Here is a 72,089-nt window from a genome sequence, read left to right as displayed (position 1 = left end):
TATGGGCTATCAAATAAAAAGTTCAGTATCTGGTATGGGTTACCTTTATTGATACTTTGGTAAGCAGTGTTGCATAGGTCTCCTAAAACATTATACACTATTGCTATTGCTCCTGATTACCCTCTAGAAACTTTATGATAAGACTGTATTGATAAAAATACCACATAAGTGAGTCATGGCACATGGAGCAAGGAAACTTGTACTCATCTGAAAATTTCATCCCTACTGGCTATCTTTTATGGATCTGGAAGGGACTATGCACACTACCAAGTTAGAACAATATTCAATGATCTTACACAATTGTGAACATTGGGAGCTACAATAGTCGCTTGCTTGGCAAGATATTCCCATTAGTGTGGTGCAACAGTACTACAGCATTTCTGGAGTAATTAACCATTTTCTAATTGGATTTAAAACCTGTTCCACAAGATATATCTCACACCTTCTGTTAACTGCATCAAAACCCTACTGCTGGTATGTCATAGCCCCTCGATGAGAACTTAGTACTATTATTCTGATAAATGGATGTAGCAATAAACTATCCCATCAGATCTTATCTCCAAACCCACTGATTAGTATATATCTGTACTCTAATAACGTAAGAAAATGGAAATTAATAAAGATCCACAATGAGTCAACATGCATAGAACATGAAACTGCTGCATGCTAACCTCAAAATATGAAATTTTTATCACAATTCCTCCACCCAATATTTAGGGACCTTCACATACGAGGAGGTCAAAATTGAATAGACAAAATGACATAAAATCTATAGCAAAATAATATTTGTTGGACACAATAGTGCAGATGCATCCCGGAACTCATTATGTCTGAGACTACATGCACAAGACTTGCAAAAAGTCCATTCATAACCCCATCATGAACAGTAAATGATCTCATGAAATTTCACCACTATCTGAGGAGCTATAGACAATTGATGGTTTTCTGGGAGTGGGAGATTTTATTTTCTTCAATGATTATGGCCCTAAGACAGTAATCATGCTCTAATAAATGGTCTCACACATATTTCATATATAGGCATTAATCAATGAAATTAGTACAAAGAGACAGAGACACACAGAGAGAGAGAAAACATGGAGTTGGTAGGGAAAAGTGATGGTGGATATAGGAGGATTTACATGTGGTTGGAATGATGGATAGACTGGATACAAACACATATGAATATGAGGATATTAAGTAAAAACAATAAAAATAAGTAGAATAGGTGATTAGTTTGAAAAGTGGTATCGTTGTAAAAGAAGCAATAGATTTTGATTTGCTCACATAATAATTAGAAAATACATTCAAAGCTGTCAAAATTGGCATTAAAATAGTTGGGGAAATCAGCAAAAGGTTTATATTAATCAAATACACACATTTTTTTTATTGGATACTTTCTTTATTTACATTTCAAATGTTATCCCCCTTCTGGGTTTTCCCCCCAGGCCCCCTATCCTATCCTATCCCCTGCCCCTGCTTCTATGAGGGTGTTCCCCCACCCACCCACCAACCCACTCCCACCTTCCTGCCTTAACATTCCCCTACACTGGTGCAGCAAACCTTCACAGGACCAAAGGCCTCTCCTCCCATTGATGCCCAACAAGGCCATCCTCTGCTACATATGTGGCTGGAGCCATGGGTCCCTTCATGTATACTCTGGTTGGTGGTTAGTTCCTGGGAGCTCTGGGGGGGTCTGGTTGGATGATATTGTTGTTCTTCCTATGGGTTGCAAACCCCTTCAGCTCCTTCAGTTCTTTTCCTAACTCCTCTATTGGAGTCCCTGTGTTCAGTTCAATGGTTGACTGTGAGCATCTGCCTCTGTATTTGTCAGGCTCTGGCAAAGCCTCTCAGGAGACAGCATTATCAGGCTCTATTGTTAGTGGGATTGTAAGTTGGTAAAACCATTCTGGAAATCAGTCTGGCAGTTCCTCAGAAAATTGGACATAGTACTACCTTAGGACTCAGCTATACCACTCCTGGACATATACCCAAAAGATAAACATACAATTTAAATCTTAAATTTTTGAACAAAATTTTGTGCAGTTTAATTCACACACACTCTACCATCTTCATAATGCAGTGAAATGATTTTACCATGGAAAGTCCCATCCCTGAAACAATCTAACTTAATTTGCAAATTACTCTGTCCATGTTTTATTTCTTCTGTGGTATGTTAAAGTAACTAATGCAGAGTGTTCATTTCTGTTTTCCATAACTCAAATCTCAAGTAGGAAAAGTAGCAAGTATGTTTATAAAAGCTGCAAAAGATATAGACAACATCAAACTAAATGGAGAAAAATTGAAGCAATTCCATGAAAATCAGAGACAAGATGAGGCTGCCCACTCTCTCCCTACCTGTTCAATATAATACTAAAAGTTCTATCTAGAGCAATTAGAAAACAAAAGAATGTCAAAAGGATACAAATTGGAAAGGATATTATTTGCACATAATATGATAGTATACTTAAGTAACCCCCAAAATCCACCAACAAACTCCAATAGCTGATAAACAACTTCAGCAAAGTGGCTGGATATAAAATTTACTCAAACAAATCAATAGCCTTCCTCTACTAAAAGGATAAACAAGCTGAGAAATAGCCATTATAGTAGTCACAAAATAATGTAAAATACATGGTGTGACTCTAACCAAAGAAGTGAAAAATCTATATGACAAGAACTTCAAGTCCTTGAAGAAAAAACTCTAAGAAGATCTCAGAAGTTAGAAATGATCTGCCATACTCATGGATTGGCAGGCTTAGTATAGTTAAAATGGCCATCTTATGAAAAGCAATCTACAGATTCAGTGCAATCCCCATCAAAATCGCAACTCAAGTTTCCACACAGATTGAAAGAGCAATTCTCAAATTCATCTGGAATAACAAAAAACCCAGGATAGTGAAAACTATTCTCAAAAATAAGAAAAATTCTGGGGGAAATCATCATAACTGACCTCAAGCTGTACTACAGGGCAATAGTGATAAAAACTGCATGGTATTGGTACATAGACAAACAGGTAGATCAATGGAATAGATTTGAGGACCCAGAAACAAACCCACACACATATGATCACATGATGTTTGACAAAGAAACCAAAACCATCCAGTGGGGGGAAAGACAGCATATTCAACAAATAGTGCTGGTTCAAGTGGCTGTCAGAATATAGAGGAATGCAAATTGACCCATTTTTATTTCTTTGTCCAACTGGATCAAGGACCTCAACATAAAACCAGATACACCAAATCTAATAGAATATAAAGTGGGAAAGAACCTCAAATACATTGGCACGGGGGAATTTCCTAACTAGAAACCCAATGGCTCACTTTCTGTGATCAGGAATTGATAATTAGAATCTCATGAAACTGAAAGGCTTCTGTAAAGCAAAGGACATAGTCAATAAGACAAATCGGCAACCTACACACTGGGGGAAAACTTCACTAATTCCACATCTGATAGAGGGCTAATATCCAAAATACATAAAGAACTCAAGAAGCTAAGGACCACAAAACCAAACAACTCAATATAAAAATGATGTATAGTACTAAACAGAGAATTCCTAACAGAGGAATCTAGAATGGCTGGGAAGCACTTAAAGAAATGTTCAAAGTCCCTAGTGATCAGGAAAATGCAAATCAAAACGACCCTGAGATTCCAACTTACACCAATCAGAATGGCTAAGATTAAAAACTCAGGTGACGCGACACATGTTGGAGAGGATGTGGAGAAAGAGGAACACTCCTTCATTGCTGGTGGAATTGCAAACTGGTACAATCACTCTGGAAATCAATCTGGAGATTCTTCAAAAAATTGGAAATAGATCTACCTGAAGATCCAGCTATAACACTCTTGGACATATACCCAAAAGTTGCCCCACCATGCCACAGGGGCTCATGTTCCACTATGTTCATAGCAGCCTTGTTTGTAATAGTCAGAAGCTGGAAACAATCTAGATGTCCCACAACAGAAGAATGGATACAAAAAAAAATGTGGTTCATTTACAGAACGGAATATTACTCAGCTATTAATAACAAGGACATTCAGAGTTTTGCAGGCACATGGATGGAGCTAGAAAATATCATTCTGAGTGTGGTAACCCAGTCATAAAAACCACACATTGTATGTACTCACTGATAAGTGGATATTACCCCAAAATGTCAGAACACCCATGAAAGGATGTAGGAAAGAAGAATTTTCATTTACTATGGAAGTAGAATCGGTGTAACCATTATAGAAATCAGTGTGGAAATTTTCTTAATAAGCTAAAAATAAAGTTATGACATAATCCAGTTATGTCACTCATGGACATATACTCTGTATCTTGATGTTCTTGCCTGTTTATTACAATTTTGCCACACTATCAAGGGATATATTCAGCCTACATGTTCATCAACAGATGAACAGATAATAAAAATACACAACCAATGTTGTGCTTGCAGACAGAAGCCTAGCTTGGCTGTCCTTTGAGAGACCCTACCAGCAGCTGACTGAGACAGACAGATACTAACAGCCAACCATTGGACTGAAGTCAGGGACCTCTATGGAATGGTTACAGGAAGGATTGAAGAAACTAAAGGTGATGGCAACCCCATAGGAAGAGTAACAATATCAACTAGCCTGGACTCCTTGGAGCTTCAAGAGACTAAGCCACCAGCCAAAGAATATACATGGACTGATCAGTGTCCTCCAGTACATCGGTAACAGAGGACAGCCTTGTCTGGCTTCAGTGGGAGAGGATGCACATAATCCTGAAGAAACCTGATACCCCAGAGAAGGGGATTTTGGGAGTTGGTGTTGAGGTGGGGATTGGTAGGTGGATGGGTGGGTGAAGGGGGTCTGTAGGTGGGTGGGAGAGCACCTTCTCAGAGGTAAAGGGTGGGAGGGTGGTGTGAAGAACTCTACGAGTGGTGATAGAAAAGAGTGGCAACATTTAGAATGTAAATACATAAAACAAAATAGAAAATAACAGAGAAAACAAATTACTGAAATTATTAATAAAATAAAAAATTTATTGTTCATGTTCTGGGAATTAAAACATATCTATACTAAAATCATCTGGCCCTGGGCTTTTTGTGGTTGGCAGACTTTTAATGAGTGTATCTATTTCCTTAGGGATTATAGATCGATTTAAATTCTTTATCTGATATTGCTTTGATTTGGTAAGTGGTATCTATCAAGAAATTCGTCCACTTCTTTTAGATTTTCCCATTTTATAGAGTATAGGTTCTTGAAGTATGACCTGATGAATCCTTGGATCTTCTCAGTGTCTATTGTTACGTCTCCCTTTTCATGTCTGATTTTGTTAATTTGGATATTCTCTCTCTCTCTCTCTCTCTCTCTCTCTCTCTCTCTCTCTCTCTCTCTCTCTCTCTCTCTCTTAGATAGTTTGGATAACGATTTGTCTATCTTATTGAGTTTCTTAAAGAACCGAAGCTTTGTTTCATTATTTTTTTTGTATTGTTATTTTTGTTTCTCCTTTATTTATTATTATTGATTATTTTTTGCTGTCTACTCCCCTGGATGTGTTTGGTTGTTTTTTACTTAAGAGCTTTCTGATGTTAGTTCCCGGCAAGAAGTCTCTCTATTGGTATGAATTTTCTTAGCATTGAATTCATTGTGCCTCATACATTTAGGTGTGTTGTGAATTCATTTTTATTGAATTTTAAGAAGTTTTTAATTTCTTTCTTTCTGCCTTGACCCAGTAGTCATTCAGTAGAGAGTTGTTCAGTTTCCATATGTTTGTAGGCTTTTTATTGTTTCTGTTGAAATCCAGTTTTAAGTGAGTAAGCCACACCCAGAAAGAGAAACATTGTATGTACTCATAAGTAGACATTAGCTGTAAAGTAAAAGATAGTCACACTGCAATCTACAGACCCAAAGAGGCTAAGTAACAAGGAAAGCTGGGGGAAGAAAGGCAGTGGTACATGAATTCCTTGGGAAAGAGAAATATAATAGATATTTCTGGTGGACTGAGGGTAGATAGAGATGAGGCAGGGTAAGAATGCAGGAAGTCTGGGAGAGACAACTGGAATTGGGGGATATTTCAGGGGCAAGATAAAAACTTAGTGCAATGGAAACTTCCAGAAATCTATGAGGGTGACCCTAGATAAGACTACCATTATGAGGTATACAGATCCTGAACTTGCCATCTTCTATAACCAGACAAGACTTCCAGTAGAGGAATTGGGATGTCAACCAATTCATAAAACCTTCAACCTATAATTTGTCCTGCCTATAAGATGTGCTTTGGTAAAGGTGGCACAGAAATCGTAGGAAGTGCACAATCAATGAATGGACCAGTTTGAAATCCATGTCATGAGAGGGAACCCATCTCTTACACTACCTGGAAGCCCAACAACCAGAAGCTAGAGAATCCAGAGATCTAGGATAAAACCAAACATGCCTGTTGCTTCCCCCAAAAGTCAATGAAGTGATTCCTAATGCTATTTAGTCATGTTGCTAGACAGGAGCTTAGCATAATGAACATCAGAGAGGGTCCATGGAGCAACTGCTAGTATTAAATAGATGCAGAGACCCACAGCCAAACATTAGGCAAAGCTGAGGAAATCCTGCTGAAGAGGGGGAAGAAGGATTGATGGAAGCAGTGGGGTCAAGGACACCACTAAAAACCTCACAGAATCAACTAATCTGGGCTCGTAGGGGCTCACAGAGACTGAACTGACAATCAGGGGTCCTGCATATGTCTAACCTAGGCCCTCTACATATATGTTATTGTTGTGTAACTTTGTCTTCTTGTGGGACTGTCAACAGTGGCGGTGGTCACTACCTCTGACTCCTTTACTTGTTTTCTTAGACCATTTCCCTCCTACTAGTTTGCCTTGTCCAGCCTTAATATGAGAAGGGGTGCCTAGATGCATTACAACATGAGATATTGTGGCTAAACCCTGCTGTTTAACGTTGCAGTCTACAATGCCCAGATAGTTTCTCTTAGCTGTGTGCAAAATGAAGGACTCCCTTTACCAGCTGGGCTTCCCCTTCTTTGCCTTACCATATCTGGGGACTCCAACCCTAACACCCTATACCTGTAGAAGATCATGTAGTCCTTGGTAAACTTACAAGTTCAACTTCTTCTTTCAGGATAAGATCCTTCCCAGCAAGTACCTGGGATTCCTGGAATGCCTCTCCATGAAAATGAAGCATTTCCAGTACACTAAACTCAAGTCAATGATTTACACTCACCCTGAAAATTCCTTCCCTTGGTCCAAGGTTCATATATAGCCCCTTTCTACCCTTTATAAAGTGTAGGAACACTAGGTGTTTCGCTGAAAATTGTCTAAGTAAGCTGTTTCACCCAATGCCATCTAAAAGAGCTTTAACACTAAAATTCATGAAGAAGGCCTCCCCCTGTGCAGCCCTCTCAGCTTGTCTGAGATCCTGAAGACCCCACTAGTCCCTGGCTCTGCTTCATTCTTTTAGCCTTGTGTACAGCAGCATCTGGAAACCCTGAGGGAGAAAGCTGAACATGGAACCACAATATGCCATGTTTGGATGGTATTTTTAGGAAACCTGTCTATTTCTGAAGGCCAATGGAAGAGAAGTAGATCTGTGGGAGATGGGAAGTGGTGGTGGCAGGAAGATAGGAGGAGAACAAGGAGGAGAAACTGCAACTGTTGTTGAGATGTAATATATGAGTAAATAAGTTTTAAAATAACAAAACAAAATCTATAAAATTAACAGACATTTGTATACTAACTCACCTGATACATATTACGGTTTAAATTCAATATATTCCAGATTTGTTCATGTTTTGAATGTTTAGTACTAATATTTTCCTCAGATTTCAGAAACTTTTGGAGATATAAACTTGCTATCTAAAGTAGATTACTCTGATTCCTGTTTGCTTTGATATGAACAGGCTTTGCAGAAACTCTTGTTACTGCCATGTGAACTGTTTCTTAAGTATTTTCCTACCATCTCTGATTTAAGCCATTGTAAACTGTAATTCAAATTAAATTCTTAAGTTGTTTATGCCAGGCATCATGATCAAATTTCTATGGATTGAACTAATGATGTTACCTCGATGAAATGGAAGAATTTTATTGAAACATGGTTTTTAATCACTAAAAATCAGGAATGAATACAAAAATTAAACTGTCATGGTAACAGCAAGGAAATCAGGGAATTTGTAAAATTCCTCTCAAACAGTATGAACCATGAAAATAGTTTTATGAGGTCAGCATTACTCAGATAATACAATGATATTATATGGAAAGAATGCAGCCAGTCAATATTTCTAGTGAATACCCATATATAAATTTCAGAGACATACTATAAAAAATATTCACCAGTATTTTAAACAGAATATACAACAGTATGAATTCAGATTTTTTCTAAACACTGATGCAGAGATGTTTTAACAAACACAAATCAATATAATATAATGTATTTAAATAATGAAGTAGAAAAAAATTACATGATCATTTAACTTGACAAAGGTAAGTTGATTTTTATATTAAATAGCCCTAATAAACCAATAGAAGAAAACATTCAGCATAATAAGATTGCATACAGAAAATCTACATCTAGTATCATAATAGCAAAAGACTGGCATTTTTTTCTTAGCTCAGAAACAAGGCAAAGGTCTCCCCCTGTCCCGCTGCTTTTACCTGTTGTGCTCAATATCTTATTGGAAAACCCAGGCAGAGGACACCAAGCCACCCACAGAACTTTTGACCCAAAATTTGTCCTGTCTAAAAAAAAAATGCAGGGACAAAAATGGAGCAGAGACTAAAGAACTGGTCGCCCAACTTGAAACCCATCCATGGGCAGGCACCAATCCCAGGCACTATTAATGATACTCTGTTATGCTTGTAGACAGGAGTCCAGCGTAACTGTCCTCTGAGAGGCTCTAAGTATCTGCTGACTGAAACAGATGCAGAGACCCCCAGCCAAATATTGGAACGAGGTTGGGGACTCGTATGGAAAAGTTGGGGAAAAGATTGTAGGGGTTGGGAACTCCACAGAAGGACTAATCTGGACCCCTGGGAGCTCTCAGAGACTGAGACACCAACCAAAGAACACATACAGGCTGGAAGGAGGCCTTTGGCAAATATGTAGCAACTGTGCAGCTCAGTCTCCGTGTGGGCCCCCAACAACTGGATTGGCGGCTTTCCCTAAAGCTATAGCCTGACTGTGGAATCCATTCCCAACAGGGCTGCCTTGTATGGCCTCAGTTGGAGAAGATGTGCCTAATCTGGCAGAGACTTGATGTACCAGGGTGGAGGAGATACCCAGTGTAGGGGCCCACCCCCTAACAGGAGAAGGAGATAAGGGATAGGATGAGGGTGTCTGCAAGGAGGGGGACCATGAGGGTATGTAGCATTCGGGATCTAAATAAATAAATATAAAAACATAAAAAAGAATGTAAGATAAAGAACATTGATATTAAAAGGAAGAAATGCAATGATCACTTTTACAAATTGATATGAATTTATATAGAGAAAATGTTAAACATACAGAAAAAGGTTGCTATTTATGAATCCATTTGGGAAGTTTTATACAAAATCAGAAAGAGAATAGTTGTATATCTGTAAAAATGTAATGCAAAATAAAAATTAATTAATTTTGTTAGGGAAATGCTACTATACCAAAATTAATCTGGAGATTTAACAAAATTCTGATGTCACATTTTACAGATTTGGAAGAACAGTCCACAAATTTGCATGCAATGAAAGAAGCAACAAATGAGCCAGGGTAATTTTAAGGAGTAAGAACAAAACACCTAACTTCTTAGAGCTATAATGACTAAGATAGAGTGACCCTGGCATAAAAAATGACAGATAGATAAATGGAACTGAAAAGAAGACCTGGAATAATCTGAAAAACTTCACAACCAACTAATTCTTGACAAAGGAGATTAAAAACATACATTGGGGGAAAAGCCTTTTCAACAAATGTTGCAGACAAACTTGGTATCTAGCCATAGAAGCATGAAACTAGATATTTTTCACAAAATCAGTTTGAGATGGATTAAAACCTTTATCAAAAAGCTATGTCATTAAAACTTCTAAATGAAAATATATGTAATATTCATTAAGCAGTGGGCTAGGCTAGTGTTTTCTGAACAAAATATCAGCACAGGAATTAGCTGAACACACAGGGAACCCTAGAAATGGAGAAAATCTTTACCAGTTATACTTCAGAAAAGGGGTTAATATTCAGAATTTGCAAAGAATTGTAGAAATTAAATACCAATAAAATAGAGCTGCCAATTAACAAATGTGCTAATAAAATAAATAGTTTTAAAAACCACAAACATCAAATAACTGTTATAAAAAGTTTTCAACATCCCTTGTCAAAGTAGAACCACCATATGAACCTAGCTATTTCACTTCTGAGAATATACAAAGAACTCCATAGCCTACCAGAGATATTTGCATTCCTTGTGCTTATTTCTACTGTATTCATTATGGTAAAGAAATTCAGCCAATCTAGTTTTGCATCAGCAGGTGAATGGACAATGAAAATGTGATACAAGTACAGGCATGATGATGTACATCTTTAACCCCAGTACTCAGGAGGCAAAGGACGAGGCAAGTGGATTTCTGTGAGTTTGAGGCCATCATAGTCTACATAGTAAGTTCCATGTCAGCCAGATTTACACAGTGAAACTTTGAGAAAATAAATTCCTGTTGACAATAAAAAATAAAACAAATGATCAACCAAAGCATGCCTGGAGACATGGCTTGTCTAGGAGCAATGGCAGCTCTTCTAGAGGTCCTGAGTTCAATTGCCAGCAACTACATGGTAGCTCACAACCATTTGTAATGGGCCCTCTTCTGTCAAGAAGGCATACATGCAAATGAGATTTTAGGACCTTGTCTCAAAAAAATTTTAAAAAAGTATACCTTGTACATTTTCAAAACAAAATATAATTTTTCCTCTCAGAACAAAATGAAGTCACAAAACTTTTAGGAAAGTAAATTTATTTAGACACATAATGAGGTCACACAATCTTGGAAAGTTAAACACCTGCATGTTCTCATACAGAGATTCTAGCCTATAATATATACATGCATATAAGTAAATAAATGCACATTTGGTTGTAGTATAACATTTAGAAAGAACAGGAAAGGCTAATAAAAATGTTAGTATGCCTACTAATGAGTTGATATATATAGCTCATGTAAGTTCATTGAATACTCTCTCAAAGTATAGCACATATTCAATGCTAAATATCCTTAGATGGGAAATGATCACATGCAATTCCATAAAGGCTTATTATCTTATTTGGAGATCTGAATTTTAAATTGTTTTTCATTGTTTGACTATTTCTATAGGATTTTGTTCTTTGTAAGTACTACAAAAGTGATTGTGTCTTATTCTTTACACATGAAGTTTAGCCACCCAAACAAGTGTGTGTATTGTTAAATGTTTAAATTAATCATAATTTTGAAATTTTTGAGTTTTCCTGGAAATATTAATTTATTGTCTCTGAATCTGAAAAAGAAACATGACAGGAATTTGAAAATTCTGAGAAACTTGTTTGTTTTTTTCACTGTCTTTTATACTTCTAAACAGTGTCACTGTTGCTGAATAAATTTATAAATTAAAAATTAAAATATAAAAATCAAGAAAACCAATTTACAGTACTATTCCAAAGAATAAATCACTTACAGAAAATATTAACCAAAGATGAAAGAGAATTCTATACCTAAAACTACAAAACTATTCTGGGAAAAAATTTAAGGAATGCATAATTAAATAGAACCATTCTAGTATTTATGGATTGGGGAACAGTAGTGTCAGCCTGACAATGCTAACTAATACAGTGTAAAGATTTCCTCTAATTTTTACCAATATTCCAATATTTTCCAAAAACATAATTTTTTTAAACTTGTTATTGATTCTTTGTGAATTTCACATCTTATACCCTATTCCTATTCATCATCCTGTCACCTCAAATCTACTTTGGCATTTGCAACTTCCCCCAAATTAAAAAAAAGTACACAAACAAACAAACAAACAAATTCCAAAGCATAGAAAACTCATTGTGGAAGTTGTAATATTTAACAGTATGGCCCACAATACATCCCTCTGTCAATACGTCTTCACTTGCAAATGTTCATCGCAATGAGTCATTGGTCTGGTTTGAGGTCTCTGGCTTCTGTGACACCATCTATAATAGATCCTTATGAGGTCTCCTCATGGTTATCCTGTTGTTACCCTGTGTCATGGAGGTCCTGCATGATGGGATGACTCTTTCAGTCATCCTAGCTGTTTGCAGTCTATATAGATTTTGAAGTGATTCAATTCAGAGCCCTGGATTTTGGTGGGCCCGGGTGGTAGTTGAACTAGTTAGCTCACCATATTTCCCTTGTCCTTACTACCAGGGTAAGCTCTCCAGCACTGCTCTGACTAGACCATACAATGTGGCCATTAGCAGATGCACGTTGTAAGTGATTTGATAGAGTCAATTGAAAAAGGGGGCAGGTGCTTTATAGAGAGGAAAGGTAAATACAGAAGGAGGGAGAACAGTAAAACAATAATAAAAGAGTTTTTCATAAAACCTAAAATTTAAATACTATGATTTACCTATAATATGCATAATTATGTGTATAAGTATACATGTATAGTTTTAATGATCTTTCCTCTTCTGGTCTGACATGCTCCAAAAACCAAAGACCAGCAAACAATATCAGACATTAGAAGCTTTTTTTTTTTTTTTTTGAGTTGTTGGGTAGAGCTATTCAAGAGACTCCAAAGGCATACAGCCTATTGATATTGCCCTTAGTTGCTCCCTACCAGAGGTAAAAATAAGTCCTTATTGCTGAAGACAAGCTATACTTCAGAAAGAGGCCCAGAGACCCCAGAGTTAAAACTCACTTGAAAGCCTACTCCCTAATGTGTCACTATCATGGTACAAGAAATTATCATTTAAGCTTCCAAAAAGGAAGACAGCCAAAAATCCTATCCAGCTATGATGCCTACATAGTACATCAAGAATTAAAATGACACAATAATCCTAAGGGTGTAATAGTGGCATGCATACATTGGTGGTAACCATCATCTCTTAATTGGGTATCAGATCCACCTATAAAGAATGAAGCCATCCTTAGTACTCAAAACCTACTCAGTGCTAGTGAACTCATGGTTACTGTAGAAAAATCTAACATCACTATTAAATTAAACCAGCATATTCCACAACAACAATCTAAACATGTGTCCTTAAATCCATATGTAAACTTAGTTTTAACCCCAGTACGTAGGAGACTTCTCTTTGCAACAGTGACCACTACAAAATACTACAACTAATCATAATGTAGAGTTGTGAACTACACTCAAGATGGACACATATACAAACTCTTTTGTACCCAAGTCTTAGGAGCATTGTGGAAGAGAAGATGAAAAGATTGTGAGAAGAGTCAGAAGAAGATTATGAGATTGCTCACATGAGAATGTTGGAAGCTATTCCTACACTAGAGTCAGAACATAAACTGTACAAGGAGGACACTACCAGACTTGATAAAGTAGACAGAAAAATGGTCAGGAGGTCTCAGCTATACAAAAAGAATTACAAGTAACTAAGTAATGTTGAAAGTGGGAGAAATAGTCTTCTTCAGGGAAAAGCACACTGATTAGTTACCCAATATAAAATGATCAACTATGAAAAAAGACACACAATAACATACAAAGTGTAAGCAGGCTATATTTAAGAATGCCTGGCATCATTGGGAGGGGAGCTCCTTGGTCCTGTGGAGACTGGATGACTCAGGGTAGGGGAATGCTAGGGCATTGAGTCAGTAGTGGGGGTTGGGGGAGCACCCTCATAGAGGCAGGGGGATGGAGGAGGGGATAGGGGGTTTATGGAGGGGAAACTGGGAAGGGGGATAATATTTGAAATGTAAATAAATAAAATAACCAATAAAAAAACTAAGGGAAAAATATTGATGTATATACATGGATACATGCAATAACAGTTAATGCAAAAAGAGGACATGAATTTGAAAAAGAGCAAGGAAGGGTATATGAGAATGTTTGGAGGGAGGACATGAAAGAGGAATTATTATAATCTCCAAATTACAATATAATATTTAATTATATTATAATCTCCAAATTAAATAAAAGTAATAAAAACTCATATACAATTCTGTGGAACTTTGTGTAGCCAAATAGTCTTTAAAAAGAAAATAAAACCTCTCATATTTATTGCTTTTTAAAGCATACAAAAATTACAATAATTCAAACATTGAGATTTAAATGTGTTATTACGATTGGAACAGAAAGTGTTCCTATGTGTGTAATCATTGCTACTTAGCTCATGACACTATTTTAGAAAGTGCTGGAAACTTTTATGAGTTGGCACATCATTAAAAGGCATAGGTCACTAAGGATATGCATTTAGTAGCTATTCCCAGTCACTAGTGTCTTCATTTCTATCTGCTTCCTGTCTGTCATTTCTTATATATATTGCCAACACCATGATGTTCTGTGTCACCACAGTTCCAGAATCAGGGGAACCTAGTATTATTAGCTGAAATTTCTGAAAGCATGAGCTATTTTTTTTAAATCTCCCTTTTTCTGTTTCTCTTATGTGTCTTATCATAAGATAATTAGTTAAAATAAGTCTCATTTTCTCATTTATAGGCAAAAGACTTTGGTAAATATTTCTACAAAGAAAATAATTGTATATTCAAAATTATTTTATGAAGGTAATCTCAAAATTTTTAATTAATAAGCAAAAGTTTATCTAAACCATGATTCAGTCTTGCCTCACTCTAGTCAGAATGGTTACTATCAAAAAGGCAAATGGTAACAACTGCTGGACAAAGTACCAAGGAAATAGAACTGTTCTACTCTTTTGGAGGGCATGTAAATTGATTTGGTAAAGTCATTGTGAAAAATAGTACTGCAGTGACAAAAAGAAATATAAAACCATAATGCCATGGCTGGAGAGATGTCTCTGTAAGTGAAGTGCTTGATGTGAAAGTATGCTAACCTGAGGTTTAGTCTCTAAGCACACAGGAAAAAAATGCTAAGTGTGGCAGTGTACTTTTGTAACCTCAGAAGTGGTCAGAGATTGAGGGTGGCAGGAAGCTCCAGGGAACTCACAGATCAATAAGCCTATCTGAAACCAAAACCCCCAGCTTTGGTGAGAGAACACATCACTAAACGAGGTGGAAAGGAATCATATAACAGCCAAAATCTACTTCACACTCACATAACATGTATGAGTAGACCAGTTCATGCCTAGGGGCACACACACACACACACACACACACACACACACACACTGACCTTTACACATATTCAGGCTAGTCAGCAATTATTAAAATACTGGGCACAGCTGGGTGAGACTAATGATTTTTGGGTATGCTCTGGTAGCCTGCATAGCAGATTCCAGCACTATTCCAGCACTGCTAGTCAGATTCCTGCCTGAAGTCTACTTCCTTGTCCTTGGCCAATGTCATATTCCTGCCAAACAGCCCATTTCTCATCTCTGGCCCATGTCAGATTCTTGCCAATCAGCCCAAAAGGATTTCTCTCTACCTGCCTTTTTTATTTCATTAACAAGTCAGCCTGTCTTAGGTTGTTCTGACAAGAATGATTTCCTTAATGCATCAGAGAATATGCATTATCCAAAGCAATGCACTTCTATCTTAGGTTGGTAAGGCCCTGTGCAGAATGTTACTTGTCCTTGGCTTGCCAGCCTGTTAATTTAATAACTCTGTCTGGGGGTCCATTTTCAGTTTCAAGCCATGTCCTTTGGATGCCAACATGTTGATATTGTTAAAGATAAGCTTTAGCAAGATGGGCAGGAATAAAAGTATTCCCAGGACAAAAAGGGCTAACATGATCAAGCTATATATGCCATTCATGAAGCTTGACCAAAATAGAAATACTGAACTCAGGTCATGGGTGATTTTATCTGTAGTATCTACCACATCAATACTCAGCAGAGCAGCATTCTTGAAATTCATAAACTCAGTATGTATCGTTAAGACATCCAGAGAGGTGTTAGAACTATGCCAAATACCCAGCAAGTATCTAAAGTTTTTCCTAATTATAATGACTACCACTTTAAATTTTAGAACTAACATGAATCCAATTGTATTTGGCATGACACTCAAGATGGCTGCTTACCCTTAAATTCTGAACCCTCTTCCAATAATTTGAATAGGATAAAGAGCATCAATCCATTCTTTCAAATGCCTATCTAAATCCTCTTGTATATTCAAGAGGATTGTATATTCAAGAGGATACACATTAGTAACGCTTTTTTTTTTTTTTAACTGAATGATTAACAAAAGTAGCGGTTACAGGCAGGAATCTAAATCTTAGGCTAGAACAAAGAAGTAATTTCAGACAGGAATCTAAATTTTAGGCTAGAACAAGGAAGTAGGCTTCAGAAATGAAAATGACTTTGGGCTAGGATAGGGAAGTAGGCTCAGATATTTTGGTCATCCTGATAAGCCCTTAGAAACAGTGATCACTGGAGTGTTCATGTAATTGGGTTTAATGACTTGCTTGTTCCTCAACTATTTGCATCTATTGTATAGCTACTTCCCCAACCTATAACTAACCTTAATTTATGCATGTAATTAAAATAATATAAAACCATAAAGGAGGAGGGGGTAGGATGGGGGTTTCTAGGGAGTGAAAATGGGGAAGGGGATAACATCTGAAATGTAAATAAGTAAAATATCCAGTAAAAAAGAAAGCTAGTGAGAAGGAATGAAGCTTCCAAATCAGTACTAGCTTAACTTCCCCATGTTCCTTGATTCATGTTTGTAGTATCTTCTGCAGTAAGATCTTATCTTGATGTTCTGGAGGGTGATAAAGAACAAAAGCAATAGCCTGTAATGTATGGAAGTTGTTATCTTTTGTCTAGTAACCAGAGATGCTGAGCATCTTTCTATTTGTTGATGATAATTTATCCCCTTAGTTTTCATTGTACATCTTATGATTATCTTCTTTTGAGAAATACCTATTTCAACATTACTTACATTGCTCTTTTTTGTTCATAGCACTTCCTTTGACATATATGCTTCTTTACTAATCAAGTTTTCTCTTTTAAAAACTTTATTACTTGGTTTATTGCTACTATATCCTCTTTGCTGCTCACTGGAATTGACTATGTGACAATTTCAAACATGTATACAATTCACTTGGTTTACTCTTACCTTTACACTCTCTTATTCCTCTCCCATGCCTGTCAGTTCCTACTCTTCCCTAGCAGTTATTTTTCTAGATTTGTGTCTTTATGTTTGATTTTGTGACCCACAGATTTCAACCAAGACAGTATCTATAATATTTAATTTAGAACTATCCACTGGAGTCTGGTGAGGTCAGCAGAGGTTATAAAACTTAAAATAATGACTACCCAGAATCTATCGAAAGCATATAATATAGCAGTAATGGTAAAGCCTCCTAAGCCCATCCTCTATCTATGCCTAACTGTTGACTAGTTTGTTTTTGTGAAGGCCATCTGCTGGCTTTAGCTGCTCTGGGCTCATTATCATAGCGCCTGTGACTTTGAAGATGTCATTTTGCAACCCCTCTGTTCTTTGCTTCTTGCCTTCTAGTCATTATTCTATGATATTCTATAAGTTTTAAATGAGTCTATAGATATGTTCTTTATGGTAAGGTATTTAAGGTTTACTTATTCTCAGTGTATTCAGCAAGTATAAGGTTTTATTTACATTAGTCATCGTTGAATGGAAATTCTGTTTTTTTAAGTAGATAACCCACATAAAGTATAGTTCTAGTTACATCCTATTGTTGTTCTAGAGGAGAAGGCTGATTTCTGCTTATAGCTTATATTCCACTGTGAAAGAATGTCATATCAGGAACCTAGAGGAAGGAACTGGAGTGAAGGCAAAAGAAGAACCTTGGTTATTGCCTTGATCCTCATGGCTTGCCTAATTCATTTTCTTATATCATCCAGTAACACACAAACAGGGGAGTCAATCATGCCTATTGAACAGGCCTTCCCACAACAATAATTAATATAGAAAATATCTCACAGACTTACAGGCAAGTCTGATGGATGTACTTTCTCCATTAAGGTTTTCTTTCTCAAATGACTTTAACTTTGTCAACATGGCACAATCTAACAAACACAAACAGGTAGCATCTATGATTTAATTTTAAACATGTACTCATTTGTTAAATGTTCTCCAACACAACTATACAGGCAAGTTAAAATATGTATCTGTTTTCCAGAAACCTAGAAAATCGTACAGTGTAGAAAGAAATTGTCACATAAAAACAATAGAAAGAAGAAATAATGTTCCCTTTAAAATCTTTTGGGACATTCAATTCTTAGCAAACATTTTTTTTCATGAAATAAATTGACATCTGTCATGTATCTTAGATTGTAAATACTCATCATAGTGAGTGCTTCTTGTCATCACAAATTTTTGAAATAGGCATCACAGTTTGTTATTATTTTATTGATGAAAAATCAAGTTCAGAAAAATTGATTTGCTTTGGATCTCAAAGCAAGTAATGAAGATCTCTGACCAGAATGCCAAGCTTCTAGTTAAGGCTATTACCTATATGCTCATGTTTGTTCCTTCCCTCCCTTGCTCCTTCCTTCATTTTTTTCCTTTTCCTTATATTCATTATATTTTTATTTAGCTAACATTGTTATACATTGTACAACATTTTGGATTTCACTACATTTACACATATACACATAATGTAACACACACACACACATATATATGTTGTACATATATATATATATATATATATATATATATATATATATATATATCCCAATCCTGAACCTTTCTTTCTCTCTTGTAGCCCATTCAGCTGATCTCCTTCCTTTCCACATATGTTCTCCCTTATAATTATATGTCACACACACACACACACACACACACTCACACACACACACACGTTCACATATAAGAGAAAAATGTGATATTTTTCTAAGTCAAGCATGCCATGCTTTATGTGGTAATTTCTGGTTTCATTCATTTCCTGAAATGGGAGTGGGGGACAGATAACTAACACTAAGGATGTTTGAAAAAATCTATATAGAAACCTAATTGTTTATGTTACATGCACATACACACACAGAGAGAGAGAGAGAGAGAGAGAGAGAGAGAGAGAGAGAGAGAGATCATGAATTTGGTTTAATGTGTGCATTATGGGTTCCCAAACTGCATGCATGAGAATCCTAAGTGTGAGATGCTGAGGGTCCCTGCTCCAAGCTAGTTTTGATTGGCAAATAAAGTTGCCAATGGCCAATGGCTGAGCAGAGAGACAAAGACAAGACTTGAGATTTTCCTGGCAAGGGAATCCTGGGAAGGATTTAGATCAGCAAATACCAAAGAAGCAGAAGGATCAGGCTTGAGATCTGGAGAAAGGAGAGCATACAACCATGTAAGAGCTGGGGAAGAGTGGCCCCAAGGGGCCTCTTCATTTGGGTCTAGGGTAGCAAAGATGGACTACAGATTTTAGTAAGTAAAAATTGAGGGGAGACATTAGCTATGTGGAAGTTTGGGAGTGGTCCAGTGATTTCTCTGTTTAAGGAATATTAAAATAGAAGGTTGTATGTGTGTCTTTCATTCAGGAATCCAGACCATTGGCCGGGTGGCTAGGAATGCATGCTACAGCTACCAGGGTGATTTAAATAGTGATAAGCGATTAATGAAGCATAAATATAAGGGGATGGGAGTAGGTGGTGGGTAGGTAGGACCAAAGCAAATTTGCCTCCTGAAAATAACAGGACCACTACACTCATGAATTCATAACTGCTGTAATTGCCTTCACAGGGTCAGTACGAGAGAGATAATATCCACAGGCAAATTTATTGCAGCCTTGCTTCTGAGAGTGAGACTGAAATGGAAATAGAGGTTGAATCAATTTTTGCTAAAATTGTTTGGGTTGGGGGTTGATACTGGAAGAAGATTAGAATTATAGAAAGTGGAAAATATGATGTTAGAAAGATAATCAATAAGGCTTGCTTCAGGTCCTTGGATCTCATGGGAAGTTTTTGCAGAAAACTTGCTCTTAGATATAATTAAAAGATCATCTAAAATCTCTCTCTCTCTCTCTCTCTCTCTCTCTCTCTCTCTCTCTCTCTCTCTCTCTCTGTCCTGTCATCTGTCTTGATTTAATTATCAAATATTATATAAGTTTTTCAAACTAGTGTTCTATTCAAAGATCAGATCTACTAAGTACACATGTATTAATGTCTCATAATATCTTTTAAAAAGTAGAGTTTGAACTTACCATAAAGAAGTGATAAAAGTTATCTTGTGATTTATGGTTAATATCCACTTATAAGAGAGTAAGAGAGTACTTTCAATGCATGCTCTTTTGGGTCTGGTTTACCTCACTCAGGGTGGTATTTTCTAGTTCTATTTACCTGCAAAAATTCATGATATCTTTGTCTTTAATAGCTGAATAGTATTCTATTGTACAAAGGTACCATATTTTCTTTATCTATTCTTTAGTTGAGGTACATCTGGGTTGTTTGCAGCTTCTGCTATGGACATAGTGAAGCAAGTGTCCTTGTGAGATGGTGGCGCATCTTGTGGGTATACAAGGCATGGTATAGCTGGGTCTTTAGGTAGACATATTTCCAATTTTCTAAGGAATTGGCAAATTGATTTCCAGAGTGATTGTACAAATTTGCAATCCCACCAGCAATAGAGGAGTGTTCTCCTTTTTCCACATTTTTGCCAACATGTACTGTCGTTTGACTCTTTCAACTTAGCCATTCTGATTGGTGTATGGTGAAATAACAGGGTAGTTTTGACTTGCATTTCCCTGTTAACTATGGAAACTGAACATTTCTTTAAGTCTGTCTCTGCTAGTTGACATTTCTCAGTTGAGAAGTCTCTGTTTAGCTCTGAACCCCATTTTTAAAATTGGGTTATTTGGTTTGTTGGTGTCTAACTCCTTGATTTATTTATATATTTTGGATATAGCCCTCTCTTTGATGTAGGGTTGGTTAAAAACTTTTTCCATTCTGCAGGTTCTTGTTTTGTCCTACTTAATGTGTCCTTGACTCACAGAAGCTTTTCAGTTTCATAAATTCCCATTTGTTAATTGTTGATCTTAGTGTCTGAGTTTTGGGTGCTCTGTTCATGAAGTTGTCTCTTCTACCAATGTGTTCAAGGCTATTCCCAACTTTCTCTTTTATTAGATTTAGTGTATCTGCCTTTATATTTAGGTCTTATATCCACTTAGACTTTGAGTTTTGGAGGACCCAAGAGAGGATGCTTGAATCTTACTCAGAAAGGGAAATAAAATAGACATTGGAAGTAAAGGGAGGGAGGAAACTGTGCAAGAGAGAGAATGGAGAGGGGAATGCATGGGGGATCATTTGTACAGAGAGCTGGGGAGAAAGAAATAAAATCAGTGCAGGCATGTTGGGGGGCACATCTCTAGGATGTGCCAGAGACCTGGGACAATAGTCTATGAATGTGACTCTAACTGAGATGCCTACTGGGGGGGGGGGGGGTTGGAGCCTGAAGTGGCAATCTCTTTTAGCCAGGCAGGACTAACAATGGAGGATAAGGACACCAAACCACCCACAAAAACTTTGACCCAAATTTTGTTTTATCTAGAAGATGTTCAGGGATAAAGAAGGAACAAAACCAGAGGAAACGCCCAAACACTGAGTAGTCCAACTTGACAGCCATGCCATGGGCAAGAACCAATCCCTGAAAGTGTAAATGATACTCTGTTATGCATGCAGACAGAAGTTTAGCATGACTTTCCACTGAGAGCTCCACCCCAAGACAATGGAAATGTGCAGAGACCACAGCCAAAAAATTAGATGGAGCTCTGGGGGTCTTGGGGGAAGAATTGCAGAACCAGAAGTGATAGAGACTCCACAGGAAGACCAACAGTGTCAATTAACCTGGACCCTTGGGGACTCCCAGAGTCTGAATCACCAACCACAGAGCATACAAGTGCTGGACCTAAAACTCCCACAGATGTGCAGCTTGTTCTTTATATAGGTTCCCTAACAACTAAAGCAGGGGCTGTCCCTGAATCTGGTGCCTGCCTGTTGATCTTGTTTCCCTAACTGAGCTATCTTATCTGGCCTTAGTAGGAAAAGGTGTGCCTAGTCTTGCAGTGAGTTGATTTGCCAGGGTCTGGTGATACCCAGGAGGGCTTCCTTCTTAGAAGAGGCCATGGGGGGTTGTGGGAGTGGCTGTGTGATGTGGAGACCGGGAGGAGGGCAGATGGCTGTGTTTGGGAAGTAAAATGAATAAATAAACAAATTAAAGGAGAAAAAATGTGATAAATGTTCCAAGTGGTAGTTATGTAAATAACTGAGTTAACTGTTATGTCATATATACAGGAGTCAAAACATTATATAATACTTCATAAATTTGGACAATTTTAAGTGAGAATCAAAAAAGAATACTAAGAAATGAAGTATTTGAGTGATTAATATTACTTGAGAAAAATAAATTCCTGGCCTTCTGAAGTCATTTTACACAGCAATTGCTCTGCAAATTCATGACCCTTCCCTCCATAGTTTTCTTTGCCAGTTTAAATAGCACTTTTCTCTTTTAACATCTGTTTCTATTTTCCTTCAAATTCTTATTCAGAATTGTCAATTTTGCCTGGTGACTTGATAAGTAATAAGAAGAACCTGATTCCTGTTCTCAGCTGGTTAAGATTCACTACTCCATCAATAGTCTTCTGATATCTGACTGCTTTCCTTCTGTTTCCTAATTTACTACTCATTTGAAAGCTTTGAATTCTGTGGATACTTATCCTGTTATGTACACAAAAAACTGTGGTTTTGAATGAAGAGAATAACCCTTGTGACCTCAGTTAAAGCTTCTTGCATAATGAATTGTAGCCACATCTGTCTGGAATGTATTCTTATTTTTCACAGCATTTGTTGTTCAAAATTTCACAGAGTTTTTCCAGCATATTATTATAGAGATTAGATTATATTGCAGCTAAATTTTAGGAAAGTAAATTAATTCATCAACATTAATCCTTCATATTGTATCAGACAGAGTGCTGGAACTGAGAACACAGAAATGAATAATTTATAGTTCCAGTCCTCAATGAGTTCACATCCTGGTTGAAGGAGAAAGAAAGGAAAACAAAAACACAATTATAATGCATTGGACTAAGGGCTATCATAGGAGTAAGCTGCACAAGATGCTGAATCTAGCCTAGTGTGGAGTGAGGAGAGTCAAGGAATCTTAAAAGTCCTAATGTACTCATCCTTAGTACTCACAGTCTCCAATATTATGTAGCAGAGCTCATCTGGATAAACACATCATAAAAGAGACAAAAGACTTACTAACATTTAGTCAATAAAATTATATAGGGACAAGTACTCAACATAGTACTACATTTGGAGTTTTATCCTTTGTAATCACTACCTTAAATTTCCTCATAATTTAACTCTGAGTTTGTATTTTGTAAGTGTAGTCCAGTGGGATAACACATTGAAACCCATCGCCTATTCTCTTTCTGCCACTCTAAGATAGATTATTGGCTGGCTTGCTTGCTTGCTTGCTTGCTTGCTTGCTTTCTTCCTTCCTTCCTTCCTTCCTTCCTTCCTTCCTTCCTTCCTTTCTTCCTCCTCCTCCTCCTGCTCCTCCTCCTGCTCCTCCTCCTGCTACACCTCCTCCTCCTCCTCCTCCTCCTCCTCCTCCTCCTCCTCCTCCTCCTCCTCCTCCTCCGCCTCCTCCTTCTTCTTCTTCTTCTTCTTCTCTCTCTCTCTCTCTCTCTCTCTCTCTCTCTCTCTCTCTCTCTCTTTCTTTCTTTTTGGATTAACAATTTTTATTGGATGTTTTATTTACATTTCAGATGTTATTCCCTTACCCCATTTCTCCCCACCCAGGAACCCCCATCCCATCCCCCTCCTCCTGCTTCTATGAGGATGTGCCCCACCCATGCATCTACTCCCACCTCCCCATCCTCAAATTCCCCCACACTGGGACATCCAGCCTTCATGGGACCAAGGACTTCCTCTCCCACCTATGCCCGACAAGGCCATCCTCCCCTACATGTACAGCTGGAGTCATGGGTCCCTCCCCATGTACTCCCAGGCTGGTGGTTTAGACCCTGGGGAGCTCTGGTTGGTTGGTATTCTTGCTCTCCCCATGGAGCCACAAACCCTTTCAGCTCCTTCAGTCTTCTCTCTCATTCCTCCATTGGGAACCCCTTCATCAGTTCAGTGGTTAGCTGTGAGCATCTGCCTCTGTATATTTCAGGCTCTGGCAGACCTCTAAGGAGACAACAATATCAGGCTCCTGTCAGTATGCACTTCCTGACATCCACATCAGAGTCTACCTTCGGTGACTGCACATGGGATGGATACCCAGGTGGAATGGTCTCCAGATGACTCCTCCTTCAGTTTCTGTCCCACACTTTGATTCCATATTTGCTCCCTTGAGTGTTGGCCTCTTTCTATCGCCTTTCTTCCCTTCTAAGTTCTAAGGTGGTGATATCCCCACCATGGATTGTCAGCACCAAGACAATTTTAAAGGTTAGCTGGTTTAAGACTCCTTGGCCATATGCAATTTTTGTTTCTAATGTATACTTTTGGGACATTGTGACCTGCCTGGTTGATCCCATGTAAACTGAAGTGAACCTGCAGGAAAGGAAAACTTTGTCTTACCTTCCCCAGTATCCATAGCATGCACTTCCAGTGACTAGGGTGAGAAAAAGTCATAGTCAACATTCTTGAGCTAGTATGTGTATATATGTGTATTTTTGTACTCTGAAGTTGACCTACAAAGAATTCTATTTCTACATGATGTGATCACTATCTCTCTTCAAGACTGCTATGTGGGGGAGTACCTTTTCTTTCTCTTCTCAACTTTTCAAGCTTGGATTATTTGTGTCTTCTGGCTGGGGGAAAACATTCTCAATTATAAATTCTGTTATTTTGTAATTATATACATATGCCTTAAATACTTTGATATTTATATTTGTATTTTGAACTACTATTGTATCAAAATGAATAACAAAAGTTAGACTGAAATCATATTAATAGCTTTTGTTATAACCATGGAACATTAAACAACAAATAAAATATGACAAGGGGAGAGATATAGTATTGAAGAATTGGAAATGATTTATATTTTAGTATGTTAGAAGCTCAACTTCTCTATTTTTTAAGCATGAAGCTTTAGGATTTTATTCCCAAAAATGCATGTTTATGAAGCCAACTATGGGAAGAAGTGATGGTAAAGAAATTCCAAAATCATATTATAATAGTTAATGTAGCTTATTATTTCTCTTTCTCAGATCACCTCCTCTGTCAAAGACCCACTTTTCAGTCATAGGACAGAACAGTATTTAGAGAGAGGTTTATATGGTAAGGAATTATAATTATTTGTTAGTAAACATTCAATGAACTAAAGTATTACAACAGTCACCTAAGTGAGCTTTTAAGTACATACACGGACTCCATATCATGGCACTCCAGTACATTTTGACTACATCTGTATAGGACCTGAAGCCAGAATTACAACTTCTCTGGGGTTTTATCCAGAAAAATCTATAAGAGATGGCAGCTAATATTTTAAGTTGCTATTTTTAGGGAGTGAATTGTTTGTACTACTAGGTAATGAACATAAAAACAGATGTGATTGGTTGGGAACTGACAGGTTAGTTGACAAATAAATATCTATATTGTCATGGAGTTAGAGGAAAGGGTAGATGTTGTGTAGATAATATATTTTCAAGCAGAAAACTTTAGTATTCGTCTGTGTAATGATCTAAACAGATGTTGAGATTTTATGTTAATGACTGGAATGTTAGGAAAAACTAGATAAATTATTCTTTTAGTTAAACTGATGAGCAAGATAAGGGTACTGAAAACATAAGGGAAATGATTAGATGGATGAAGCTAGAGATGAGGTAGATGAAATAATTAAGGGCTTTAAAAGAGAAGGTTGATTAATGCTCAATTTATGTTGTCTAATTTTCTGAGATAAACCTCTATCATTTTCTTAAAACTTCACTAAAGTATGCCATACTCTTTTCTACTTTGTATAGATAAAAAGGAAATATTGTACCTTACAAGAAGATTGAATACTATAATAAGATACCAGAAAACTGGGAATTGCTGAATTAAAAATCTAGACCACAGGTTCCGGAAAAATTTAAATTTACAACCACACCACCAAAATCTCAAGAAACGTATTGTACTATCTATATATCACAGACAAGTGATTCAAATATTTTACTTAGATTTTAAGAACAAGAAAGAGAGATACAAGTTCTTTGTTGGTTTACCTAGATCTCTGATTGCTAGTATCTTTTCTTTTGTGCAGGATGCTGTAGAGTACCATATGTACTTTGAAAACTAATTAATGTTGTTGGATGTTAAATATTTTATGTGATAAAATTTTCCCCAAACCCATGTAACCTCCCTTTTCATGTTTTCCCCCCTTTAGGTAGTTTTATATATGTTTCATGTCATATATTTAAAGTTCACAGTGAATGAAGTAGGTTACCTTTACACCAGCAGTGTATAAGGCATTTAATTTTTTGAAAACAATTATTCAACTTTTCTACATATCACACATTAGATTACAACACCGTCTTTCCAGTCTGTTGAAATTAATTTGTCATCTCAGTTATGGAAGATTCAACTAACAATCACCTTATTGTGTTCAATATATTCTATAACAGCTTTATGACTTTTACTGAACTTGTCTTTTAGTGCCAGTTGACCTATCTTAGAGGAATTATCGAAAGCTGATTCCTAGATATCATCTTAAACAAACTCATTCATTTTGATTCTATTAATTTGAAAATTATTTTGTGATTATATGGGGCTAATGAGTCAATGTAAAAGGAAAGGAAATTGATGTCAATTATTATCAAATCTGTGTTCCATCTCTGCCCCCAGTTGAATGAGGAAAATAACACTAGCAAGTTGTCATCTGAACTTTACCCTCTTTCCATGACACATATGTGCACACACAATACACATACACATAAATAAATGATAAATACATAAATTTGATAATATTTTTAAAAAGAATACATAATTATGAGTTTGAATTTTTTAACCAAGAAAAAAATTAGAAATAGCAGTACAACATTCATTTTCAATGGCAGATCTGTTTCAAATATCTCTACAAATTAGAGGCGTAGTTTTCATTCCTACAAAATAAAGTAACACTTATTTGGATCTTGTATGAGTACTTTGAATCATTCAGACTAAATATGGAAGATGTGAATTGAAAGAAGTATTAAAAAATGTATAGGAGCTGATTAATTGTAAGGTACTCCATGTCAGAAATTATTCAAATGCAAAAAGTTAAAATCTAGTATGACATTAAGCTAAATTAATAAATTTTGATGCAATTAGAATGTGAAAGGGATAAAGAATCAACTGGAGTGTATCAGTGAGGAAGTAGTAATTTGTAAAAGATGCTAGAGACCAGGTTGCTAGGTTGAAGAATGGTTGCTAGAGATAGAACCAGCTAGACAGAACAAGGATACACAAGGAGACAATCTCTTTGTGTGTAGATATTTGAAGGACTACTATACATGGTCAGGGGCATGTGGGATAGAATTTACTAAGAATGAGTGACTCTCTAATATCTTCCATTAATTTAAAAATGTCTCAAAACTGTATACAGCATATAAAATAGAATAGTTGAAAATAAAATATAAAATTATATGGAGTTATAAAATTCTCAAACAAATAAAATAATTTCTTTTAGTGATACTCTGAAAGTCTTTAAATGACATATAAAGATTATGTACTGTAATCATAAAGAGAATAAAATCAATTGGAAGTTTTAAATATCTGAGATAAGATAACATGAGTGTATATGTAGTAATAACTATGGACAACAAAAACAAAATCTATGACCTATTTTTGACACCATTATTTTAGCTTTCCTTTTCTATATGTTTAGATAATATATATGTGTGTGTATATATTATTAATATATATTATGTATATATATTATATAATGTATATATATACACACAAATATATATTTGCCTAAAATACAAATTCATGCATATTCTTTTTTCTATTATGTATTTCACTATTATTACATTTTACTTGACATATCTTGAAGATTGTTTAGTATATAAGAGACATCATATATAATTTATTTATTTATTTGAATATTTTATTCATTTACATTTCAGATGTTATCCTCTTTCTCCATCTCCGCCATAAACCCCCTATAGCATCCCTCCTCTTCCTTTTTGCCTTTATACCATTTTAATTACATGCAAGAGTTAAGGTCAGTTCTAGGTTGAGGAACTAGCAATACAATAGATGCAAATAGTCAAGGAACAAGCAAGACAATAAACACAAATAGTCAAAGAACAAGCAAGGCAATAAACAAAGTTCTGAACACTTCCATGATCACTGTTTCTAAGGGCTTATCAGGATGACCAAAATATGTGAACCTACTTCCCTGTCCTAGCCCAAAGTCATTTTAAATGTGTGAAGCCTACTTCTTTGTTCTAGCCTACGATTTAGATTCCTGTCTGAAATTACTTCTTCGTTCTAGCCTATTGTCAGATTCCTGCCTGAAGCCCATTTCCTTGTCCTCGGCCAATGTTAGATTCCTGACAAGCAGCCCCCAAAGCTCTCCACATCTTCCCCTTTTTTATTTCATAAGCAAGACTGAGCCTGTCTTAGGTCATTCTAACAACTTACTCATTGTGGAATATGCCTTATCAAAAGCAATGCACTTCTATCTTAGGTTGGTAAGACTCTGTACAGAATCTTACCTGTCTTTGGCTTGCCAGCCTGTTAAACTAATTAATTTGTCTGGGGGTCCATTTTCAGTTTCAAGCCATGTACTTTGGCTGCCAACATGTTGATATTATTAAAGACAAGCTTTAATAAGATGGGCAGGAATAAAAGTATCCCCAGGTCAAAAAGGGCTAGTGTGATCAAGCTATATATGCTATTCTTGAAGTTTGACCAAAATAGAAATACTGACCTCAGGTCATGGATAATTTTATCTGTAGTATCTACCACATCAATACTCAGCAGAGCAGCATTCTTAAAATTTATAAGCTCACTATGTATTGTTAAAAAATCCAGAGAGGCATCAAAATTATGCCAAATACCCTGCAAGTGTCTTTAAACTTTTTCCTAATTATAATTACTGCCCCTGTAAATTTTAGAACTAACACAAATCCATTGGCATTTGACATGACACTCAAGTTATTTCCTAACTCTTAAACTCTGAACCTCATCCCAGTAATTTGAATAGGATAAAGAGTATCAATCAGATGTTGCAAATGCCTATCTAAATTGTCTTGTATACTCAACACACTAGTAATTTTTTTTTTGCTAAATGATTAACAAAAGTAGCTGTCTTAATTTCTTGTGTCAAAGCAATTGCAGAAGCAGTGGTGCTAGCAATTAATGTAATTAAAGCTTTTATACCAGCAATAATCAAGCACACTACCCTCTTGCTTCTGCTTAAAGCCTAACTCACTTCTCCCAGTACTTGCAAGCTTTTTTTCAGAAAACCAAGGTTCTGTAATACTCAGAGCAACAAGACAAAATCTGGTTGATAGACCCCCATAAAAGACATACCAGTTTCAACACACTAACACAATTAGAAAGTGTACAATCAATGTAACTTACATGAAATACTGTAGAAGAAACAAAAGTCATTTTAACATGACAATTAAAAGAGCCTTAACACATGCACTAACGCTTGTTTGAAATCCAGTTCCTGTCCCAACTTTATCTCTTGCTAATATAACTTCACAGAGAACTGCAGCTAACTTCCAAATATTTCTCTGAAGATATCCAGATCCATCCTTCTAAATGAAGACTGTTATATCTAATATTGGATTGATTTCTAGACCAGTACATGATTGAGTCCAAAAAACAGCTCACATTCAAGGAAAATATAAAAGTCATTATAATTTCTCTTTGTTTTTCTCTCCCACAAGGTCTAAAACTTGAGGCAATGAAGCTTGTCCCATTGGGGTATAGGTAAGCAAAGGTGGGTCAGGAACATATGTCCAATATAGCTTCCCAGTCACCATTGTCAGGACACTCAGCAGGCTCACAGGTCAGCATCATTCTTTGTCCCAGCATCAGCATGTCTTACCCTGTCACTCTGGCGGCCACCATGTTCCTTCAGCATCCTGCAGAAAAGACACAAACATGCCGTATTCCCCATATTAAATACCTGATTGGGATCATGCCATATGCCAGTAAGTGGATCCTTCCCTTTCACCTAGGCATAAGTATGCCTAGTTGTAGAGTGCTATAGACACTCAGCAGAAAGTTTCTTGACTTCCACATTTTTTTTTTAGAAATTTAAAATCAAAAGAACATGATTTATATAAATTTGTGGTGTACAGGGATATACCTCCCCCTTGTTAATTTTATAAAGATATTGTTTTAAAGTTCCATGGGCCCTTTTCACAATACATTGTCCTTAAGGATTATAAGGAATCCCAGTAATATAGGTAATATTAAATTGTTGACAAAAAGTCTCAAATGTTCGACTGCGATAGCCAGTTCCATTATCTGTATTTTTAAAAATTATTATTGGATATTTTATTTATTTACCTTTCAGATGTTATCACCTTTCCCCATTCACTCCCGAAACACCTTATCCCATCCCCCTTTCTTCTACTTCTATAAGAGTGTGCCCCTACCCATCCACCAACTCCCACCTCCCCACCCTTGAATTCTCACACACTGGGGCATCCAGCCTTTTTGGGACCAAGGACATCCTTTCCCACCTAAGCCCTACAAGGCTATCCTCCCCTACATATATAGCTGGGGCCATGGGTCCCTCCCTATGTGCTCCCAGGCTGGTGGTTTAGACCCTGGGAGCTCTGGTTGGTTGGTATTCTTGTTTTCCTTATGGGGCCACAAACCCCTTCAGTTCCTTCAGTCTTCTCTCTAACTCCTCCATTGGGGACCCTGTGATCAGTCCAATAGTTAGGTGTGAGAATCCACCTCTGTATATGTCAGGCTCTGGCAAACCTCTAAGGAGAGAGCTCTATCAGGCTCCTGTCAGCATGCACTTCCTGGCATCCACAACAGTGTCTGTATTTGGTGACTGCACATGGGATGGATCCCCAGGTGGGGCAGAAGAGAGATCTTCTTTATCACAGCAACATTATATTTTGCTTTTATGAATACATTGTAGTTTGATAACTTATAGGGCACCCATAAGGGTTCATAATATGGATGTGACATGAATTAAAAGGCCTTGGTTGTTTTTGTTGTTGGTTTTTTTTTTTTTTTCTTTTTTGGAAGTTTACTTTAACTGGCTACACTGGGAAATTAAGAACCTGGAACAGAGAAACCAATTAAGAGGATCAATGATAGAATGTATGCGAAAGCACTTTTCAACTATAATGCACTAAATAAATCTGAGTTATTATGATTATAACTCATGTCAGAGTTAATGAGGGGCTTGAGCTCAGGATTTCTGACTCCAAATCTAGGGCCTCCTTTCTACATCATGTTCTTTGGGAAACTCCACCCAATCTTGCCATGTGTTCTTGTGGTAATGCTGACAATTAAGTCTCTTATAGTGCTTTGGCATTTCTGAGGGCTTGGTAGTCAGAACTTATGGCACTTTCTAGCACCCAGTGAGGTAGACTCAGCCATGATTCACAGCTGGCAAAGTGACATTTAAAGCAGCTACACAAAATAATGAAGCTCAGTAGGAGAGAAAAACATTAGTGTCTTGGGAAAGAGACACTATCATCAGAATAGTAGAATGAGACTAGCACAGTAAAGGTGGAAGACCTGAAAGAATGCAGGAAAGACAAGTTTCCCATCAAAGAATTGTGCCCATGTAGCTTACTCTTTTACCTCTGGCACATAACAGTTGATAAAATGTTTCCATTTGAACCTGAAAATCACTTTCAAAAAGGTGTCTTTCATCCACCCCCTCTAAAACATGATATAAATAGAATAAAGGAAAGAGAAGAAAAATGGCTAGGGCCTAGCCCCCAGGTGATTATTTATAATGTCATGTTGTAGTGTCCAAATACTTTGCAAATAGTAGCTCTTCGATTCATTCCTCTGAGGCAAATACTTCACCCTTCTTTCCTAGAGAAGAACTAGCCTCAAAGTGGCCTAAGGTTCCATATTTGATATGTTACAAAACTGAAAATCTTACTCTTGATTATCCAATTCATAGTCCTGTGAACTTTCCATTGTACTACAATGTCCCTGTATGAAAAATTCAATAGTACTATCATAGAAATTAAAAAGAAAACAGATCATTTAAGCTCAAATAGAACCATTCAGAGAGACACAAGGTGAAAAAGCAGGAGAAAATTGATAGATTAAGGCTTCAGCCATTGATTACAGGCCAAATTAGATAGTCTTTGAACTTTGCTTTCTGATGAGGGATGTTTGTATATTTGTAGCTTTTCATAGGAGGAAGCATTGAGGAACTAGATGTCAAATGACAGCATTTTTAAGGTGAGAAACTCCACTATCAACTGTGAGAGTTGAAATTCTGACTTCACTGGCAGTATGGAGTATTTTTTTCAAGGTGAATAATGAATGAATTGTATGTCACATAGTAAATACTTAGTAAGTGTTTAAGGATTTGAAAGATTTAGATTCAACTAGGAGATAGACAAATTGAAGCTGAAGTTTTGTTTTGTAGTTCCTTTTTTTCATTCATTCTGTAATGAGACCATCTTTCTCAACATTGTCTTCATTAACTCCACAACACTCTCCCATTCTGTGCTTTCCCCAAACCAGTGGAACATCTAGTCCCTACATGCTTTCTCACCTCTGTTACATACACTGTTGAACAACTGTGTAACTGCTTTCACCACTCTGAATGTACAGACTACACATATATGAACTCTTCTCAGATGTAATAAAGCTGCCAAACTAGTCCCCTGTTTCTTGGAGGTGGTATAGGCATAAACCTTGCTTTCAACTTGAATTGTATATATTACTTTTGAGAAATTAATGGCAATTTAAGTAAAATCAGGCTTGTCTAGTTGTGCTTATGTCATTCAAATACCCTAAGGAAAAATAGTCATGGGCTGTCTGTTTCTCAAGGCAGAGGTTAAATAAGAATACAGGTCTTGAGAAGCCTCTCAGTTGGAGGCATAGAATATGCTACCTGGCTTAGTTATATGATAGCAGCCAGGAGGGACACGAAAACTATCAAAAGCCTCTCCTGAAGCACTGTGATAAATTTTTGTTGACTGATCTGGTTGTTAGTCAGGCATTGTGTGATTTAATCAGTGAGGATAAAGAAAGTACTATACCTTAGGGAATCATATAACCAGGAAATGCATAACTGAGAATCTAATTAAATTAAATCTAGAAGAAAGTGGTCAGTAACACATTCAGGGCTTTCGACAGGAGGTCATGTCAGGTCTCTGTCTTGAAGAAGGGTTAATATGTAGAGACTTGAGGAAATATACATAAAGTCAGCATTTTTTTTTTTACTAAGAACTACTGTAACCCAGAAAACATTGAGTCTATCTAGCCTTTCTAATCTTTAATATCATAGAGGTTCATGTAATTAATTTTAAGGTAATATTAAACTCTGAAACCAAGTGAACAGTAGAACACAAGTATGCTGAATCATAGACAAATAAAGTTTTAGGTTTGAAGAGTCTATAAATCCAAGAAAAATAGCATTATTAGATTTTATTAGCAAACCATTCAGCAGGATGCTTAGAACATATTAGGTACACAGCTGACAGATTATGGTGGTTGGAAGTACAGGTCTTAAAACCTAACTGCTTGGATTTGAACCCTGCACTTGCTGCGAATTTGCCTTGAGGTGTCAATGAAAATTAAATTAATCAATCTTTTAAATGTACATAAAATTGTTCAAGACCTATAAAACATCATATAAATATTTAGTACATGAGGACAAGTGTCCAAGTTTCTACATTTATTGCTACTACATAGATTTGTGTTTTGAGAAGAGTCACAGAACTCTTATCTGTCCAATGGTGAGGCATCCACTCTTCCTTTGCTTCTGAATACAGGGAAAGAGAAGTACAGGGAGTTGAAGTTTCAGGAGACTTTATAAGTATTTTCAAGCTCTTCTGGATCAAGAAACAGAAGTAGTACCATTTAAGAAATTATAAATTCATCTTGGTAATAATTATACAGATTTCTACCAATAGGTTATGGCTATGGAATAAATCCTAGCTAATCCTTCCTGTTCCAACAAAACTACTACTTTTCCCTGGAAAGACAGCCCAATATTAACCACCTTAGTCCCCAAGCACAGGGAATAGGGGCGCTGACTCTTCATTAACATCTTCAAGCCGATTACATGCATTGAGATATTGGAAGAGGTTTTCATTGGTACGAGCTTCTTATTGATATAAGAGTGAGATGAATATTGTTACTCTCATAGGCATTGTACCAGTATAACACATTTAGGAATACAAGGCTTAGACCCAGCCCTTCTTTAACTTTTTTAACTGATTTAAGATGATTAGCCTGTGAGTTAAGAAACTATAGCAAATTCATGGCTCTGAGTTTATTGTTAGGGTGTTTTCTATATTTTATTTAGAAATAGCTGAGAGGAGTTAACAGATAACAGTCCAGATTACCTTACATGGATAGTTGGTTTTCAAAACGTCAGAAGTCCACAGAATTGACGTTACAAATATTTCTATATTAATGTTCCTTTTGATTAGAGACCTGTCTGCTCCTGACAGCTTCCTGTCTTGGATTCTAAGAAGAAATTGAGCATCTTTGGAGTTACTCCAGTTGTGGTGAGACAGCCACTAGGCAAGAATTGCCACTTTCCTTCTACAGACAAATTACTGTCCAGAAAAGAACACACTTGCAGAATAGTCGACTGATTATATCTGCCTAGACAGAGTAATCAGCCCTAAATAATTCTGCATCACTAGGTCTGTCAGATGATCCTGGGCCAGAAGGCTGAAGATTGGATGCTCCAACGTTCTGTAGTATAGGGACTGTCCAGGCGTTCAGCAGTCTCTATAAATTGGCTAAGTTTTAGAAGCTATGCTTAGTGCTTCCCATAATTTCAGTTAACTCAGTCATTCTGGATTTCTGACGGGGTTGAAAACTTATAGCCTCATAGCCAATCTTGGCTATTTACTTTGAGAGAAAAGATTTGAGTGGATGGTTTTCAGCTGACATTCATTCTAAAGCCAAGAAAAAAGCCAGGTTCAGAACTAAGTGTTTTAGTTAGGAGAGATGACAGAGGTTCTGGTTAGTCAACAAAATGATGGACTGGGTATTAGGACTATCTTGTACCTCACTGGTACAAATAGGCATAATTATGCTCTAATTGTATTTTGAGAGAAAAGTTTTATTTTAACAGGAATGGTGATATGTAGGAGGAGCTAAGGAGGGAAGGAGTACTGAGAGGAAGAGAAGGTGTAAGGAGAGGAGAAGAAGAAGGAGAGGAGAATCTAGGTGATGAGAGAGAGAAAGAGAGAGAAAGAGAGGGCGGGACATGGAGGCAGATGTTCAAGTGTCTCCACCAGTCAAAGATAGTTGATATATCTAGGTTGGGTATTAGGTTACACTTCTAATTGAGCATTACCAAACTTACAAAGCCTTTGATTAACATTTTAAAGAATTGTATAAAAGCAAAAAGGAAAAGGGGGTATGGCATAGGTGTTTTCTAGGGAGGGGCAATGGGGAAAGGGGATGGCATCTGAAATGTAAATAAAATATCCAATAAAAAAGAAATAAAGAAAGAAAGAGAAGTAGTATAAAAAACAAAGATGATGAGCTTTCTGTTAAAATATGCAAATTTCCTTATTGAGTCACTCCTTATTGAGTTTTGTATGACCTCACTTTGTTTTCCTCACATGTAAAAGGGAAGGTAAATTCATCCTCTCATAAGGCTTTCTGAAGATTAGCTAATAGAATTCACATGACAAAAACCTTAGCATATACCTGTCAAACAAGAATTACTTGAAAACCTTAGATTATCTTATTTTCAATTGATATCAGTCTGAGTTATATAGTGATTTGGCTATGAACTATTTCTGGAATAAGCATCATTTAAATCTGTGCTGAGGTATGTAGCCTGGGAATACCTCAGGGCACCCATCCACAATTCCTCACTGGTGACATATTCCCTGGATGTTAGCAAAGGGAAAAGGCTTCTCTAAATATCCAGTTTGATAATGTGAAAACTTGGCTCTGACAGGTTTTAGAAAGTGTAGTTCATACTTTACCTAGTAAGCCTCAACTTCTAGCACCAGTTTGCAAAGTGTTACACAGCATGGCAAGTTACTTTGTCTACATTTCACATAGGTGTGAAAAAGCAGGCTTCAAGATGATCACAAAGAGCCATCTCATCTAGTTTTACAAATCAAACAGAAACAAAGAGAAGCTTTGCCTAAGTGCATACTACATGCCAGTAGCAGAGCTGCCTCTTAAACATACTTCTTTTTACTTGAGATCAGTGTTCTTTCTCTTTAAAGTACCCTTTGTAAATCTCCTAAGGAAATGGGAACTCAAATTTGACCCATAACCTGTCAGACTGGCTAACGAATCTGAATGTATATAATGTAGTAGAATTTAATAAAAAAATGTTATATTATGAATTTTGAAGTGAGGATGGTCACACTTTGCTACTTTGTTCAAAATCCAAGGAAAAATCTAGTCTCTTTTATTCTTTAATGAAGTGTATAGAGAACTAGAGTGAAGAGAGGGATGCACAGCAGATCCAGACTGTGATAGCAGCTCACCTTCAAAGCTGCACTGTAGACCCCAGCTTTGTAGAGGTTATTGATGGGTGCTTGTGGTCTTTGATGTGGCATAGTGAAAGTGCCAACTCTTTTCTCAGCCACTAACATCATTGTCAGTAGCCTCATAATGTATTCAGCTGTGTACAATTCTTACCAAGTTTATTGGAGGATAGGTGCTTCTTAGAGGAAAATGGATGCAACTAGGTTGGATTCTCCATGTAATTATAGTACTTAAGTACGTTAAGGACAACAAGAATCCCCTGCACATCTCTTAGACAGAGATTTCTCTAGTGTTGTATTTCATAAAAAGAGAAGCCAGGAATATGTTTAGTGGAGATGTGGTATGGTGTGGGGAAGGGGGTGCCTCTGCCAGCCCATGCTGAGGCATCCCTTTCCCCTAAGATAACAGGCACATAATGAGTCTAGTATAGGTAGCATTTATTTAGGGAATGGAGAGGGGGAGGTCATGGAGTATTAGAGAAATGGAGAGAGAGGGGGGAGGAGTAAAGGTTAGCCATGAGCAAGTGGAGAGAGAGGGGCGGGTAAAAGAATGGGGAAAGAAAGAATAGAGGGGAAAGAGGATAAGAGAGCAAAAGAACAATAGAGAGAGGAGGGAGCAAGCAGCCCCTTTTATAGTAAGTCAGGCATACCTGGCTTTTGCCAGCTAACTGTGGGGCAGAGCCTAGAACAAATGCTAACATCTAGACTTAACAAATCATATCTTCATTTCTACATCTTCTGCTCATCAAAAGGGGCCTATTTTTTTTAACATACTGAGAAAAATAATCAAGCATATTGGAAGATATTTCATCTAGTGCAGTGTGAAACCACATACTAAGCTTCTCATTAGAAAGAGGCCTCTGTACTGTCTAGAGAAGACAGTACAGATTCTCTGATTTGGCAGTTCAAACTGCTTCTCACCAGTAATCCACCCCTGAAGTCCCAGCAAAACGGGAAAAATCTGAATTCTGCCATTTGCCTGAAGCTAGGCACAGGAATTGGGCAGCTTCCATTGTCTTGGCATGACCACATGGGGGAAAGTAAACATTGCAGGACACATTTGGTTGCTTCACATGAATTACTATTGGATAATAATTATACAAGAACAGAGCTTAGGTGCTTTTAATTATAGCATTGAAGTTTTGCTTCTTCTTCTTATACTGCATACTTTTTTATAAGTCTAAGAATGATTTGGTGGAATCAAGGAGAACCCAACATTCCCAGACCCTCCCTGCAGTAATGAGTCAAAAGCAGAAGTGATCATTGCACTGAAGCCAATTAGGGAAGCTTTACTTCTATGAAATCTTTCAAATGGCCTTGCTCTCTTACCAGATAGACAAGGTTCTTTTCCATAGGTCAAACTGGCACAAATCCCTCAAGAATATTTGTTTTATTGATTTTTGTATAAATGATGTAAAATATGTTCTGATTAGATGATATTCTGATCCTAAACCTCAGTAAGCTCTGATAATGCTAGAAGAAATTCTGTACTTCTCACCCCATTCTTTTCAGCTAAGAAGTTGCTTGGTCCATATGGAAGAGAATAAGTGTGAAAACATTCAAATGTCTGTGTCTTCCATTGCCTTCCTCTCTCCTCCTCATGAAAATACAAAATACATTTGATACACTGCATTTTAGAGAGCTGACAACTTTCTTCTAATTTTTTTATTCTACACTGATTTCAGTCTAAACAGTCAAAAGTGATATTCACCTTGTTACCTGTTTAGAAATATACTTTTTAAAATTTACATATCTAATCAATTTTTTTTGAGAATTTTATACAATGTGTTTGATCATATTCACCCTCCTTTCTTTATCTATTTCTAGATCCACCCTCTCTTTCTCTTTTGCAGCAAGGCCAATTTGGGCTTCCCAAACATTCTTGGATACATAGCCTTCCATTGGAGCATGGTCAACTTATCAGGAGTTTCATTGTTAGAGGAAAACTTACTCTTCCTTATATCAGCTAACAATTGGCAATAGCTCCTTGGCTAGAGGTATAAGTTTGTGTCCAACTTTCCTCTCCATGCTGCAATTTGGTCTGGCTTGGGCTCACATAGGTCTTATGCATGCAGTCACAACCACTGTGAGTTCAGTTCAGGTATCCTTCTATTTGCAGATGGTATTGTCTTCTTGAAATCATCTACCATCTCTGACTCTTAGTCTTTCTGCCCATTATTCCACAATGAACTCTGCCTTTGGAAGAAGATGTATGGTATACACACTTCATTTATTGCCAAAAAATTTGACACTCACTTATTCTCTGTACCTTGGCTAGTTGTGAGTATCTCTGTTGAAATCATCTATATCAAACAAAACCTACTCTGATAAGAGTTGGGAGATGCCATAATCTATGGATAAAATAGCAATTTATTGAAAGTTGGCTTAATACTATGTCCATTAAGCAGAATACTAGTATCAAGCTCTCTCCTAGGGTCTATAATCTGTTTAACCACAGACTCTTGGCTATGTAATGCTTCCAGGTATGGATTTTTCCTATAGAGTGGACATTAAATTACTAGAGTAGTTGGTTATTCACAGGACATATGGAGATATCTTTCCTTATCAGTCAATTCTGTCAGTCATGGGGTATACAGTTATATAAGTTTAAAGATCACTTTACTTTTCTGGTAGTATGTGAAGCAACTTCAAGCAGCATGAAAACTATTCAGTAGGGATGAAGTGTCCATGTGAGTCTCAGCTCTGTCAAACAACTCAAAAAGAAGTAGTCCATTGAGTCCATTGCTGAGATTGAGATTTTGACTTGTTAGCCTCTGGTGTCAGGAAGGGTCTTTTGATGCACTGGTACAGTATAACATCATATTAACTCTATTGATGAAAGTAAATATGTACATAAGTTTTAGGAAGATTCTATGGTAGTAAGTTTCCATATGGATTTTAAAATCTATCTTTATGATTCCTTAGCAATTTTCTTACCTCTATGTGTATTCCAAATTATATATAATATCATATATCAGTATTAATATTATATATGCATTTAAAGCCAACATCTGCAAATAAGAGAAAATACATGACATTTATCAGTCTATTACTTCAAGCAGAATAATTTTTCCAGTTCCATTAACTTACCTGGAATTTTCATAATTTTGCTTTTTAATAGCTGAGTAATATTCCATTGTACAAATATACTAAATTTTATTTATATTTTAGTTGATGAATATCTAGACCTAGGCTTTCTTTCATCATAGATACCAGAGAGATATAAGTAGTAGTAATAAAATTTTGTTAAGTAATTAGAAAAAAGGGACCTATTTTATTTATCATACAATAAGTACTGATAAAATATTTAGTAAATAAATGTATACTTCAATAAATATGGCATAGTATTTCTCTTGTCAATGAAATAAGTAAGCTTTACACAGAACAGTTTCCATGTCTTTCCTTAAGGTTTGATGTTCCAAATTTTTCCTACTTTCCTACTTTCAAGTACAGAAATGGAAGATCTAGTGGAACAAAATGGGGTCCAACTCAGAAATAATTATGAGAGTAATTTGCAGTATCTAATTCTCTTATTTGCAAGAAAACTTGTACAATTTCTCATTTACTTTCCACCTACTTTGTCCTTAAAACACTGAATAGAAGAAAAAGACACTGATATCAAATTAGTTTTGTAACAACATTTGATATTCTCCAAATTTAATGACAAAAGTTCAACATGTCAGCCTACTGGAATGTGTTCTACAATAAATAAACTATGCATACATAGATGTCTTATGTAAAGACTTGATTGCATACAATTTGGTAAAAGTGTTAGAGCTATAAGAAAACTGATATACAACAGAACCTGAATTGTTCCTTTTATAAGTAGTGACATCAGAACCCAGAGAATGGGAGATATTAAAGCATGATTTGCTAATCTCCAGTGTAGTATTCTCACTAGACCATATGTTTTTCACTGCTGGTCATTTGTCCCCAAGAACTCTTGTCAGTAGCCTTTTAAGTTAAGACAATACAATTTTCTGGATGAGAAATACCATGTGGACAGAAAAAATACAGGCTTCTGTCTCATTTAGGTGCTGCATAGATGATAGATTACACATTTACTTAGGCTGGGACTGTTTGCTGATATATTGATAGGAAGATCCGGAACCCTCAGGCTCTTTCGCCTCTGTCACTAAGCTTAACCAGTAATACTAGGGCATGTTTTCATAGTGCCTTCCTCTATGTATTTTGTTGTAATAGGGGTCACAGGCCAAAAACATGGCAACATAGCTATATAATGTATCTTAGGACTCACAGTTCTCAGATTGTGAAGAAGTGAAGACAGGCTTAGAAGAAAGGAGGCTGAACTAGGAGACCTGTAATTGACAGATGAGGGGAAAGCATTAAAGCAATTAAGAATAATACTGGGCTTCCAAAACTCAAATTTCTAATCTTGGCTGGCCCTAAACAAGTTACTTAACCTCTCTGACCTTGGTTCCTTCATCTATTAAATAAGAATAATTAGATATGGTTCAAGTATTTTAATGGAACTATGAAAGTAGTTTGAAAGTGATGTTATTATAAAAGGAATTTTACGAGTATATCTGGACTTCTTCATTTCTCTACCCCTATCCTTCCTTTTCCCTTAACTCTGTTCCTGAGAAATAGTCTGGCTATAGCATTCACATTGGCTTTGATATTCTAGCCTTAGCCTCCTGGATCCTCAGATTATAGGTAAGTACCACCACATCTTGTGATGGTTTTGTACTAATCCAATTTCCCATATCAAGTGAACATAGCAGCAACTGTCACTACCTTTTTTTCTAATAAATGTAGGAAAGGAAAACATGGAGTGGTTAAAGTGTCATTGTGAGATTCTTTTAAATGTACGAATACCCCAAAACACTTTTTCCCAAATGCCCAGGTCTTATTAGCTAATAGGATTAATAATAAAGGTCATTTTTTCTTATTGGGGTCAACCATGAATCTGAAATTCCATACTAAAAGAGAAGGAAGAACAAACGTTGTGACAGAATATCATTATTTTCACCAAACAACTCCAAGAAGATGGTAATTATAGGTTACTTTTAAATACCACTGTTCTTGTACACATACCAGTGCAGGGAGGGACATTAGAAAGCAGAACTGATTCCAGGATAATCCAATTCAAGTCTTCATATAGAACAAATTAGTTCTCTCCCCAAAGCTTTCATTTTGCCACCCATAAAATAAAATTATCTACTTCTTGTAATTATTATGTAGAGCAAAGTAGAAGACATAGAACTATAACAGCCATAGTAAATCTTGTGTGGTTACTAAAGAATGCATTCTTATTTAGCCTCTGTTGTAAGCATTTAGATTCATATTACTTCATTTTACTTGGTATGCAAGGCTATGGGATAAGGATAGGGAGAGATATGAAGATGAAAAGTCTAAATATTTTAATAGAGATTGTCAAATAAAGTAGAACTTATCACAAGTATGTAAGAGGACTGAAACAGAAGAAAATAAACTTCAGAAGCTAGAGTCTTCAACAACTTCAAAGATCCTTTATTAGTATGATTAGACAATTGCCTATTTATCTGAGTTACCTTGCCAACTGGATTTCTCCTAACTTCAGCTTGAATAAAGTACAAGAACATGTCTTGGTACAACCCAATATGATGACTTTCAGCATACCACTAATGTGAGTTATTTTTCCTATATGAGAAAGTTAATTGTGTGTGTGTGTTTTTGTGTGTGTGTGTGTGTGTGTGTGTGTGTGTGTGTGTGAGTAAAATGAACAAATCAAAATTTCTAGACCAAATTAATCATCTATGCCTTTGGATCAGGTTCAGTCAAGGTGTGGTTGGTGTGGTTATTTGGTGGAGAGCATGGTAGCCTAAGTTTTAGGAACAGCTTATCTTCTAATGAGATATGATTTTGGCAGGGATCGTAATACAAGAATAACATAGTTCTCTGCTTTGGGGTTGAAAAATTGAAGCAGATATGAGCAGAAACTAGACAGTGGATTTCACTGATTAGGAAATGTAAGGACATCTGATTTGGAGGAAAGAAACGTGTTTCCTTGACTTGGTATTTTAACTCCTAGCAGCAATGTCAATATAACACAACCTGATTTTCTGACTTCTCTCCACAATGCCTTACCAATATTGAAGATTATTCATCTATTCTCATCTTGAGTTTCAAAGTAGCCAAATTAAGAAACTAAAGAATAGCATCTCACAACTTCAAGGTAAATATAAGTCAAACTTACTCTGTATGTTTTTGATTCTACACTATTTCTGTTGTATACAACCTTTGACCTTTCTCATTATAACTAAAGAAAAGTGCCCTGAATTAGCCACCTCCAGTTATCTAATTGGAGTATATAGAACATAAGAGGATATGGGAAACACATTAATGTTTATAGTTGAAATGGACACTATACTTTCAAAAACTAGATGAAGTTTCCATTTTCATTGGATCCATCCTAAGATGATCTTACTTGATACTGGTACATAGTCAAAATCACAAGGCCTAGGAAAGAAGGAAGAGTACAATTTATTCATTTTTAATAACTAGAGTCTCAGTTGCAGAAGATGAAAGAGCTCTGTGATGGATAGTACTGATGGTTGTATGACATTGTATACACACCTTAATCATTTAAAATACTAAGACTGTAATTTTTGAGTGATGTTTATCATGATTTAAGAATAAAAATTTCTTTGAAAACTAAAAAGTATTTTATACTTTTGAGAATTGAGAGGGGCATATTGCTACACACATATATTCTTTGTACTTTGGATGCAGCAACAGGACGATTTTGAGTTCAAATCCTTCCTTAGTTACATAGTCAAAATGTCTATTAAATAATAAACTAAAGAGAAAATAAATAAGAATTATTTTCAGTAAACAACTATAGAAAAGTTCTTTATATTTAGGGCATGTAACTCCATATTACTTTTATTTTAATTTTGTGAAAATTAAAACATGAGTAGTAAATAGAATGTAGATATTTAATGCATTTACTTTGATGACCTAGTGATACATATCCATCTGGGGAATTATCATCATGAGCAACATCATAAATATATCTACTACTTTTAATAATTTTCTTTTTCTTGTTTGTGAAAACAACATTTAATATAAAATCTACCTTATTTATAAATACTTAATTATTTGATACTATTTTAGCTCTTTACAATATATTGTATAATAAGTCTTTAAGTCTTATTCATCATAAGTATTTGAAATTTTATGACTTCGGATAACCCAATCCCCATCTATTTGCCCTTCCAGTTTCTGTTTTAAGTTTCAACATTTCATATTGCTTCTGTATGATGGCTTGTTATGTTTGTGCTCATATGTGTAACTCATTTCACATAACAAAATTTCAAAGCATATCATCATAATGCTACAATTAACAACATTTTTTCTTTTTACACTGAAAACTATGTTCCATTTGGTATATATAACATATGATATATATATATATATATATATATATATATATAACATTTTCTTTAACCATTCATGTGTTAATGAGCATATAGCTTGTTTCTATGTCTTTGCTATGAACTGCAATGAAAGCAATGAAAGCAGAACTGATTCCAGGATAATCCAGTTCAAGTCTTCATATAGAACAAATTAGTTCTCTCCCCAAAGCTTTCATTTTGCCACCCATAAAATAAAATTATCTACTTCTTGTAATTATTATGTAGAGCAAAGTAGAAGACATAGAACTATAACATAGTAAATCTTGTGTGGTTACTAAAGAATGTATACTGCTTTCAATTATATTTTTGGCTATATATCTAGAAGTTAAAGAATATCTATATAGTTTGACATAAGGGTTGTATTAATTTTAATTTCCACAAATAGTTCACAAGGGTTCCCTTTCCATCTCACTTCTGGCAGCATTTTCCCAATAAATTTCCCTAATTTCTCTGATATTAATCATTTCATATACCTATTTGAAATTGGTATGTTTGCTTTTTAAAATGTCTCTTTGGTCTTTTGTCTATTTTTAAATCAGATTATCGATGTTCTTTCAGTAACGATTTTCTTGTGTTTCAAAAAGCATCAATCAAGAGGTGTGTAGTGGTGCACACTTTTAATCCCAGAACTTGGGAGGCAAAGGCAGGAGGATCTCTGTGAGTTCTAGGCCAGCCTGGTTTACAAAGTAAAGTCCTGGACAGCCAGGGATAAACAGAGAAACTGTCTCAAACTAAACTAAACAAGACAAAACAAACAGCAAAATATAGACAGGTATTAATATATTATTGGCTGCCCAATTTACAATTATTTCCTTTCACTCTAGAGGAAGCCTTTTTGTTTTCTTGAATATTTCCTGTACTGTGAAGGGTCCTTTACATTCAATAGACTTTTCTCTTTCTTTTTTTTTTTTTTTTGTTGTTTATGGTTTTTGTGTCATATCAAAAGAACAACTTCCCAAATTTTCTCTATGAAGAGTTTTAGATAATTGGAGGAGGGTATCTCATGTTTAAATATTTAATTCCTCTATATTGATTTTTGTGCATGATATAAGATGGTTTTCCAATTACATTTTTTTTCTCTGTGGGTATACAGATTTTCCAGCACCATTTATTGAAGAGACTTTCAGTTTTGTTGTGTCTTCTTGCCACTCCTGCAGGAAAAAAAAATACAGAAAAGAATTATTTACAGATGCCTTCATCTTGCATATAGAAAGGTCTCAGGGTTTAAAAAGTCCACTAAGAACTAATGAATGAGCCTGGGTATATTGCCACAGGATTTTAATGCTTCTGTTTTTGAGGCAAAAGATGGTAGAATTTGAGAACAACCTGGTCTATATAGAGAGTTCCAGAACAGCCCGCACTACAAAGTGGGACACTGCCTCAAACATACAAAAAAATATTCCTCAAGAACTAAAACAACAACAACAAAACCAAGAAGTGATTTTAACAATGTTTTATGTAGTAACGTGGAACTATCTGAAAAGAAAATTTAAAAAACCCAACATTATATTTTAAACAACACAGAAAAAATAAAATATTCGAGTAAATAACTATTGAGTTGAAAGATTACTATGCTGAAAATAACAACTGATGAACAAAATAGAAAGACTCAGGAATAAATCTGAAGATGTTATATGTTCATAAATTATAAAATTAATATTGTCAAATAGTCTATGCTATTGAAAGAATTTTACAGATTCAATGCTATGCATTTCAAAACCCTGATATCAGTTTTCATATTAATAAAAAAAATCCTTAAGTTTATGTGAAGTCACAAGCCCTCAATAGCTAGAGCAATCAGGCATAAAGAAAAAGCCATAGGCAGGTACGTTTTATTATTTAAATATATAGTACAAATCTACCAGAATAAATGTAAAATTTTCAGGCAGAGAAATAGTCATTGCAAGCAATATAACAGGGAGCCTAGAAATTAATCCACTCATTTACATTTGTCATTTTTTATGATAAACTCTACTTTAAGAAAATTCTTCCTGCTTGGTACTACTATTTCTTTGCCTTCAGATTATATAATTTTACAATCCCTTCAGACAATATTAAGTGACAGAAAGAAGTGTTGAACTAGAACATGAAGAACTAAGTGGTCAGGCTGAAAACAAAGGCTTGTGTTTCTAAGTCTTAAAAATGCCAAAGGAAGACTATAAAGAAAATTAACCCTAATACGACTGTGACAGAGAAATGGTGTGCTCTAGAGAACAAAGATGATATTATTAGCAGCCTTTATTTCTATGCATATCAATCTGTATTTCATGCTTGATCCATCCAAAGCTTCAGCCATTTCTTCTTTTCTTCCCCTTCTTCTTCTTCTTCCTCTTCTTCCTCTTCCTCCTCCTCCTCCTCTTCTTCTTCTTTTCTCCTCCTCCTCCTCTTCTTCCTCCTTCTTCTTCTTCTCCTCCTCCTTCTTCTCCTTCTCCTCCTCCTCTTCCTCCTCCTTTTTCTTCTCCTTCCTCCTCCTCCTTCTCCTCCTCCTCCTCCTCTTCCTCTTCCTCCTCCTTCTTCTTCTCCTTCCTTCTCCTCCTCTTCCTCCTCCTCCTTCTTCTTCTCCTCCTCCTTCTTCTCCTTCTCCTCCTCTTCCTCCTCCTTCTTCTTCTCCTTCCTTCTCCTCCTTCTCCTTCTCCTCCTCCTCTTCCTCCTCCTCCTTCTTCTCCTTCCTTCTCCTTCTCCTCCTCCTCCTCCTTCTCCTCTTCCTCCTCCTTCTTCTTCTCCTTCCTTCTCCTCCTTCTCCTTCTCCTTCTCCTCCTCCTCCTCCTCTTCCTCCTCCTCCTCTTCCTCCTCCTCTTCCTCCTCCTCCTTCTTCTCCTTCCTTCTCCTTCTCCTCCTCCTCCTCCTCCTCCTTTTCCTCCTCCTCATCTGTCTCTGTCTCTGCCTGTCTCTGTGTCTCTTCTTTTTTAGTAATTTGGAAGATGTTCTCTTTTTTTCTACTTTTCATCCTGATCCCATCCCCCCCCCCCCCCCGACTCCTCTCCTCTCTCTCTTTTAAGTCCTACTTTTACAAATTTCTTTCCCTGTTGCCTCCTCCCCTTCTCCTCTAAGAAGGTATCACCCTACCTTGGGACATCTAGTCCCTACAGCACTAGGTACGTTTTCTCCCACTGAGGCCTAACCAGGCAGTCCAGGTATGGGGAAGGAGATACACTGGCAGGGAACATAGACCTAGACAGGCCCCGCTCCACTTTTCCTGGGACCCACATTACCAAACTACACATTTGCTTGTCCCTTGGTTGGTGGTCCAGGCTCTGTGAGCCTCTATGGTCCCAGGTTAGTTGACTCTGTTGTACATCTTATGGTGTTTTTGACCCCTTCTACTTACTCACTTCTATCTCCAACTCTTCTACAAGATTCTCTGGGCTCTGCCTGATGTTTGGCTGTGGGCCTCTCTATCTGCTTCCATCTGCTGCTGGATTAAGCCTCTCAGGAGACAGTTATGCTAGGCTCATTTCTATAAGCATAGCAGAGTTATTATTAATAGTATCATAGGTGATACTCTCTCATAGGTGATGGGTCTCAAGTTGGAGCAGTCACTAGTCTGCTCCAGCCATTTCATTGTTTGACATAAGCTAGCCTGGCCATTTTGGCAAGACAAAAACCTCTACCACAGGTTTGGCCTGATTGATCACAGAAAAAAAAAAGGCTGCAGTTACTCAAAGGATTCCACAACTTCTGTGGGTTTCAGAATTATATTGAAGACATGTTAAGCCAAGGATGGATGGGAATGACTCCCAGAGTTCCTGAGTGAGTAAACTCTGGATGGAACTAAAAATTTACATGTCTTACATATTTTCAGTTGCTGTTGCTTCTGCCTGCTGCTCTTTGAGATCACACGTGTAGAAGCACTGTGTTAATTTTAACTGCGGCATTTCTTTCAAAACAACAGAAATTCCTAGATGTCACTCTTAGGATTCAATGCTAAGCCAAGTACTAGTATCGATTTTGATCTTAACCTTTAGAAATGTTTCCTTGATATTTTGAAGTGCGGTCATTTCGTTCACTGACCTAGACTCTGTCTCAGTTCCTTGTTTCTTCATTGCATACCTTCACATTTGCTTTTCTGAATTCATATCTTACTTTATGACAGGCTAGAACTATTTCACACTCCTTGCTAAATGGTGACCACATCTTCCTTACTGTGTTTTCAGTTATGGAAGTGTTTATACAAAAGAAACTGGCAAATTCTAGGAATTAGGATAGTTTTGCTTCCAGAAATCCAGCCACAGAGTCCCCAGTTAAGTGGTGCACCTCCTGTTAGCACTATTGCCAGCTGACTTCCTGAACCCTAAGTTAACTATTGCCAGATGGAAATTACTTAGATGAAATTTATTTTCACTAATGCTGTAGTGTGGTAGCTTAAGGAGGTCATTGTTTTCAGTTTCTAACCACTCTCAATCTCTAGGTTTAAGATGGAATTATGAGAACAGAACAGACAGGAGCCAACTACCACAGGTTGTTGCTATTACAAATTTTTATACTTTTAAGGACAGAACCATAAACAGATCATAATTTAATAGAAGAAAGTAGATTATACAAAGTGGTAAACATTTCATATACATTGTAATATTTCAGTACTTTGAGGCAGGATTGCTATATTGTACTATATCTGCTTACAAAAGAGTTTTATTTCTTCCTTCTCACCCTACATACATTTATTTCCTTCATTGTCTTACTTCATTAGACAAGACATAAGTATCAACTAGAACTTATAAAAAGGACCATCTTGTTCCTGATCTTAGCATGAAAATAACTAGGTTATTTCTGTTTGATATGCAAACGTTTGTAGCCATCCCTTTGCTGTTGTTTGTTTTGTAGTGCTATGAAAGGAACTCAGGGCCTTATACATGCTTAGCAGATGCTCAAACATAGTTTCATATCTATGTTTATGTAGCCAATCATTATCAAATTGAAAAAATGCATTCTTTGTTTCTTGTTTGCTGAACAAGTAGTGTCATTCATGTTTTTTTCTACATATATTTTTCTTTTATAGTATGCTGATGGTGTAGATCATCTCAATAATTTTCAAATTCTGAACTTATATATAACTGTGAATTCCATTTAATCATGTTATCTAATTTTTAACACATTTACTGGCTTGATTATTACTTTTGTTTGATTTTCATCTACTATAGTATTTTAGTTTTTAAGAATTTATTTTTCTCTTATATATTATATTTCATTTATTTTTTTCCAGTTGTGTTTGGGTCTTAGGTCTCTGGGTTATCCAATCACTGGTTTTTGGCCCTCCAGGTAGTGTCACGTATGGCCGTCCTCTCATGTCAAGGGTTTCAAGTTGGACCCTTGGTTGGTCCTTCCCATAATTTCTTGGCCACTTTTACTGCTGCACATCTTGCTGTCAGAAAATTGTAGGTAGAAAGATTTGGGGCTGGATAGTTTCTCTGTAAGGATGGATGGCATCAACTTTTGTCTATGGTGATAAACAAAAAATATTTAGTCTATAGGTTGCTACCCTCCCCCCCCCCCCATCAATTTAGCTAAACAGTAGTAGCAAGGTCTCCCCATAGAGTTCATTTTGGAACCTTTAACTGGCTTGATCTTGTGGATGTATTCTGTAGGAAAACACAGGTGCTGTGAATTCATGTGTGCAACAGCCAAGACATGTCCAGAGGACAGCACCATTCCAGCATTCCTTCCTATCCTCTTGTTCTTATATTGAACCATTCTTATATAGTACAATACAACGGACAGTGATAGGTAAAACAACTAATGCATTTTATCCCAGCAGGCTCTATATAGCATCTATCACCACTATAAAGCTAATCAGTTGGGAGAATTTCCTGGTCTGTTCAAGACTGATTTATGTGTCTTGCAACAAACGTGTGCAGTATCTTCAGATATAGGGACCTACTATCCAGTTATGTTGAGGAACTATGAACAACGACAATAGCCAGTTTCTTTTTGGATGCCCTTGGGACCTCTATGATCTATAACTTGTAGGAAGGTAACAAATGTCTGGCACCAGTATTTTCATTTGATATTCTATATCTTCTAGGACTAGTATTGTTCACTAATGTGTGTATGTATGTTCCAATTCCTTTTTAAAAGTTATATTTTGGTTATTTGACAAATTAGTGAGTTTCCTAAGAATTCTTTCTATATAGCTAGTTTTTAGTAACCTATCCCCTTGTTTTCCTTTTTTCCACCTCACGTCTTTTAGTTGACACTTTTTTAGTTGACACTGACACTTACACTTAAACTTACACTTTTAGTTGACAAGAATATTCCTCATTCCTATATTTCACATGTATTTGACTATCTTTTATTGTTATATTTTTATTTGGATTGCAAAAGAAAAAAAAGAAATAAAAACATAGTTTCCCAAGTACCTTCTTTATGCATACATCATTTTGGTTGCATACATCACTCTGTCTCTCCATTTCCCCATCCCCATAATTCTATTACCTGCTTAACATCTTTTGTCTCTAGTTTCCCCCTCATTATTTCCATGTCACCTATATTTTACTAGCCTCCTTTCTAGACGCATCCCTTCTCTCACATATTGATGATTTCTACTTTTCAAGATTTCGTATGTTCATGATATTCAATGCAGAAAAAAATTCTGAAGATAGAATCCTTACAAGAAAAAACAATACAGCCTTTGCTATTGAGGTCCTATGTGACTTCACTCAGTGTAATTTTCATGGTTTTATTCATTTACCTGCAATCTTTTAATTCATTTTCTTTGCTGTTGTTGAAGTTTCCATTGTGCATACTCATCACATTTCCATTGTCCATTCATTTATCAGTTGACACACATGCAGAATTATTCCACTTCCTAACAATAAAACCTATCTCATCCACAAATCACTATTTCTACTATGTTGACTCCTAATTAAGATGACTTGGAAGAGGCTATAGAAAAAGAATTACAAAATATGAGCATATGATTGTTTTACAAGTCAGAAAAGACATGAATATATTGCAAGAGAAAAAAGAATGAATAGATTGAAAGAATACAAGATTTTAAAAGAGAACTCAATAAAAAGATGAAATTTCTGAAGAAAATTCAAATTAATATTTTAATTACTTTTCATTATGTTATTTTAGAACAAATTATCAGTAAATACTAATTATTTCCTGATTTATCTGTTAAAGCTATCTTGATTTCATTGCAATAGACTTTCTGAGTCTAGATTTTTTTTATTCTGTGATAAGAAACAAGGACATTGTAGCTGTACATGCTAGGCAAGATTTTAGTAGTGAGTTAGTTCTCTAGCCCTTGGTAGTTGAGACTGGATCTTATATAGTTCAGACTGACACTGAAGTTGTTGTCCTCCTGACTCTAACTCCTAAATGCATGGATTATAGATTGGTATCACCATGATACCTAGCTTCAATATTTTCAATTCTGTGAATATTGATAAGTAGTTTCCATTTGATAGAAAGTTAAGTTAATTAAGTTAATTCCTTTGCTTCCACCCTCCACTAACTGAATATAGTCTCAAGCTTAAGTTATCAGGGTTTCAATTCTTATATTTAAAAAAAAAATTAAAATTTGACATTTACAGTAAAAAAGTAGGACCATAAGCAAATTCTGTTCTACAATTAAAAGATAGGCAGTTGTAGAGGTTTGATCTTCTATATGGCATAGATGAAAAAAGGAAGGATAGAGAAATAAGAGTAATTTATAAATCCAGACTTTTAAAAAAATATCCTAAGAGTTTTACTGGATTAAGAAATTCTCACTCTGTTTATAAAAAAGGCATTATGAGAGACATGGTAGAGGCCTAGAAAATTGTTGCTAAATTTTGGGAAAAAATAGGACAAGAGCTTAAAGACAATAGGGTTTAAAGGGATTAAAGACAATAGTTTATTTTATTCTGTTTTTGTTGTTTGTTTTTCTGTTAGTATTGCTGTCAGCTGTCATTTTGAATAGATTTGCTTTTTTTTTCCTCTTTAATTATTTTGAGAATTTCATGTGTGGGTACTTGGTTTATATCAAGTTCACCTTTCCCTATCCCTCCTTCAAATTTTCCTGTGTTCCTTCCTCTGTCCCAAATGCATGACCTCTCCATACTCCTGTGACATTTATCTCTACAATCTGGCAATTTGGTGTTTCTCTTCTCTATATGTGTTTAGAGCTAAGTACTTGGGAATAGATAGTCTATAAGAGTTAATTCCTAGAGAAAACTGGTTCTCCCTTTCTCAACAGGCATCTATTGCCTGTAGTTCTTCATTTAAGGGTAGGACTCTGTGAAAAGACATCAGTGGGCATGCCAATGTGGATGGTAAAATAGTCATTAATCTTGTTTGCTTGAATTCATTTTTCTGATGTTCATTGCTATATGTGCAGATAGATTAAGTTATGATTCCTGTATCCTGCAATTTTGCTGTTTAATTATTTCTAATAGCTTTCATAGACTCTATAGAAGCTATAACAAGCAAGATGGTATAACTTGTGAATATAGATTGTTTCACAAATTCTATTTCAGTATTCGTGTTGTTATGTTTTTCCTTACCTAGTAAATGCAAAAAGAAATAAAAAGAAGAATATGGCTGTTTCTAGGTATGGTGGAGAAGGTTTATTGTTGATAAAAGGGAAAGCATAGCCAGAGGCAGGGACATCTATGAGAGTCCAGAGTGAACCCTGAGCCAAGTCATGTGGGGAGATGGAGATGGAGAAGGGGAGGGGGAGGAGAGTAAGGGGTAGACGAAAGGACCAGGTAAACAGAAAGTCTGGGTTTTATAAAGAAGGATAGCTAGGGGGAAAGGCAGCCGAGCTCTTGGGCTAATAAAGTTTAAGGAGCGGGTAGGGTATACCAGCCATCCTCTGTAACAAGTAGAGACTGAGGGATGCTGGGAGAACCTGACATCCAGGTCCACCATAATACATTAATCAGGTACCTTAACTAGCCATTTGTCCTCGGTTTGAGACCTAACACACATACATACATATATATGCAAGAGTCTACAATATAATGCCATATAAGTTTATCCTTGGGTAGATTTCCTTGTATTCCATGCAATAGAGATCAGTATTTTGTCATTAAGTAGGATGTTAAGTTTGAGTTTTTTTCCCATAAATTTATTTATTTATTCACTTTACATCCTATCATAGTCCCCTCCTCCCAATTGCCCCTGACATAGCCCCTTGCCTAATCTTGTCCTTTTCCTTTGAGAAGGGGGAGCCCCCCCAGTACTAACCCATGCTGGAACATCAAGTCACTGCAGGACTAGACACATACTCTGGCATTGAGGCCAGACCAAGCAGCACAGTTAGGCAAACAGGATCTACAAGTAGGTAGCAAAGTCAGAGATATCCCATGCTCCAATTGTTGGGGGACCTGTATGAAGACCAAGCTACACATCTACTACATATATGCAAGAGGGATGGGGAGTTAGGTTCAGCCCATTTATACTCTTTAGTTGGTGGTTCAGTTTCTGGGAGCCTCCGGGGTCCTGGTAAAGTTGACTATGTTTGTCTTCTTATGGAGTTCCTATCTCCTTCAGGGCCTTCAGTCATTCCCCCGACTCTTACATAAGAGTTCCTGAGTTCTGTCCAGTGTTTGGCTGTGGATCTCTGCATCTGTTCCCATTAGTTGCTGGGTGGAGCCTCTCAGAGGACAGTTATGCTAAGCTTCTGTCAGCAAGCATAATAAAGTACCATTCATAGTGTTAGGGATTGGGTCTTGCCCATGGCTATTCCCTCAGTCTGTGCTCAATCTTTATCTCTGTATTTCTTTTACGCAGGGCAAATTTGGGGTCAAAGGTTTTGTGTTTGGGTTGGTGTCCTTATCCCTTCACTAGGAGTCCTGCCTGGCTTCATGAGGTGGCCCCTTCTGGTTCCATGTTCCCTATTGCTAGAAGTCTCAGCTAGAGTCACCCTCATAGACTCCCTGGATCTTCTACCATACCACATCTCTGGCACATCTTAGAGATGTCTCCAACCAGACACTGATTTCCATTCACTCTCCAGGGCCCCCTTCCCCCAGCTCTTCCCACTGATCCTCCCTCATCCCATTCCCCTCCCCATCCTCTCTCACATCCAGTTTCCTCCCTCCATCCACTTCTGATGAGTATTATATTTCCCTTTCTGATTGAGATTCCTTCCTTGGGTCCTCCTTATTACTCAGTTTCTTTGCTTCTGTGGATTACAGATAGCATTGTTATCCTGAACTTTGTGGCTAATATCCACTTATAAGTGAGTACATACTATGCATGTTATTTTAGATGATATTTTCTAGTTTCATCTATTTGCTGCAAATTTCATGACATCCTTGTTTTTAATAGCTGAGTAGTATTCCATTTCGTAAATACATCACATTTTTAAAATTCTTTATTCATTTGAGGGATACCTAGGTTGTTTCCAGTTTTGGGCTATTATAAATAAATCTACTATGAGCATAATGGAGCAAGTGTCCTGGTGGTATGGTGGATCATCTTTTGGGTATATGCCCAGAAGTGAAATAGCTAGGTCTTGAGCTGGAGCTTGAGGTAGAGGTTTTCCCAATTTTTTTGTGTGTTTTTAATTGATATAGTTCAGCAAGTTGAAGAAATTTATACACACACACACATATGTATATATGTGTGTGTGTGTATATATATGCATGTATATATACTCACAGTGAATTCAGAGTAGAATTAAATGATCTAAATGTCAGAGTGTATGTTTTTTGAAGGCATTTGATAGACTTTGCTCTAATCTGAACATGATGGGAAATAAATCTATTCACTTACCAGTTATGGAAGTTACACTAACCATTCACAGTAACTTTTACAACTGAGTAAATTGTCATGGCCTGGCATGAGATATTTCATATACTTTCCTCCTATAATAATGATCTAAACATAAAAGTGTTAGAAATAAACCCTCTTCGGGCTCCAAGATGACTTAGCATGTTAAGACACTTACTGCTAAGCTGTATAACCCAGTTTGATCCCTGGGATCCACATAGTGGAAAGAAAAAGTGGTTATGGCAAGTTGTTCTCCAAACCTCCATTCTCTGTAACACACACACACACACACACACACACACACACACACACACACACTTTAAATAATTAAATGACTCAGAAATTCTTATATAACTGATCTGACTATTTTATGAGCATCAAAAAATTAAAAACAAAACAAACAAAAACAAAAAACATACAACCCCAAATATAAGTCGTCTTTCACAGTGAGTTCAGTGGGAGCATCAGTTACCTGTCCAGCACTATTTACAAGCTGTTTATCAAAGATAAATTTGGTTTTATGTTGAGAATAGTTATTTTAGTTATTTTAATGCAAAGCTTCATAGAAGACAGAAACTAAAATCTTTTTTCTTGGGGGTGACCCTAGTTGTAACTCACAGCATTGGGAATATGAAACCTGAAGATGCCACTTCCTGTAGTGTTTTTCTTGAAATGGATGAAATGCATTGTCTCATGTTTGTTACCATTTGGCCTTATGAAAAATTTTGACTTTTAATGTATTAACCATCAAATAATTTTGATGGTGGGGGAAGTAAGGATAATGAACTAATAATAAGAATTTCTCAGTCTTTGAGGGTCAAGTTAGTGAATGAATTTAAAAGTGTTGTTACTTGAATTATGTGAGGATAAGCATTAAGGGAACAATGCAAAGATTATCATGTACTGAGAGAACTTACAGTTATGCTCTTTTACTTCTTTTCCATTTCCTTAAGCTTTATTGTAAATTTTCAACCAAGTTGTTATTTAACTATAAAAGTTAAAGTTCTTTGCTTTTTGACAACCTGGAATTCCAGTACTAGCAAATATCGTGTCTGCCTTATTCTTATTCCTTTATCCTCTTCCTCATCTCACTGCTAACTCAAAGGGGAATCTGAAATTAAGTAGTGATATTTTCTTAATGAATTCCTCTTGTTTCACCTCATATAGGACACATACAATTCCCTATGTCAGAGAACACAGTGGCTTCCATAGTCACCATCATCACTGATGTCATCATCATAATCATTTCACATTTCTTTTCCCTTCAATTGCTTATATTATCACACTGGCCTAAGGTTCTCTAACATATTCTGGTCTTCAATACAAAAATGTAGTAAGTATGTCCTTTTCATTCAGAATTTATTCCCCTCCCAATTTTGCATTTAATTATTCAGAAATTCTTCACAGTCGCATGATATAACTTTGCAAATCTTATAATTAGCAAATAATTTTAAAAAAATCTATGTATACTATATTACCACAACTCTTGTACAGATAGTGAAGACTATACAGGATTTGAAAACAGCATTGAGTAAATAGATTAAAAACCTTGACAAGACTCAAGCTAGAATGAAGGTGGAGTTGAAAACCCAATAACTCAAATAGAAAAATCAAAAGATTTTTGTTAGTAGACTGAATAAAGCAAAAGATGGAATATTAAGATTCAAAGATAAATAGGTGGATTAATATGAAATAAGCAAGGAATACAAAATGCTTTGAAAATCACAGGAAAATAATACAGAGAAAAGATCACACACCAAGTTCAAATCACACACTGAACCCCAAACAATAGCAATGGTGGACTTTAACACACCACTCTCACCAATGGATAAGCCATCAAAACAGAAAGTCAATGGAGAAACAATAAAACTAACAGTTGTTATGAACCAAATGGATTTAACAGATATCTACAGAACCTTTTACCCCAAACCAAAATAATATATATTCTTCTCTGCACTTAATGGATCACTCTCCAAAATTGATCCTACAATAAGGCACAAAGCAAGCCCCAACGAATACAAGAAGATTGAAAGAATCATTTGCATTCTATCTGATCACCATGGATTAAGGCTGAACTTCAACAACAGAAGCAAAGTAAAGTTCACATGCTCATGGAAACTGAACACCTCTCTACTCAAGGATCACTTGATCAGGGAAGAAATAAAGAAAAAAATCAAAGACTTTCTAGAATTTAATGAAAATAAAATCACAATATACCCAAATGTATGGGACACAATGAAAGTAGTGCTAGGGGAAAATTTATATCACTAAGTGCTTTTATTAAAAAATTTGAGAGATCTTATACTAACAACTTATTAGCATACCTGAAAGCTCTAGAACATAAAGAAGCAAGCACACCCAAGAGGAGTAGAAAGCAGGAACTCAGGGCAGAAATCAATCTATTAGAAACAAAGAGAACAATACAAAGACTCAAAAAAAAATTCAAGAGCTTCTTTGAGAAAATCAACTAAACAGACAAACCCTTAGCCAAACTAATTAAAAAGCACAAAGACAGTGCCAAATTAACAAGCGTAGAAATGAAATGGGAGAGAAAACAACAGAAAGTGAAGAAATTTAAAAGATCATTAGGTCACACTTCAAAAACCTGTACTGCACAAAACTGGAAAATCTAAATGAAATGGATGATTTCAAAGCTAAATCAAGATCAAGGAAACTATCTAAACAGTCCCATAGCCCATAAGGAAATAGCAACAATCATTAAAAATCTCCCAAACAAAAAATCCCAGGCCCAAATGATTTTAGTGCAGAAATCTAACATGCCTTCAAAGAAGAGCTATTTCCAATATTCCCCAAACTATTCCACAAAATAAAAACAGAAGGAACACTACATAATTTATTCTATGAAGGCACAGTTACTTTGATAACTAAACCACACAAAGACCCAACAAAGAAATAGAACTTCAGAGCAATTTCTCTTATGAACATCAATGCAAAATACTCAATAAAATTTTTGCACGCTAAAACATCATTCTTGGTCCTGTGGAGGCTTGATACCCCAGTGTAAGGGGATGCTAGAGGGTGATCCAGGAATGAATGGGCAGTTGATGAAACAACTTCACAGAGGCAAAGGGGCAGGGGAATGGGATGGGGGATTGCAGAGGAGAAACAGAGAAAGAGAACAACATTTGAAATGTCAATTAATAAAATAACCAAAAAAAAACCCATTATTCACCAAAATCAAGTAAGCTTTATTTTAGGGATGCAGGGATGGTTCAATATATGAATATATGAATATCCATCAACATAATCTGCTATATGAACAAAATCACTAAAAAAATCGCATAATCATTTCATTAAATACTGTAAAATCTTTCAACCAAATCCAACACTCTTTCATGTTAAAAGTATTGGAAAGATCAGAAATACAAGGTACTTACCTAAACAAAATAAAAGCAATATACAAGCCAATAGCCAACATCAAATTAACTGGAGAAAAATTATAAGCAATCTCATTAAAACATGGATAAGACAAGGCTGCTCACGCTGTCCCTATCTAGTCAATATAGTATTTGATTTTCTAGTTAGAACAATAAGACAACCTAAAGAGATCAAGGGGATATGAATTGCAAAGGAAGGAGTCAAAGTATCACTATTTGTGGATGATATGATACTACACATAAGCAGCCCCCAAAATTCTACCAGAGAACTTTTACAGCTGATAAACAACTTTAGCAAATTGGTTGGATATAAAATGAACTCAAAGAAATCAGTAGCCTTTCTTTATACAAATGATAAATGGGCAGAGAAAGAAATAAGGAAATAACTCACTTCACAATAGCCACAAATAATATAAAATATGTTGGTGTAAATCTACTCAAACAAGTGAAAGATCTATTTAACAAGAACTTCAAGCCAATGGAAAAAAATTGAAAAAGATATCAGAAGATGGAAAAAAATCTCTCAATGAAAAAAATCTCCTATGCTCTTGTATAGGTAGGATTAACATAGTGAAAATGGCCATCTTACCAAAAGCAACCTGCAGATTTAATGCATTCCCCATAAAAATTCCAGCACATTTTTTAGACCTTGAAAGAGCAATTTTCAACTTTATATAAAAAAATAAAAACCCAGGATAGCCAAAATAATTCTGAACAATAAAAGTGTGTCTAGAAGACTAACCACTCCTGACCTCAAGCTGTGCTGTAGAACAATAGTGATAAACAATTCATAGTACTGGTATAAAAACAGATAAATTGATCAATGGAATCAAGCCAAAGATCCTAAAATTAATCCACCTACCTGTGGGCACTTGATTTTTGACAAAGAAGCCAAAACCATACAATGGAAAGTGGAGAACATCTTCAACAAATGGTGCTGGTCTAACTGGAGGTATGCATGTAGATGAAAGTAAATATTTATCATCCTGCACAAAACTAAATTCCAAGTTACTTAAAGACATCAACATATAACCAAATACACTAAACCTAATAGAGAAGAAAGTAGGAAATAGCCTTGAACTCATTGGTAGAGGAGACAACTTCCTCAATAGAACACCAATGACTCAGGCTTTAAGGTTAACAACTGCTCATTGGGACCTCATGAAAATGAAACACTTCTGTAAGGCAGAGAACACTGTCAGTAGGACAAAACACAGAAGACTACAGATTGGGAAAAGATCTTCATTAGCCCTACATCTGACAGAGGGCTAATATTCAAAATATATAAAGAACTCAAGAAGACTCAAACAAACCAATAACCTGATCAAAACAGTCTACAGAGCTAAACAGAATTCTCAACAAAGGAAACTCAAATGGGTAAGAAGTACATCAAGAAATGTTCAACATCCTTAGTTATTAGGGGAATGCTAATTAAAATGACCCTGAGATTTCACCTACACCAATCAGCATGGCTAGGATAAAAAAAAAAAAAAGCCCTCAAGTGACAGCACATGCTGGCCAGGATGTAGATAAAAAGGAACACTTCTTCATTGCTGGGAGGGGGGATTGCAAACTTATACAACCACCACTCTGCAAATCAATATGTGGATTTTTCAGAAAATTGGAAATAATCTTACCCGACGATCCTGCTATATTGCTCCTGGGCATATACTGAAAAAAATGTTCTACCACCTCACAAGGACAGTTGTTCTACTATGTTTATAGCAGTTGTATTATAGATATGGATGATGGAAAAGTATCCAAAGCCAATGACATAAACTTCAACAAGAGCATAGAATAAAACTTTTGCAAACAAAGAAAAGAGATAAGTATATAGATACAAAAAGCATACAAAATATCAAATACAAATTACCAGAAAAGAAAAACCTTAATGTCAAAAAATAGTTAAATGATTGAGTATACAGAACAAAGTGAGAATATTTCAAGAGAAAAGTGCATTAAAACACACACAGAGAGAGAGAGAGAGAGAGAGAGAGAGAGAGAGAGAGAGAGAGAGAGAGAGAGAGAGAGAGATCCCCTATAAAAGAAAAGCCATCAGAATAACAGCTCATTCCTCAATGACATCCTTTCCCCCCAAAGATAGGGTTTTACTGAGTGCTTGAATTAAAGGCATATACCACAAATGCCAGGCTCAATGGAAGTTTTGAAAGCATGAAAAAGTAGAGCAATGTGTCCCATGTCCTCAAAGACCACAACAACCAATCTAATACACAAAACTATCTTCCACAGTTAAAGGGAACAAAATCCATTTTATAAACAACATAAAATCTTATATCCAATAAACCAAATGCAAAGATAATACATGAAGCAATATTTTGAGCTGAAATGAGCACAGACGAGAGTGTGAAAAGCAATGCAAAGTCATAATTGCTAAAATACAGAGTACACTGAGAACACAAACACAAACAAAATAATGCAAAATAACCCCAAGTAGCATACAATTCAATAAAGCCTTTAGATAGCATGGGCTCAGGTCTCCAGTCAAAACACACAGGATAAATAAGTAGATCAAGAAACACAGTTCATCTATCTGTTGTCTACAAGAAAAAAAAAATAGCTTTAAAAATAAGCACTACCTTAGAGTAAAAGGATGAAAAGATATAATTCAATTAAATGGGACCAGGAAGCAAGCAGACATCACTTCACTAATGTTCAACTAAAGCTGATCAGAACATATATGAAGGAACACTGCATTATAATCACAGGATCAACCAAACAAGAGGACATTACTATGCTAAGCATATATTCACCAAAGTCTGTTTCACCCAATTTCATAAAAATGTACTACTGAATCTAAAGACACAAAATAACTCAAATCCATTAAGCATGGGTGATTTTGATACCCCACTTCTCCAAAGGGAGATCACCTGAACAAAATAATAAACATAAAAATATAGAAATTAAATGATAACATAAATGATATCTACAGTCTTAGTTGTCTTAATCAGTGTTCTATAGTTGTGAAAAGACATGACCATGGCTGCTCTTGTAAAAGATAACATTTAATTGTGCCCTGCTTACATTCAGAGATTTAATTTGTTATTGTTAGGACAGAATGGAGCCAGACATGATGCTGGAGAGGTGACCATGAATTCTACATCTGAATCAGTAGGCAGCAGGCAGAGAAAGCAAGCACTGGGCCTGACTTGAGTATTTGAAACCTTAAATCCTCCACTTCTAAAAGGTCATATCTCATAGTAGGACTTCCTAATGACCATTCAAATCTATGAGGTTATGGGACTATTCTTACTGAAACCACCACAATAGTCTATCCAATCACCAAGTAAGACACATTCTACTCAGGATATGGAAGTTTCTCTGAAATGGACTATACATCTGGACAAAAATATTACAAATTACAAAAGATTGAAATAACTATGTATATCCTATCTGACAATAGTGCAGTAAAATGTATAATTGACACCAGTCTATAGTAAACACACAAACTCATGAAGACTAAACAAATAATGAATGATGTATGAATCAAAAAAGAAATAAAGAAATACAAATTACCTTTTAAAAAATAAATAAAACAGAAAACACCAAGCAACAAAATCACTGATACACATTGAACACAAATATTATAAGGAAAATCTTAGCACTAAATGCTTGCATCAAAATAATGAGATAAAAAGCACAAATAAATGACTTAATGATGCAACTCAAATATTTGGAAAAAAGAAAATAGGTTTAAACCTGCCCTCCTATCATACAAGACACTATAACAATCAGAGCCAAAATTATGTAATAAAAGAAAACAAAAAAAATAGCAAAAAGAGTAAATGAGTCTAAGAGGTGGTTTCTTTTATTTATTTATTTATTTTTAATTTTTTTAATTTTAATTTTATATTTTATTTACATTTCAGATGCCATTCCCTTTCCCCATTGCCCCTCCCTAGAAAACCCCTATCCCATGCCCCCTTTCCCTTTTTGCTTTTATACAATTCTTTAAAATGTTAATCAAAGGCTTTATAAGTTTGGTAATGCTCAATCAGAAGTGTAGCCCAATACCCAACCTAGATATATCAACTATCTTTGACTGGTGGAGACACTTGAACATCTGCCTCCATGCCTCCACTCTCTTTCTCTCTCTTTCTCTCTCTCATCATCTAGCTTCTCCTCTCCATCTTCTTCTCCTCTCCTTATTCCTTCTCTTCCTCTCTGTACTCCTCCCACCTTAGCTCCTCCTACATATCACCCTTCCTGTTAAAATAAAACTTTTCTCTCAAAATACAATTAGAGCATAATTATGCCAATTTGTACCGGTGAGGTACAAGATAGTCCTAATACCCAGTCCATCATTTTGTTGACTAACTAGAACCTCTGTCATCTCTCCTAACTAAAACACTTAGTTCTGAACCTGGCTTTTTTCTTGGCTTTAGAATGAATGTCAGCTGAAAACCATCCTCTCAAATGTTTTCTCTCAAAGTAAATAGCCAAGATTGGCTATGAGGCTATAAGTTTTCAACTCCGTCAGAAATCCAGAATGACTGAGTTAACTGAAATTATGGGAAGCACTAAGCATAGCTTCTAAAACTTAGCCCATTTATAGAGACTGCTGAACACCTGGACAGTCCCTATACTACAGAACGTTGGAGCATCTGATCTTCAGCCTTCTGGCCCAGGATCATTTGACAGACCTTAGTGATGCAGAATTATTAAGGACTGATTACTCTGTCTAGGCAGATATAATCAGTCAACTATTCTGCATGTGTGTCCTTTTCTGGACAGTAATTTGTCTGTAGATGGAAAGAGGCAATTCTTGCCTGGTGGCTGTCTCCCCACAACTGGAGTAACTCCAAGGATGCTCAATTTCTTCTTAGAATCCAAGACAGGAAGCTGTCAGGAGCAGACAGGTCTCTAATCAGAATGGGCATTAATATAGAAATATTTGTAACGTCAATTCTATGGAATTCTGACATTTTGAAAACCAACTATCCATGTAAGGTAACCTGGACTGTTGTCTGTTAACTCCTCTCAGCTATTTCTAAATACAATATGGAAAACACCCTAACAATAAACTCAGAGCCATGAATTTGCTATAGTCCCTTAACTCATAGGCTAACTATCTCGAATCTGTTAAAAAAAAAGTTAAAGAAGGGCTGGGTCTAAGCCTTGTATTCCTAAATGTGTTATACAGGCACAATGCCCATGAGAATATCAATATTAATCTCACTTTTATATCAATAAGAAGCTCGTACCAATGAAAACCTTAAATTTGAAATCAAAGTAAATTTTGTACCATTTAAGAAATTATAACTTCACCTTGATGTTAATTATACAGATTTCTACCAATAGGTTATGGCTATGCAATAAGTCCTAGCTAATCCTCCCTGTTCCAACAAAACCACTATTTTTTCCTAGAAAGACAGACCAATATTAACCACCTTAGTCCCCAAGCTCAGTGAATAGGGGTGCTGACTCTTCTTTAACTTCTTCAAGCTGATTACAGGTGTTGAAATATTAGAAGAGGGGTAGGGGGAAGAGTAAGTTGATAAGCCTTTGATGCTGTGTCTTCACTGCATCCAGATGGAATTCCAGGACATTGAAGGTTTGGGCAGGTCTGCTCAGTATGCTTGATGAGTAGATACACCAAGGCTGTGTATTCTGCAATATACAATTCTCAGAACAAGTTTTAGTATCAAGAAAAAAAATTTTTCCCTAGAGGGCTGACATTTTTTTAAAGATGTTGGTTCTAACAACTTTTCTTTATTTTTTTCCTTTTAAAAATTGGTTGTAATATTTACATTTCAAATTTTATCTCCTTATCCCATTCTCCCCACCACCTAGGAACCTCTTATCCCATCCCCCTCCTTTTGCTTCTATGAGGGTGTGATTTTCCTGTTTCTATGATGCTGTTTCCATTAACATAAACTGCCTCCTAAATTTCTAAATCCTTCCCTTTGTGTTATTAAATCTCCTATTTTTTCTCTTTTTTCTCCTTTTTCCCTTTTTATCATCTCTCTTTTTTAAAAAATTGGGTATTATAATTATCTTTCAGATTTTGTCCCCTTATCTCACTTCCTCCCACCACCCAGAAACCTCCTATCCCATCCCCCCTCCTCATGCTTCTATGAGGCAGTGCCCATACCTACCCCCGCACTACTCCCTCCCCACTCTTACACCCCCCCCACTCTGTGTTCGTTTTTTAAGGGACCAAGAAACTCCTCTTTCACCTATGCCCGAAAAGGCCATCCTCCCCTACATATACCACAAGAGTCATGGGTCCCTCCCTATGTGCTCCCAGGCTGGTGGTTTAGACCCTGGGGGGCTCTGGTTGGTTGGTATTGTTGCTTTCCTCCTAGGGTCACAAACCCTTTCTGCTCCTTCAGTCTTCTCTCTAAGTTCTCCATTGGGAAACCTTTGATCATACCAGTGGTTAATGATGAGCATCGTTCTCTGAATGTGTTAGTCTTTGGCAGACCTCTAAGGAGACAGCTATATCAGGTTCTTCACAGCATGCACTTCCAGCCATCCACATCAGTGTCTAGCTTAGGTACATGGGATAAATACCCAGGTGGAATGGTCTCCAGATGGCCCCTCCTTCAGTATCTGTCCCACATTTTGTCTCCATATTTGCTCCCTTGAGTATTTTGTTACTCCTTCTAAGTAGGACAAAGGCATCAACACTTGGTTATCCTTCTTCATGAGCTTTATGTGGTCTGTGAGTTGAATCTTGGCTATTTCAAGCTTTTGGGCTAACATCTGCTTAACAGTGAGAAAATACCATGTGTGTTCTTTTGTGATTGGGTTAACTCACTCAGGATTTTAATTTCTAGATCCATCCATTTACCTAAGAATTTCTCAAATTCATTATTTTTAATAGCTGAATAATAATCTATTGTGTAGATGTACCACATTTTTTGTATCCATTCCTCTGTTGAGGGACATCTTGGTTCTTTCCAGCTTCTGGTTGTTATAAATAAGGCTGCTATGAACATAGTGGAGCATATGTCCTTATTATATGTTGGAGCATCTTCTGGGTATATGCCCAGGAGTGGTATAGCTGGGTCCTCAGGTAATGCTATGTCCAATTTTCTGAGGAACCACCAGACTGATTTCCAGAGTGGTTGTACCAGCTTGCAATCCCACCAACAATGGAGGAGTGTTCCTCTTTCTCTGCATCCTAGCCAGCATCTACTATCACCTGAGTTGTTTTTTTTTTTTATCTTAGCCATTCTGACTGGTGTGAGGTGGTATCTGAGGGGTGTTTTGATTTGCATTTCCCTGATGACTAAGGATGTTGAACATTTCTTAAGGTGCTTCTCGGCCATTCGAGTTTCCTCAGTTGAAAATTCTTTGTTTAGCTCTGTACCCCATTTTTAATAGGGTTATTTGGTTGTCTAGAGTCTAATTTCTTGAGTTCTTTGTATATATTGGATATTAGCCCTCTATTGGATGTAGGATTGGTTAAGATCTTTTCCCAATCTGTTGGTTGTTGTTTTGTCTTATTGACAATATCCTTTGCCTTACAGAAGCTTTGCAATTTGATGAGGTCCCATTTGTCAATTCTTGATCTTAGAGCATAAGCCATTGGTGTTCTGTTCAGGAACTTTTCCTCTATGCCTAGGTATTCGAGGGTCTTTCCCACCTTCTCTTCTATTACTTTCAGTGTATCTGGTTTTAAGTGAAGGCCTTTTATCCACTTGGATTTGAGCTTTGTACAAGGAGATATTAATGGATTGATTTGCATCCTTCTACATGTTGACCTCCAGTTGAACCAGCACCATTTGCTGAAAATGCTGTCCTTTTTCCACTGGATGGTTTTAGCTCCTTTATCAAAGATCAAGTGACCATAGGTATTTGGGATCATTTCTGGATCTTCAATTCTATTCCATTGATCTTCTTGCCTGTCTCTGTACCAATACCATGCAGTTTTATTACTATGGCTCTGTAGTACAGTTTGAGGTCAGGGATGGTGATTCCCCCAGAAGTTCTTTTATTGTTGAGAATAGTTCTCGCTATCCTGTTTTTTTTTTTTTTTTTTTTTTTTTTTTTTGCTATTCCAAATAAATTTGGAAATTGCTCTTTCTATCTCTATGAAGAATTAATTTGGAATTTTGAAGGAGATTGCATTGAATCTACAGATTGCTTTGGTAAGATGGCCATTTTTACTAAATTAATCCTGCCAATCCAGGAGCATGGGAGATCTTTCCATCTGAGATCTTCTTCAATTTCTTTCTTCAGAGACTTGAAGTTCTTGTCATACAGATCTTTCACTTGCTTGGTTAGATTCACTCCAAGATATTTTATATTATTTGTGACTATTGTGAAGGGTGTCATTTCCCTAATTTCTTTCTCAGCCTGTTTATCCTTTGAGTACAGAAAGGCTACTGATTTGTTTGAGTTGATTTTATATCCAGGCACTTTGCTGAAGTTGTTTATCCAGTTTAGGAGTTCTCTGCTGGAAGTTTTAGGGTCACTTAAGTATACTATCATATCATCTGCAAATAGTGGCATTTTGACTTCTTCCTTTCCTATTTGTATCCCTTTGACTTCCTTTTGTTGTCTAATTGCTCTGGCTAGGACTTCCAGTACTATACTGAATAGATAGGGTGAGAGTGGGCAGCCTTGTCTAGTCCCTGATCTTAGTCGGATTACTTCAAGTTTCTCTTCATTTAGTTTGATGTTGGCTACTGGTTTGCTGCATATTGTTTTTACTATGTTTAAGTATGGGCCTTGAATTCCTGATCTTTCCTAGACTTTTAACATGAAGGGATATTGAATTTTTCAAATGCTTTCTCAGCATCTAGAGCAATGATCATGTGGTTTTTCTTTGACTTTGTTTATATAGTGGATTACATTGATGGATTTTTTGATTATTGAACCCTCCCTGCATTCCAGGGACAAAGCCAACTTGATCATGATGGATGATTATTTTGATGAGTTCTTAGATTCAGTTTGGGAGAATTTTATTGAGTATTTTTGCATCAATATTAATAAGAAAGATTGGTCTGAAGTTGCTTTGTTGGGTCTTTGTGAGGTTTAGGTATGAGCATAATTGTAGTTTTATAGAATGAATTGTATAGAGTTCCTTCTCCTTCTATTCTGTGGAATAGTTTGAAGAGAATTGGTATTATGTCTTCCTTGAAAGCCTGATAGAATTCTGCACTAAAACCATCTTGTCCCAGAATTTTTTGGATGCATGACTTATGTTCTAAGATCAAGAATTGACAAAAGGGACCTCATCAAATTGCAAAGCTTCTGTAAGGAAAAGGACACTGTCAATATGACAAAACGGCAACCAACAGATTGGGAAAAGATTATTACCTATCCTACATCTGATAGAGGGCTAATATCCAATATATACAAAGAACTCAAGAAATTAGACTCTAGACAACCAAATAACCCTATTAAAAATGGGGTACAGAGCTAAACAAAGAATTTTCAACTGAGGAAACTCGAATGGCCGAGAAGCACCTTAAGAAATGCTCAACATCCTTAGTCATCAGGGAAATGCAAATCAAAACAACCCTCAGATACCACCTCACACCAGTCAGAATGGCTAAGATAAAAAAAAAAAACAACTCAGGTGATAGTAGATGCTGGCTAGGATGCAGAGAAAGAGGAACACTCCTCCATTGTTGGTGGGATTGCAAGCTGGTACAACCACTCTGGAAATCAGTCTGGTGGTTCCTCAGAAAATTGGACATAGCATTACCTGAGGACCCAGCTATACCACTCCTGGGCATATACCCAGAAGATGCTCCAACATATAATAAGGACATATGCTCCACTATGTTCATAGCAGCCTTATTTATAACAACCAGAAGCTGGAAAGAACCAAGATGTCCCTCAACAGAGGAATGGATACAAAAAATGTGGTACATCTACACAATAGATTATTATTCAGCTATTAAAAATAATGAATTTGAGAAATTCTTAGGTAAATGGATGGATCTAGAAATTAAAATCCTGAGTGAGTTAACCCAATCACAAAAGAACACACATGGTATTTTCTCACTGTTAAGCAGATGTTAGCCCAAAAGCTTGAAATAGCCAAGATTCAACTCACAGACCACATAAAGCTCATGAAGAAGGATAACCAAGTGTTGATGCCTTTGTCCTACTTAGAAGGAGTAACAAAATACTCAAGGGAGCAAATATGGAGACAAAATGTGGGACAGATACTGAAGGAGGGGCCATCTGGAGACCATTCCACCTGGGTATTTATCCCATGTACCTAAGCTAGACACTGATGTGGATGGCTGGAAGTGCATGCTGTGAAGAACCTGATATAGCTGTCTCCTTAGAGGTCTGCCAAAGCCTGACATATACAGTGGTATATGCTCACAGCTAACCATTGAACTGATCAAGGTGTTCCCAATGGAGAACTTAGAGAGAAGACTGAAGGAGCTGAAAAGGTTTGTGGTCCCATAAAGAGAGCAACAATACCAACCAACCAGAGCTCCCAGATTCTAAATCACCAGCCTGGGAGCACATAGGGAGGGACCCATGACTCTATCTGTATATGTAGGGGAGGATGGCCTTGTTGGGCATAGGTGGGAGAGGAGATCCTTGGTCCCACGAATGCTTAACACAGAGTGTGTGTGGGAATTCGAGGGTGGGGAGGTTGGAGTGGGGGTTATGTGTGGGGTCACATTCTCATAGAAGAAGAGGAATGGGAATGGGATAGGGGCTTCCTGGGTAGTGTGGGGAATGGGGTAAGGGAATAAAATCTGAAATGTAAGTATAATATCCAATAAAGTAAAAATTATAGTGTATTTGAACATACAAATGCAATAAGGAACATAAATGGAGTTAGAGAATTTCATGGTCATAAAAATAAATCCATAAAAGTTCTCTTACAAAATTCAGCATACCTTGATGATAAATGTCCTAGAGAATGTAGATCTAGAAAGAATATATGTCAATATAATAAATGTTGTATGTAAGAAAGGTCCAGCTTATTTTTTCCTACATGGTGAAAACTTGAGAGAATTTTACTGAAGGCTGGAAGGAGACAGGAGTGGGTATCATCTCTGTTCCTTTTCAATACTGAGCTGAAAGTACCAGCTGCAATCATAAAGAAAAAGAAGATTAAAAGGATAGTAGTATGAAAAGAAGTCAAAGTATCCCTATCTGCATCCTATAGGATGTAAGTGTAGGAAAAGACTTCTAAATTGGAATCCATTTGTCCATTAATTAAGGGAGTTATTGATTTGTGGTTCTGTATAAAAATAAAAACCTTTAGCATAGTTAATGAAATAGTTGAGTCATGAGGAAGCTTACTTGGTTCATTCCAAGACATATTACTGTCGTCTATATTATTGTAAATGGACCAAGTTAATGACCTCTCTTCACTGTGTTTGCTATTGTACAGAGAATGTCTACTGATTTTTGCAAGTTGCTTTTTCCACTTCAATGTTGCTGAAATTGTTGATTGTTTCTTGAACTATTCTGCTGGATTGTTTTGGTACTTCTCATGTAATAATATATCATCTGAGATTCAGGATCACGGGACTCCTTTTCTCCTTTTTATCACTTTAATTTCCTTCATTTGTTGCTTTGGTTAGTTCTTCCAGCACTATATTGAAAAGTAATGGGGATAGTGGCGAGCTCTGTTTCATGTCTGATGGAATCGCTTTGAGCTTTTCCTCTATTTAAGATAATGTTGATTATGACTTTGTTTTATAGATCCTTTTTATGTTAAGGTATATTGCTTCTTGTACTACTTTTCATAGGACTTATATTAGAAAATCAGTATGGACACTCCTCAAGAAAAATTGACTATATGCCCCAGCTTTAATACTCCTTGATATATGACCAAACAATTAGAATCTTACTCTACATATACTTTCTCATTCATGTTCATTGTCTCTCTATTTACAGTAACTAGGATATAGAAACAATCTAAATGTCCTTCAAAAGATGAGTAGGTAATGAAAATGTGGTATATATCCACAATGTAATACTAGTCATCTGCAAAGAATTATGAAATAATGGCATTGTAAGGTAAATGGATATACATAAAAAGATTATCCTGAATGAGGCAAAACAAACCCAGAAAGACAAACTTCGCAAGCTTTCTCTCCTCTGTGTTTCTTAGTTCTAAATCTTCAGATGTGAACTAATTGTCTTCTATTATGCACCCACATGTGAGCCCATTAGGCTACAGTGGATAGTCCTAAACCTGTAACACCAATAATGCTGGCTTAAACCAGTTGGTCACAAAACAAAAGAAAAAGATATCAATGTAGAAAAGAGACTTTTACAGCAGATGAGGGAACCAAAAAAGGTGTCAGACATCTTAGATAGGGTATATGTGGGGAAAATGTCAGAATACTTTTTATATATATAGGAAATTATCAAACAACAAAATAGTAGCCGGGCCATGGTGGCGCATGCCTTTAATCCCAGCACTTGGGAGGCAGAGGCAGGTGGATTTCTGAGTTTGAGGCCAGCCTGGTCTACAGAGTGAATTCCAGGACAGCCAGGACTACACAGAGAAACCCTGTCTCAAAAAAAAAAAAAAAAAAAAAAAACCAAAAATAGTAAGAAAGAATAACAGAAAGTGAAATGTACTCTGACAGCAAACAAATAAACAAAAACAAACAAATGAAGCTAAAGCAACAACTCCAAACAGTGACAATATCAAATGTTTGCAGGGTCACAGACCAACTGGAGAATTCAGACATTGCTGATGGAGATGGAAAAGATTTTGGCACTCCTAATACTGTGCCTATAATTATAGCATGCCTCAACACTGTATTCTTAGACAGTTATCTCAGAGAAATGAGAATACTTTGGCACATAAAAATGTGAATTTTTCTAGCAGCTTTATTTATACCTTCATGAGAATGTGAACAACTAAAATAATTTTCATAGGTGAGTAGTTAAACCAACTGTGGTACATGCATGACAGAACACTATTCAGCAACAGAAATGAATGAACTGCTGATACATACATGAACTTGGATGATTCAAATTTTACTTTATTTAAATTCTACAGAAGATGAACAGATTAGTGGTGGTCAGGGTTAGGGATGATTAGACAGAGGGTGAATATAAATGTGAAAGATTCAGGGTTACACAAAATTTTGTGTTTTTAATTCAGTGGGAGTTATAAGCACCTACATACGTGAAAAATACAGAAACTCTTGGACATGGAAGGGAGCATGAGTAAGAGAAAGGAAAATTCTTTCATTGAAGAGAATACTTTCTAAAGTATTCTTTTATAAATCTTATAAAACTATTTTTTAACTAAATGTTGGAAATGGGAGGCCTGTGATTCTAGTGCTTAGTAAAGTTTTTATGCCTCCAGTACCATTTTGGAATTATAGAGGCCCTAAATCAGAATGGAACAAATAGGCTGGAACAATTTGTACTTCAGTCAAAATTAATGTTGATCAGAGACTTCAGGGCTTTTCTTTGTATTGTGGCATAGCATTAAATAGCTCAGGATGAATGTAACATTGAAAATCAGGTCCAGTCATGACACAGCTTAAATACCAGAACAAAATGCTGCACAGAGTTATGTCTAATTTCATTTAATTTAAAGGAAATAAAATAATATAAAATCAAACCCTATTTATCTCACATTTAATTGATTTCTTGTATTGAACCATGTATGAGATCAGCCAAAATATACTCCAGAGTGGCTGGGTGCCCATAATTCTGTTTCTGTCTATTAGTTTTCCATAGGAGAATGCTTTTGATGCACTTTTCACTCTATCTTGCAGATATGTTCAACCTTTTGACATCATGACATAATATTGCCCCCAACAAAATTTATACATAAATAACATACATTTGAGTTATTAATAGAAATCTCATCATGCTTTAAAGAAGTTTATAATTTTGTGTTTGGCCACATTACTATGACCATATTAATATGGCCTATAGGCCTCAGGTAGGACACACCTGGTAGTGTCTCCACCTCAGCTCTCCTAAAACCTTGATTTAAAACACCGTCTAGTTATGC

This window comes from Arvicanthis niloticus, chromosome X, assembly GCF_011762505.2.
Source record: "Arvicanthis niloticus isolate mArvNil1 chromosome X, mArvNil1.pat.X, whole genome shotgun sequence".
Taxonomy (NCBI): domain Eukaryota; kingdom Metazoa; phylum Chordata; class Mammalia; order Rodentia; family Muridae; genus Arvicanthis; species Arvicanthis niloticus.
The sequence above is the reverse complement of the archived record's forward strand: the minus strand, read 5'-3'. Positions refer to the sequence as shown.